We start from the raw sequence: 72,089 nt of genomic DNA on the forward strand, positions 1-72,089 counted from the left end.
AACATGCCCTTACACCTTAAGCAATCATCATTTCACCCACACTTGTGAAAAGAGTGTGGTCACATTCTGTTACAGAAGCATTGGTGAGTTGTATTGTTAAAAAATCAATAGCAATTTTATCTTCTGTCTTTAGCAGAAGGTGATCACCAGTCCCCAGGTATGTGGCTGTGTGGGAAAGGTTTTATCTTTTTTGTCATGGAAGGTGTAATCAGAGTAAAATGTCTCCTGTCATGCTCCTGGGTTTGAACCCTTGAGCCTGTGTTTTGTGGTCGGCTTTTCTGTCCCCTGAGCCATAGCAGACTGTTTTGTTATTCTGGCTGCAGTCTGTTTAGCATAACACAGGTGTTTTCATTTTTCTGCCCTATCACCTTTCTGATGCAGTTTTATATTCTGTCCCCTGCTGGCATTTCACCCGCTGTATGCAATCTCAGAAACAATGCCCTTTGAAAATTGCACTTTTTTGTGTAAGACTAATTTTATTAATTGACATGATATGTTTATTTCTGCTATTTGGTTTCGTTTTATTACATTGCATTATGTTTGTCCAATACGAACGTTCAGTCAGAATGTCTATGTGTCAATTAGTTCTTTGTAAATGATCAATTCCTGTTCTAAGAGCTCTCCTTATTTTTGTCCTGCAATAAAAATACATGAAAAAAATTATAAGTTATCATCTGGAAATCGAATATGTTATCTGAACTTGATAATCTCTGACAGTGATAAGGTATTAGATATAATAAGGTGGTGTACGCTATAAACATCATGAGTTCACTAAGAACTGTACAAGACATACCGAATCACATACAAGCGTGCAGCATGGATGACTCTTGTACAGTTCTTAAAAAGTGTAATGTTCAAATGGCATTGTTTCTAAGATTGCATACAGCGAGTGGAATAAGTATTGAACACATAACCAATTTTCTAAGTAAATATAATAAACTATAGTTCAATAACAGATCCTGTATGAAGATTCAAGAGATCTCACCACCCAGTGGTTAACAGCAGTATTACAAGCTTTTCCTTTTGTCTTTCTTTTTTTTCTTGTTATTTGGGTTGTGTGAAGCTTTACGAACACAGAATCTCATGAAACCATCACATTTTCTATCCACTGGTTTAAGCTGTAACTAAATCTTATTTTTTAAATATCTGGCATGTTTTAATATACTGTAAGGGTCACATCATTATGAACCAGATGAAATATGACTTTTTTACAAATTAATAAAAGTACAGACTGTTTTATAGGTTAGATACTGACCAGATTTTAGTGGTATACTTAACATTATTTACACGGACTTGTTGACCTCAGTTGTTGCAATGGTTTGCAGGATTAAGGTACAGGTGGAAACTTCATCCACAGTGGTGGACAGAATAATAATATAAAGGCTCTTTACAGTCCTATAGCTCATCATAATGCACAATTCCACCTACTTTGAAGCTGAAAGTGGCCCCCTTACCTCTTGAGACTAGTGTGGAACCAATGGTATGTCCATCCCTGATTATCCTTGTGATTTATTTAAGGTGTTGATATCTTTCTTGTCCTCTATATAATAGAGTAATCTATTAAGTTGTCATATATATCTTAGTGTATGTGCACACATTGAGTATTTTTTGTGCAGAAATTGGATCTCTTGGCAGGAAAATGCAGCCTCGAAAACGTTGTGATTTTGCCGCATTTTTTGCCTGCATTTTTTTAGTACAGAGATTTGACATGCTGCAGATTTTTTTCTGCACCAAATCTGCAAGTCAAAAATACTCTCCGTGTGCATGACACTTTAGGTTTCTCATTCACTTTGCTCACATCCTCAGGTTTTGCTAGCAAATCTGCATGGCAAGTCTGCACCAAATCTGCAAATGTGCACACAGCCTTATATGTCTATATGCTGATTTTATTGTATGTATTAAATGGTTACAATAGATTTTTTTTAATGGAGGTAGTTTAAGTGTTTTTTTCTGTATTCATTGTTTTGAAAAAAATATCCCTGGCCCCAAAAAACAATTTACTGTGTATTATTATTATTATTATTATTATTATTATTATTATTATTGTTGCTATTATTAATACATAAAATTTAACATATTTGGGCAGAAGCCTGTTTTAAAGGGAATGTGTGGTCAGAACATGACCTATTGTTTAAATCAGGTGCTAAATGTATTGTTAAAAAATTCTTTATTATGTAATAAAAATTAAATATCCTGAACTTCCCACACCTTACACTGATTTTTTTAGGTGTTAACAGGAAATCTATAGTGTGGGGTTTCCACTCACTTAGCTGCATCGGGAGGCAAAACAGGAAGCGTTTCTGTTTTAAATGTCCATGTCAGTTTATTACCTCATAAACTATCAAGCAGCAAAAGGAAAACAAATAGCCTTCAGTGCAGGCAAAACAAAGAAAACAGCCCTTTAGGCAAAGTCTCTGGTTAGCCAGTCCTGTGGTCACACAGGCTGGATAGCATCCAGTGCACTGGCTCAGTCTGGAGATAACAACACAGAGGAGGCCTTCTCCCTCCATAAACAGACCATGTGTCAAACAACGAACTCCACTTTAACCTCTTAACCACACCCAGAGGTGAGATATGTGGGCAGCCAGTCCCACCCGTCTCTCAGGCTGCTCATAAAACCTGGGCCCAGATGCACCAAACAATCCTCTTAGTGCTTATGTGCACTAGATGTCACGGGTGTGTCAGAAGTGACAGACAGTAGTCGCCCTGCAGTTGGTTGCAGGAGGTCTCTACGTTTGGCATTACAGACCTCTTCTTAGAGGCTACCTTCCTCTGGATAATTAACTCCCTGGTCTTGGTGTATAAATACCTGCTGTGTACAGAGGCAGGTGCCGGCTATATTCATTTCTCCTTGTGAGACTTCAGCAAGAGCAGTTCTTCCTCCTCTCTGATGTTTGAGGACCTGTGCGCATTTGTCTGGAGTCGTCTAAAAGCTAAGCGATTCCCCCGTTTGTCCTTCCTTTTTGTCTTTAGAGTTCAATGGAGATCGACTAGTGCTTATCTCCTCCCTTCCCATGCCTGAGTCTAACGCCAGAGAATGACAGGGCGAGGAACGCGTGCGGCGATTGGTTAAGAGACAATATAAGGTCGATAGTTGAGACAGTGTGATACTAGACCAGAATAGGCGGTCTCCACTCCCCCCTTTCCCTAGTGTCTGGGCTCCCTTTCCCTCCCCCCTCTGTGTTGCACTAAGTCTTTCCCACACCTTGTGTGACATTATCGCCGGCCGAGCACATTTTGAAAGAAAAAAAAAAGAAAACTAACACTTTGGTTTTTTTTCCTCTGTGTTTTTGGGCCTGGACATTTTTTTCCTTTCTCCCTTGGTATGGGTTCAGTTGCAGAGCGGCTGCACAGGCTGTCTCTGGAGATGAATGACCTCCGCCGTGAGGTACAGCAGCAGCATCAGCGGCTACAGGTCGCCAATGTGGGGGTCTCTGCAGGTAGGCCTGTCTAGCCTGAACCCAAAGTTGCCCTCCCGGACAGGTTTTCAGGAGGTAGGGAAAAGTTTTTTGTATTCAAGGAGGCTTGCAAACTGTATTTTAAACTTCATTCTTATTGCTCCAGAAATGAGGAGCAATGGGTTGGAATTGTGATCTCTCTACTGCAGGGAGATCCTCAGTCATGCACGTTTTCGTTACCGCCGGACTCGATTTGTCTCCAGTCTGTGGAGAGTTTTCTTGGGGCTCGTGGAATTTCCCTGTAAAATCCACGATGATCGGGAATTTATTTCTCTAGATTTCATTGTTGAAAAATAACAAACTAAATGTTAAATGCCGACCCCTGATCCATTGCTGGCATGTCTTCTGCTGCATACGACCACTACAAGCAATCATTGGGCTCAATGGGTCTATACCAACTATTTTGATATCACTGCTGAGTCCAGTGACTGGCTGCAGCAGTCACATAGACCAATTAGGAGCAACTGTATCACATCGTGGCCACTACAATTAATCACTGGTTTCAGCAGTTTTATGTGGACTACCTTGGTATCACTGAAGACCCTAGTGATTGACTGCAGTGGTCATGTGCGCTGTAGTTGTGATATCAATGCTGCAGCGAGCAAACGAGGGCAGTGGTAGAGTGAAGGTGCTGGTTAAGGGATCAGAGAGTAAATTTCTATATATTATATTTCTAAATTGGAAGGCCATAGGGTAAAAAACCGAATTCTTCTAAAATCTGTTTAATCGATGCGTTCTAATTCACTAAATAAGATCTCAAATACAAAAGTCACATGTAATATTAAATACCTCACTCTTTATTGTTTTAATTTGAATTTGATTTAATTATTTTTTTGTTTAGAAATATAGTATTTTCGCATGTAGTTCTGTAAAATTCATGTTTGCCGCCTTTTAATGATCTAAAATATTTTTAAGCAGCAAACAAAAGAACCATAAAACAAAACTGGCGCTTTTTACTGTGCATGTAAAATGTGTAGATGTATGTATTTAGATAAGTCTTTGTAACTGACTACACATGAAGCAACATGTATAGCAAAACACTAGGACATTTGCATAATTGTTTTTAGAATTCTTGGCAGTTGGCATCAACCACGACATTTCTCTATGCCAGCACCACTGAAAGCCGGTACATATGCCATTTGAAGTGCCATATGCCATAGAAAATGATAGTTTTCCCTTCACTTGCATGCTGCTTTCTGTTATCACAAAATCAGATTAGGATCAGAATAATTAATCTTGCAAAGAGATATATAATACAAAGACGAAATAGAAATGCTATTTACATCATATTTCAAAAATCTTTATGTTGTAGGTAATGATATAAAGGTGTCATAAATGACACTGATCATCACAGGATAGTATTGTATTGCTATTCTCTACAAAGTAGTTTAATAAATATAAATGTGCAGTCCTAGCCAAAATTCCTCTAAAGGTCATATAGGACTCGAATGTGACAATATAATGATTTTGAATCTTTTTTGGAGGATAAGCACATAGAAAAAAAGTATATGCACTGTACATAAATCCATGCTCACATAGCAAATGTGAACTGCACATCAATGGACGTGTCCAAAACAGAAATTTCAAGAAGACAATGGTGTAAAGTGGTTCGATAGAAAGGTGCTTTTGTGAATATATATCTATGAGCGGTGCTACTCTGGAAGATCTCCATTGGTCCAATACTCTTATAAATTTAGAATTCTCGGCAGGGTGGCTCAGTGGTTAGCAACACTGGGGTCCTGGGTTCAAATCCCACCAAGGCCAACATCTGCAAGGAGTTTGTATGTTCTCCTCGTGTTTGTGTGGGTTTCCCCCGGTTCTCCAGTTTCCTCACACACTACAAAGACATACTGATAGGGAATCTAGATTGTGAGCCCCAATGGGGACAGTGCCGATAATGTCTGTAAAGCGCTGTGGATTAAGGGCGCTATATAAGTGAGTAAAATAAATAAAAAAATAAATACTTTCTATCTTCCCAGGACACAAGCTCTTCTTTCATAGATGATACATCTTGTCAGCCTTCATCCAAATGGTAAGTTTCCTTTTTAATTAGATAAAAAGTTTTGCTGCAGTAGTAAATGATTATTAAAAAATATTTGGTAGGTTTCCAAAGAAGGACTTAAAGAGAATCTGTCACCCCCCCTGGGCGATATCAGACCTCTATTATGGCCATACAGGGTATAGAAAAATAAATCTATACTTACCTGTATGGCCCATAGCAGAGGTTTGATTGCAGAGAAAAGCACTTTAATCAATTCTTTTTCCACAGGCTTGGTGTCCGGGGGACGCAAAGCAATCCCGCCTATGTGCTTATTATTCCCCTAAATCCCCGCCTCTCTGCTTAATTATCATATCCCCCCCTCCCCTGCACGTCACAGGGCCCTGTGACCGGCCCTGTGACGTGCACTGTGCTCCCTGACTTCCGCGCATGTGCAAAGCACCACGCTTTGATTCATTCTGGCCCCGTCTACCTGTGCTCTAAGCCGGTGTCGGGGAGTCACTGTCACTTTCCGGCACCTGAGCAATAGAAACCTGCGGCGCAGAGCACAGGTAGACAGGGCCGGGATGAAGCAAAGTGCGCTCTATAAATATGGCCTAAATAGAAAAGAAACATAAAAGAAACAATACTTTTCATACTTCATATAGACAGTCACAACAGAGTTATTATTTAACTCCCACTCAGGTCTTCTCCTCAACACACTTCCCTCCAGTGATTACATAACTTTATGTTGTTAATCAGAGAGTCAGATCCACTTACTCATATGGACATGATTCGCTTGTACCATGCTACATAGGAGTCTTTTCTTGCTCTCTCCGGCAACAAAGACAATGGCCCTACTACTGGCCATTCCAATAGTCTTCCCCTATAACTATGCCTCACTATCTCTGACCCATTTCATACCTTTATAGACAGATTGACTGCAGCACTTACACTAAATTGTGGACTGATCAACCTCAGCAGTTAATCTAAATTATGGACTGACTGGCGGCACCGTGAACACTAGACACTAGACTGTAGACTTATAGGAGGCAGCATTTACACTGGGCATTTGTAAGGTGCCCCAGTGAGGTAGTCGTGGGCGAGCTGTGGCCCCTGCTCGCTCTGGCACCCTACAGACAATGTGTGTCCTCCCTCTAATGGGCTGCGGTGTATGTGGTGCTCTCCACTTGCTTCAGACCATCCGGTCACGGCTGTCTCCAGGCATTTCCCTTCTGGGACCAGGGCAGCAATAAATTCAGAGGACACGAGGTTCTTAACCATAACTAGGACTTTACTCGGGGAAGAGGAATATGTACAATATTTATAGGCAGATATAATGCATAAGGCCCAACGGGTTGTTATCTCTCTCACAGGTACTGGAAAAAACTTCAGCCCTGCTTCCCTCTTTAAGTGAAGCATCTCTGTTGCTCTATTTTCTAGCCCTAGAGAATCTTCCTCACCAGTGACAGTATATCCGGATCCTACTTCACCCCACGTCCTAGCCTTGAGTCCTAGCTTCTTCTGCAGCCTGCAGACAGAATATGCCCAGGGTCCTCAATACCTCTGTTGAGTTTCTCTGGCCAGCTAAGGGGACTCTTGCATAGGGAATCTTCGCTCTGGTGATACTACTGTTTGGGGTACGGGGCTCCCATCTGCCTTAGCAGCCACTATACTTAGGCTGCCCGTACGGTTCTCTGCTCAAACTCTCACTGAACTCTTTCTGGAAACCCACCACAGGTTTCATAAAGTGCCCACCCTCTATGGTCTGTCCTCACACACAATTAACCCTTCACTGTCATACATGTCTGCAATCCTACTGACAAACTTAACTTGACATCTGCACCCGGGACTGTGGCATCTTGTGGCTGGTTACCAATGCGACAGTCCACAAGGAATTACATCAGAAACAAAGCTTTACACATTCTGTGCTCGATCATGGCACTAGGTTTCCCCCTACACTACTGGCTGGATTATCACAGCTAACCCCTTAACTGGACCTAACTGCAGCTCAGAGAGATCTAACTACCGGGAACATTCTCTTTTAACACTTTCAGTGCCATAGGGAAGCTACGTCCTTCCCCACTAATACACATTAAAAAAAATGTATAAATAATTGTGGGTGCCACCAATTTGTTCAACCAATTGTCTTCACCTAGTTTAATCCAAAGCTGTCTAACATATCTGAAAAGTCAACTATTTTTTTACAGATCTTTTTGATATAAAGAGATTACCATTTAGAAAGGTCTTATCTGAGATCCTATCTGTTAGGGGAGTAGGGATGGAGTATTCATCCAGGAAGGTCAGTATGTTTGAAATAAATCCAATTAGGCCCAAAAAGTTTAATAGCAGGTTAGTATCTAACATCCATAGATTTCCCTAGGGGAGTAGAGTTTAACATCCGTAGACTGCCACGGATTTCTAAGAGGGGGTCTATATTTAATACAGTTATGCCATGGTGGTTATCCGAGTGCAGGAGATGTGTCCACATAATCACTTCCAGGAGCTCGGCCTCACTGCTTCTGTAGTAACAGCCAGTACTGGTGCCAGCACCATCCCTGGCTATTTAACCTTCTAGGTGCCTCAATCAATAGTGATTGTGGCATTTTGAAGGTTGTGTGCAGATCTACGGGAGTCACAGGACCCATTAGCACTGGGATATAACTGAAAAGAATTAGTGGAGATACAAAGTGTGGACTGGCCCCATATTAACTTCTTACTGACAGTTGACAAACATGTACAGTACAGACCAAAAGTTTGGACACACCTTCTCATTTAAAGATTTTTCTGTATTTTCATGACTATGAAAATTGTACATTCACACCGAAGGCATCAAAACTATGAATTAACACATGTGGAATTATATACTTAACAAAAAAGTGTGAAACAACTGAAAATATGTCTTATATTCTAGGTTCTTCAAAGTAGCCACCTTTTGCTTTGATGACTGCTTTGCACACTCTTGGCATTCTATTGATGAGCTTCAAGAACAGCATGAGGAAGACCCCTTGGATCATTTCTGACTCTCAGGTCACTGCTGTCAACAATCTTGTCAGAGGTATTACGCCACTTTTACGGACACACAATAAAACATACAAAAACGAAACCAAAATGGATTTTCCTGGGAAATATGTTAAGGAACATCCTTTCCAGGGTAATGACTTGCATATAAGGCAAAATAAATAACCAAAATCAAAATTGCTCCTCTACACCTTGGGCCATGTTCACATGTAGCATTTTTGATGCGTTTTTGCATTTTCGCATTGCTTTCAACCTTGACAAATGCATTCACCAGGAAATGACATTTTAACATTTTACAACCTTATCTGGCCATGTGGTGTGTGAAACATCATCAGACACATCCTGTTTCAATTATGAAGGAGGGATTATGAAACTCACAAACACTATTTTTACAGCCTTACTATTCTTAAAGGGCCAGCAGTCTGCTATGCTTTGTTGCTCCTATACTGTTGTTGCATATGCAGTGACTGAAAGGGTTGCCAAAAATTTGGACGCACCCCACTACCCCTTTGAAGAGACATAGAGGAGGGTCTCAGAAAAAAATGTTCCCATTTAAAAGGAGTGGGTCTCCTATAGTGGTAATGCCCATGTTGTGACTGCAAGGACTGCCAAAATTTGGGAAAAACCCCACTAAGAATTTAAATACACATAGAGCAGGGCCACAGTAACACAAATTCCCATTACAAAAGAGAGAGTCTGCTATACAGTTATAGGGTATGCAGTGAGTGAAACGGCTGACCAAATTTAGGAAAAACCCCACTAAGAATTTAAAGACACATAGAGCAGGGCCACAGTAATGACACATTCCCATTAGAAAGGAGAGAGTCTGCTATACAGTTATAGGGTATCCAGTGAGTCCAACGGCTGATCAATTTTAGGAAAAACCCCACTAAGAATTTAAAGACACATAGAGCAGGGCCACAGTAACAAGTACGACATGTTCCCATTAGAAAGGAGAGAGTCTGCTATACAGTTATAGGGTATGTGACGCGCCCCCTGGGCCAGTGCTGTTTGGGGATTACCCGGAGCCGGATCTGATGGGGGTTGTAGTCTCCGAGTGGTGGCGACCCGGTCCGTGCCCAGGGTGTCAAACTCAGTGTGTGGCAGTCTTTACAGATGTTATTAGTTGTTCTTAGTGTCGACTACGCCACCCGTTGATTTGCGGTCAAAAGGCCGCCGCTGCAGCAGGGTCCGCTGAGGCTGGTGGTATATGTGCAGCTGTGGTAGTATAACCCCCAACGGGAGGGGTATAGCCTCAGGGGGTCAGGTGTAGAGGATGGTGGTAGTGGTGGTGCAGTGTGGATGGTAAGAAGACTCAGAGTCGGGCTGTGCAGTTCAGGGTTTTTACTTACTGCTGTTCTGTTGGTCACTCTGGCCTTGAGTGACCGCCCGAGCCGTGCTGCGTCCACCAGGTCCTGGACTCGGCCAACCCCCAAGCAATTCTGGAGCGTGGTCCTGAGCTCCCTTTCTGACTGTCCTCTCTACTGGCCGTTCCCACCAGGGGTCCACTTATGTCCGGCTCCCTCGGGTCTCCTGTTGGGTGAACCTTCTTTGGCTTCCCTGACCCTATGCTCGGTGTGCCTTCTTAGTGGACTTGGTGAGGGGCTGCTCCACATGTAATGTCGCAGCCTCCGGTTCTTAGTTGAGGGTAGTTTCTCTCCTCCACTAATTTGGGATCCGGTTCCCTTGCGTGCCAACCCTTCACCCTTCTGGTTGTATACTGGGTTCTTGGGGTTCCTTCTTCTCCCCCTCTGGGTCCTTCTCTTCTCCTCTCTCTCTTCTCTCTGCAGGCGCTCCTGGACCTCTCTCAGGACTGACTGACCCTCTACAGAAGACTGACCCTCTACAGAAGACTGACCCTGATCTAAGATGGTGCCCACCTTATATACTCCCTCTATGTGTGAGCTCAGGTGACCAGCACCCAATGAGCTCCTAGCCTTACCCAGACTGCTCCCCCTATCTGCCCCTACACTACTGGGATGTTCCACCCCCCTCCCACTCCAGCCAGGGACAGACACTGTCGTACCTGCACATATACTGGTGGGAGTACCGTCGGTCTGTCCCCCGGAAATGGGATGTATGTAGTGCATGCAGCCTACTAGCTCAGTTCCACACTCCATCCTTACCCGGGAGTGGAATACCACACCTCTGGCTTGAGGTGTAATACCCCTGTAGCAGCCGAGTCCTCAGGGTGCTACATTCCCCCCTGGTAAATCACAGCACGTCCTCGGGCTGTAAGAGAATAAAACATCCATAAACATACAATTTTTTTCATAACAACATAAACATATAAACATTATATATATATTTCTGCAGCATAAAACTTTTTCATAATAAACATTCTTGTAAACTTTCTTGTTCCTCCGGCCACGGTGTAACTTGTGACCGGGTAAAGTGCGACAGTCTCTTGTAGAATAACACAGCTTTCCTATAAAACCAGTAGGGGGCGCCTTAAAAAGCGCAACTATATACAAGGGGAAATATGGCCGCTCTCAGTCCTCGGCCAGGTATTAGGAAAGGAATGACCGCTCTCAGTCCTCGGTCAGTGGGAATAGGGACACACGGGTTTCAGTTCAATTTGCTGGTCCCAACGGGGACTATATTTTAACTAGCAGCAGTAACAGTTCTTATACCCTGACGGGTAACTATGTACAGTCTCTTTACCGTACTTTAATGACGGCGTACTCCTGCTCCTCCTTCAGACCCGTCCGGGTCCTCTTGCTCCTCTTCACACCGTAGCTCCTCCTCCGTCAGCCGGTGTACATGGAGGGCGTAGGGTCCTTTGGCACACTTGTGCCGGGTGAACGTGACCTCGTCCCCTACATATAGGTCACGACCTCTGTGTCCCTCCGGCAGATGGGACTCCACGTCTCTTCTGGTCACAAAGACGTCGCCGGGGGTGTGGTGATCCCTGGTGAAGCCCCACCCGTGCTGCAATTGAAACTTAATCACAGTCCCGGTGGTACGGGGACCATGAGCTGCACGGGGGTCTCTCCTGGTCCTGCTCTTCTGCCCTGCGCTCTGTTCCTGCAGCCGCTGCTCACGGACCCGCCTCTCCCTCCGTTCTTGCTCGAAGACTGCCAACTGCTGGCGGCAGAACTCCACACGCTCCGCTGCGGCTGCCCGAGTTTCCTGAGTGAACCCCATGAGGTCTCCTCCGGTGGGGTCCCACTCGAACTGCGCTTCTTCCAGCGAGAGCGGGGTCCTCTTAACGGGCTTCGGAGCCGGAATCAGGGGCTCGCACAGGGGCCTTGCTTTTTGGAGTTCCAGTTGGTAGTACTCCGGTGGCCATCTAAAGGGCTGCCCATCCGGGCACGTATGCTGGGCAAATAGGTCTTCACCCAGGTGTGGCGCTGTGGATGTTGAGGGCGCGGTGGTGGTAGCGGCGCCCGGGTTCGCCAGGCCTTGCGACCAGGCCTGGGGTACCCTGAACGTAAAGGGCACCGTGAAGACGGCGGCGCCCGGGGTTACTTGGCCCAGCGACCAGGCCGGTGGCTCAGTGGAGGTAGAGGGCGCTGTTGGTACTGCGGCGCCCGGGGGTACTAGACCTTGTGACCAGGCCGGTGGTGTTTCCTGCTTTGCCGCGCTCAGGGTTGAGGCGCGTGACGTCACAGGGGTCGCGGCCGCGGCTTCTGCTTGAGGCCTTGTCTGGAGCGGTGACGATGCAGTGACGGGCACGGCAGGGGGAATTTCGGGCTCTGCGACGGGGAGCTGGGGCAAGCACGCGGTTTCTCGGCTCGGGGTAGTGACGTCCCCTTTACCTGCCTCCATCTGTTCAGCTCCCTCTTCGGCGCCGTCTCCTGCCTTCACTCCTCCTGCACCATCCTCAGAGGCGGTCTGTCTCCTCGTCTCGGGTGGCGTGCTTCGCTGGCGGGTTCTTGCCTGCAGGGCCATCTCTCGGCTCCACTCCGTCAGCGTCTCTCGCTGCACCTGGGCCATCCTCCATGCGAGGCGCTCCAGTGCGGTCTGCGCACACTCCCGGTCTCGGGGGAGCTGTGCCAGGATCTCCACTAAGCCTAGTGGGGTTGTTGCTTGCAGCAGGCTCCTGACCACAGGGTCGGTGCTGCCTGACTCTCCTTCCATCTCCGGGTACGACTTCTCCGGAGTCCTCTCCAGACTTCTTGTCTCTGGGTGCGCTCTCTCCAGACTCCTCCAGGCTGCACCCATCTTCGCTCTCTTGTTCTGTCTCCGCCCACATTGAAGGTGGTCCCGGGGCAACTTTGTGATTGTCAGTTCCAGGGGCAGTTCTCTCACGCTGATGGACATCTCTAGCATCACAGTCTCCGTTGGTGGGGGCGGTTTCCGCTTTTGGCGCCATTCCTTTACCTGGCCCACGATGGGAGGTGACCTCTTGCCACCCTCTGGCACGCCCATAATGACGTCCGCTCTTCCAAGGCGGGAAATCTTCTGGAAATGGCGGGAATCGTCTCCCAGTGGCGGGAAACTCCGTGGATGGCGGGAAAAAGCTGCAGATGGCGGGCAACCGGCGGGAAACGATCCGTGATGGCGTCCCATGGCGGGGACCCTCTGGAACCGGCGGGAGACTTCTTCTTGAGGTAAATTTGAACTTTTCTTCAGGCACGCAGTACCCGGTGGTTGCGGGCACGAAATCCTGCCGACTACGCCAAAATTGACGCGCCCCCTGGGCCAGTGCTGTTTGGGGATTACCCGGAGCCGGATCTGATGGGGGTTGTAGTCTCCGAGTGGCGGCGACCCGGTCCGTGCCCAGGGTGTCAAACTCAGTGTGTGGCAGTCTTTACAGATGTTATTAGTTGTTCTTAGTGTCGACTACGCCACCCGTTGATTTGCGGTCAAAAGGCCGCCGCTGCAGCAGGGTCCGCTGAGGCTGATGGTATATGTGCAGCTGTGGTAGTATAACCCCCAACGGGAGGGGTATAGCCTCAGGGGGTCAGGTGTAGAGGATGGTGGTAGTGGTGGTGCAGTGTGGATGGTAAGAAGACTCAGAGTCGGGCTGTGCAGTTCAGGGTTTTTACTTACTGCTGTTCTGTTGGTCACTCTGGCCTTGAGTGACCGCCCGAGCCGTGCTGCGTCCACCAGGTCCTGGACTCGGCCAACCCCCAAGCAATTCTGGAGCGTGGTCCTGAGCTCCCTTTCTGACTGTCCTCTCTACTGGCCGTTCCCACCAGGGGTCCACTTATGTCCGGCTCCCTCGGGTCTCCTGTTGGGTGAACCTTCTTTGGCTTCCCTGACCCTATGCTCGGTGTGCCTTCTTAGTGGACTTGGTGAGGGGCTGCTCCACATGTAATGTTGCAGCCTCCGGTTCTTAGTTGAGGGTAGTTTCTCTCCTCCACTAATTTGGGATCCGGTTCCCTTGCGTGCCAACCCTTCACCCTTCTGGTTGTATACTGGGTTCTTGGGGTTCCTTCTTCTCCCCCTCTGGGTCCTTCTCTTCTCCTCTCTCTCTTCTCTCTGCAGGCGCTCCTGGACCTCTCTCAGGACTGACTGACCCTCTACAGAAGACTGACCCTCTACAGAAGACTGACCCTGATCTAAGATGGTGCCCACCTTATATACTCCCTCTATGTGTGAGCTCAGGTGACCAGCACCCAATGAGCTCCTAGCCTTACCCAGACTGCTCCCCCTATCTGCCCCTACACTACTGGGATGTTCCACCCCCCTCCCACTCCAGCCAGGGACAGACACTGTCGTACCTGCACATATACTGGTGGGAGTACCGTCGGTCTGTCCCCCGGAAATGGGATGTATGTAGTGCATGCAGCCTACTAGCTCAGTTCCACACTCCATCCTTACCCGGGAGTGGAATACCACACCTCTGGCTTGAGGTGTAATACCCCTGTAGCAGCCGAGTCCTCAGGGTGCTACATATGCAGTGAGTCCAACGGCTGCCAAAATGTAGGAAAAACCCCACTAACAATTTAAACACACATAGAGCGGGGTCACAGTAACGACATGCTCCCATTAGAAAGGAAAGGTTCTACTATACAGTTATAGGCTATGCAGTGAGTCCAAAGGCTGCCAAAATTTAGGAAAAACCCCACTAACAATTTAAACACACATAGAGCTTGGCCACAGGAACAACATGTTCCCAATAGAAAGGAGAAGGTCTGCTATAGAGTTATAGGGCATGCAGTGAGTCCAACGGCTGCCAAAATTTAGGAAAAACCTCTCTAACAATTTAAACACACATAGAGTTGGGCCACAGTAATAACATGTTCCCATTAGAAAGAAGAGGGTCTGCTATCCAGTTATTGGGTATGCAGTGGGTCCAACGGCTGCCAAAATTAGGAAAAACCCCACTAACAATTTAAACACACATAGAGCTGGGCCACAGTAACGACATGTTCCCATTAGAAAGGAGAGAGTCTGCTATACAGTTATAGGGTATGCAGTGAGTCCAACTGCTGCCAAAATTTAGGAAAAACCCCACTAACAATTTAAAGACACATAGAGCTGGGCTACAGTAACGAGTACGACATGTTCCCATTAAAAAGGAGTGGGTATCCCATATTGTTTGCCTATGGAGTGAATGCAACGGCTGCCAAAAATTTGGATTAACTTCAATGTCCCTTGCAAGAGACAAAGAGGTCGGAGGGCCTCCTGAAAACAATGTTCCCATTATTAGGAAGTCGGTCTCCCATACTGTTTGCCTATGCAGTGAACGCTAAGGCAGCCAAAAATTTGGAGAAACTCCAATGCCCACTGCAAGAGATGTAGAGGTCGGAGGTCCTCCTGAAAACAATGTTCCCATTATTAGGAAGTGGGTCTCCCATACTGTTAGCCTATGCAGTGAATGCAACGGCTGCCAAAAATTTTGAGGAACACAATGCCCCTTGCAAGAGACGTAGAGGTCGGAGGGCCTCCTGAAAACAATGTTCCCATTATTAGGAAGTGCGTCTCCCATACTGTTTGCCTATGCAGTGAATGCAAAGGCTGCAAACAATTTGGAGGAACTCCAATGCCCCTTGCAAGATACGTAGAGATCGGAGGGACTCCTGAAAACAATGTTCCCATTATTAGGAAGTGGGTTTCCCATATTGTTTGCCTATGCAGTGAATGCAACAGCTGCCAAAAATTTGGAGGAACTCCAATGTCCGTTGCAAGAGACGTAGATATGATGATATGGTAGATATGATGGTGAAATGGAGAAGGATGTGGAGGATGAGGAGAAGGAGGAGGACAAGAGCAAATAGACAAAATCAGGAAGCGTATACCCATGTCTGGGTGTGAAGACAAAGGTGCATGGGAATAGAGTTAGACCTCCCAAAAAATACACTGTATTTGAGTTTATGTTACGCTGCTATCATTTGGTGGTGTTGAGAAGTCTGGCCAAATCCAGCCTTTGTTAATTTTTATAAGACTCAGCCTGTCAGCATTTTCAGTTGACAGGCGGATACGCCTATTGGTTATAATTCCACCAGCAGCACTAAAATCCCACTCTGACAAAACACTAGCGGGAGGGCAGGCCAGGACCTCCAAGGCATATAGAGCCAGTACATGCCACGAGTCCAGCTTGCATACCCAATAATTATAAGGCACAGAGGAATCACAGAGGACGTTGGTACGGTCGGCAAGGTACTCCCTCACCATCTTCGAAACTTTTCCCTCGTTGGGAGAGTACCCCACGCCTCAGGGCCTGTGCGATGGGAGGGTCTGAGAAAACTGTCCCAGAACTTTGACAGTGTTCCCCTGCCTCTGCTGGATTACATTTGTGTCTCTCTCGCCTGTACTCCTTGGTTGTCCAACGAACTGTGATTTCTGCCGCCAGCATTTTCAGATGGGAATTTTGTAAATAATTCCGCAACAAGGGCCTTCTTGTACTGTACCATTTTATTAGGCCTGTCCTGCAAGGGAATAAGAGACAGAAAATTCTCGTAAAGTGGGTCTAGAAGTGTCACCAACCAGTAATAACTGTCTCCCAAAACTTGGACAACGCGAGGGTCACGGAAAGGGCAACGTAACATAAACTGAGCCATGTATGCCAGACTGCTAACAGGCAAGACTTCCATGCACTTACCAAGCGGACTACTGACCATGCTCTCCTTCCCATCCTGCTCCTTCTCCTCCTCATCCTCCCTGTCCTCAGGCCATGCACGCTGAACAGACGATATGACAGTTGTACAGATAGTACCATCTAAAGCGCAGGAAACTAGCTCCTGTTCTTCATCCTCCTCCACCTCCTCTTCCTCATTGACACCCAATCCACGTTGGGATGAGATGAGGCTGGGCTGTGTGGAATCACCCTGTATGGTTCCTTGCTCCATCTCATCGTGCTCCGCCTGCAATGCATCCTCTTTAATTGTGAGCAGAGAGCGTTTCAGAAGACAGAGAAGTGGGATGGTGACGCTAATTATGGGGTCATCCCCACTCACCATCTTGGTGGAGTCCTCAAAGTTTTGGAGGATGGTGCATATGTCTGACATCAATGTCCACTCTTGAGGTCTTATGTGTGAAGTATGAACTGAATACCGACGGCCTTGCTGATACTGGTAGTCAACAACTGCCCTCTTCTGCTCACAAACAACATCTGCAATGTAAAGATCCAACGCGTGGGGACATCACAGGTCAGTTGGTGAGCTGGAAGCTGCAAATGCTGCTAAAGCACGGCAAGGGTGGCAGAAGCTGTAGCTGAATTTCTAAAATGGACACACAGGCGGCGTACTTTGACAAGCAGATCTGACAGATCCGGATAGGTTTTGAGAAACTACTGAACCACGAGGTTAAGCACATGGGCAAGGCATGGTACGTGTCTGAGCTCGCCTCGCCTCAGAGCCACCACCAGGTTCCGGTCATTGTCACACACGACCCTGCCTGGCTGTAGGGTCAGCGGTGTCAGCCACAGATATACTTGCTCTTTCAGAGCTGTCCCACAACTCTTCAGCATTGTGCGGTTTGTCACCTAAGCATATTAGCTTCAGCACAGCCTGTTTCCGCTTGGCCGAGGCAGTGCTGCAGTGCTTCCAGCTTGGAACTGATATTGTCTTTTTGGAGATGGGGTCTGAAGAGGAGGAGGAGGTGCAGAAGCTGTAGAATGTGGGGGCAACCCTGATTGACCCAGGGCCCGCAATTCTCGGCATCGGGAGGACGTGTTTCGTCCCAAGGTCCACTATATTAACCCAGCGTTCCATCAGCGAGATGTACCGTCACTGCCTACAAGCACTTGTCCACGTGTGCGTGGTTAGGTGAACTTTACATGTGCTCATGTAATATGGGGACGGCACCCCGGGAGAAATAGTGGCGGCTGGGGACCGAGTACCGAGGGATGGCTGCCGCCATCAGGTTGCGGAAAGCTTCCGTCTCCACGAACCTAAAAGGCAACATTTCGAGCACAAGCATTTGCGAAATGTGTGAATTTAGCAGTGTGGTCTGTGGAGCGATGGCTGCATATTTGTGCTTGCGCTCCAAGGACTGGGGCAGGGAAAACTGAACGCTGTGCTGGGACAAGAATGTGGATGTGCTTGCTGATGGTGCTAGTTGAGAGTGTGCAATGACACGTGCAGGGCAGGAGGCATCTTGGTATGCGCCAAGGACAGGGGATTGGCATGCACCTACAAAAGGGGAAGAAGCTGGTGGAACCCCCAAACACTGTTTCTTGACCCTGGGGTTTGACCCACTTAGTAGGGTGCTTTGCTGCCATGTGCCTGATCATGCTGGTGGTGGTCAGGCTGCTAGTTTTGCTACCCCTGCTGATGCTGGCCTGGCAGGTGGTGGAAATGGCCTTTTTGAGGTTATTTGCAGAGTCTTTAAAACAACAACCAGACTCAGGAAGACCTAATAGTTGTACTGGCAACTTCCGTCGTGTTAGCGTTATGAGGAGCGCTTTCCGCCTTCAGTCTGCGGCCACCACACTGCTTCTTCCTGCCTGCTGTGGTGCTACGCCTCCCTCCCCCCTGTGTGCTGCTGTCCTCACTCTGTATTTCCCCCTGCCAGGTTGGGTCAGTTACTGTATCATCCACCACCTCATCTTACACTTCAGCACCCTGGATCACCTCCTGATTTTCTGGCAACTGTTTCTCATCATCATCATCCACCTCTTGTGACAGTAATTGCACTTTCCTACAGTTGCCGTCATGTGACCGTGGCTGCTCCAATATTTGGGTATCGCTACACGTGTTCTCCTCTTGACTCACTTGAAGCTGGCTGGGCGAGAGGCCCGAATCTACAAATGGAAAAGTGAACAGCTCTTCTGAGTGTCCAAGTGAAGGATCAGTTGTCTCCAGGCAGTCGGCATGGTGGGAGGAAGGAGGATCAGGGTGAGGAATATGCGGTCCAGACTCACGGCTACTGAGACTTGACCATGTGGAAGACAGGGTGGTGGTGGTGGCAAAGTGACTGAAGCATTATCTCCTATACAACCAATAACCTTTTGACACTACTCTGCGTTCAATAGTGGTGTACTGCGGTCCCCTATTAATTGGGACAGGAAGGTTGAGCGAGAAGATGTGGGTGTTTGTCGTGGCACAATTTCAGCTTGCCCACGGCCTCGGCCTCTGCATGTACCATCATCACCATCACCATCATCCAGTTCCCCGACCCTTGCCACGTGCCTTGCACATTTTAAATGGAGAACAATATCTTCCACGCTAACAACAAATGACTGAATTTGGAGCGAACTTATATGTGATCCGTGTGACGGACAAACCACAGTTTTAAATACCTGACCTGTAGGTAACTATTTTGAACAGCAATCTGGTGTCAATTGCTTCATTGACATACTGAAACAAATTTTTAATGGAGGCGAGAAGTGGCAGTATTTTCTGAAAACGTATATGTGATCCGTGTGACAGAGAAAACACAGTTTTAAATACCTGACCTGTACGTAACTATTTTGAACAGCAATCTGGTGTCAATTGCTTCATTGACACACTGAAACAAATTTTTAATGGAGGCCAGAAGTGGCAGTATTTTCTGAAAACGTATATGTGATCCGTGTGACGGAGAAAACACAGTTTTAAATACCTGGCCTGTAGGTAACTATTTTGAACAGCAAACCGGTGTCAAAAACTTTGCTGACACTGAAAAAAAAATGTAATGGAGGCCAGAAATGGCAGTATTTTCTGAAAACGTATATGTGAGCCGTGTGATGGAGAAAACAGTTTTAAATAGCTGGATTTTTAGCGCTGTAATATGGAAAGGACCTGGCTGTATTCTGCAGTGCCAACAAGCAAATGGCGCAGAAAAACGGTGTTCTCTGGATTGCTTTTTAAACAGATAATGAGGATTAAGATCCAAAAAAAAATTATTCCTGGCCCCTGAGACCTGGGCCTTTGTCTAGAAATATCTAACAGCAGCAGAATGCAGAACTGGAATGGAGCCTCTTGTGCTATATACAGTGCCTGCCTGATATCTCTGCAGATTGATTAGTCCTCAGAAGGACTGTTTGCTGAGATGGATATGTGTCTCTAATATAGTTTGGCACACCTACACTAACTAGAAACAAGCAAATCTCTCCCTAGCTCAGCAGCAGCTCTCCCTATACTGTCTGATTCCGGAGTGACTGTGACGAGCATGGCGGCGCCAGGTATGATATAGACCTGATGACGCTGTGCAGCCAGCTAATCACTGTAATGCCACAACCAACATGGCTGCAGCATTACAGTGAGTGGCAGGCAATCCCTTCATGTTCATTGGCTCTCTAAAGAGCGCCAAACATGCAGGGAAGAGACCCGAGCTCCTGCCGAGCAACCCCGGAAATACTCGGCGAGCGCCGAGCATGTCGAGCAGTGAGATGCTAGGGAGAGCACCGAGCAGTAGCAAACATGCTCGCTCATCACTAGTTATGTCTACAAATATCTGTAATTATTACAGCAGCAGACAGGATGTTCAATGGACCCTCTTGTGCTTTATGCACTGCAGTCTGCCACATACACTGCCTTCCTGCCTAACTCCTGCCTAACACTGATTATATGCATCTGGATTAGTCCTCAGAAGGACTGTTTGTTCAGATGGATATATATTATATATACAGTATATAGTTCAGCGAAACATTTGTGGTGTCAACATGCTCTCTACATCTCTACTTAAATCCATTGAAGGATGTAGTTGGTAAAATGGGGTTACTTTGGGGGCTTTTGAGGGGTTGTTCTGGCACCTCAGGAGCTATACCAATGTGATATACTGAGCTTTGAATTATGCCCTAAAAAGGTGTTTTATAGCACACATTGGGGATTTGCATACTCAACAGATATTGTTCTACATATGATGAGTTCCATTTTCTCCTATTACCCCCTGATAAAAAATAAAAATTTGGGGCTTAAACAATATTTTAACTGTTAAAAAATAACTTTTTGGTTTCACATTTGAGTGTCATAAACTCCTGTAAAGCATTTGTGGGTACAAAATGCTCTCTACACTCCTCTCTTCGAATAATTCTTTGAGGGACATAGTATCCAAAATGGAGTCACTTGTGAGGGATTTCTGCTGTTTCGGCACCTCAGGGGTTCTGCAAAAGCGAGGAGTCTGCAAACTATTCCAACCAAAGTTTCACTACTAAAGACAAATAGAGCACCTCTCCTTCCAAACCCTGCCACGTGCCGAGACTATACTTTCCATCCACATATGGAGGATTGCTACTTTTAGAGAAAGTGCATAACAAATTGAGCCCTTCAATTTTCCTGTTACTTTTTGTGAAAATGAAAAAGCTGGGACTAAAATAACATCTTATTAAAAAAATAAAAATTCTAAGCTTTTCCTTTTAAAAATTAAATTTTTAAGCTGTTAGACAGCTGCGACACATGCAGTGATTGCTTGTTTGCTAGGCAATCCATGCATGTGTCGCAGCTGTCTAACAGCCGCAAGACATGCAGCCGCAGCATCTCGAACACTGCTTTTGAGCACGCCGAAGATACTCGGTTAGGACCCGATCACTCTCGGTTAAAGGGTTAACCGAGCACGTTCGCTCACCACTATTTACTACCTGTGAAGCACCTGAAGAGCTAACAAACATTATGAATGCAGTTTTGAATATCTGAAGGTGTACAATATTTTAAAATGGGGTCTTGTTTGAGTTTTTTCTGACATATAGGACCCGTAGAGTCACTTAAATGGAAAGTGGTCCCTACAAAAATATATTTTGTAAATATCATTGAAAAAATGATGGCTCTTGGACTGAGGTAGAGAAGAAATTATATTCTATGAAATCCGAATGTACGCTGTCAATAGACTTTTCATTATTTGTTAAAATAGCTCCAAAGGTGTTTGTTTGTTTTTATGTAGTGTAAAGGTCTTTAGGATATCAATCTATAGTTTTGAATGACAAGGGAGAGGTTAAGGGTAAAATTTGGTTGAAAGCCAAGTTTTGTTAGAGTTTCTCATGTAGTCCCAACAAACAGAGTCAAAGGCTTTTTTAGCATTTGTTCACAAATAATACCAAAGGTGTTTGATTTTTTTGTGTAGAGTAAAGATCTATTGGAGATTGATTGAAAGAGTCCACAATCTGCGCTGTACTTGCCTTCTTTAGGTATTTTTTTGATAGGATATGCCATAAATGTTCAATAGATGCAGGTTACACAGCTGGAACCCACATTTATCTCAAGAATGGGGCCTTTACTTGTACCACCAGGAACAGAGAGGTTGCATTTTATGTCCAGCCCTCTCCATTAACTTCATTAGGAGGTGCAAAAATTGTCAAGCCAGCATGGCAGGGGGATCTCCTTCTTTCACGGTATTTATGGCATATCCTGTGAAAATGCTATTAATTTCCAAGTTGGAAATACCTTATCAAAGTGGGTTTATGTTATATTTTTTAAAAATATGCATTTTTGTTCAAAATAGAAAAATAACAATTTTTTAAGCAGACTTCTGCATACCGTCTGTACTGATTCTCCAGATTGCCAATAGTCATGTGAGTCCACCTCCGATCCTATTGTCTTGTAGTGTGCGCTGACATGCTATCCATAGTGAAAATACATCTAGTGACTATCGCCAAACTGTAGCTGACGCAGTGATGTTTAAGTGATAGGTCAACCATTTGCTAGCTGTACTGCTCTGTCCATATTGACATATCATCACTATGGAAGTCTAATCTGCATGCACAGAGGAGTAAAAGGTGGGACAACACACAAGACTGGCAGTGAAGGGTCCACAGTAAAATCAGGAAAGTAAGTATGGATCACAGTTTATTATTGTTGTACTTTGAGTCTAAATGCGGAGAAAAAGTGACAGAAAAATGTGGCATGTGTATAAATTATGTATCTCATGAAAGTGCACAAACTCACTTCCATTTTTTCCATAAAATTTTTTATTAATATATATTATGTAATGGATGAGGATCTATGGTTATTTTTTAATTATTTCTTTCTTTATGCCATACTTTAGGGACCAAGAAACACATGAAAGAGAAGCAATCATGGGTTCTAAAGTCATACTGTATATCGTAGAGGACAAATAAAATGTCATTATGTAAAATGTGATTTAGTGTTTGAATAATACATAAACCTTTCTTCTGAGAAACAAAGCATCTTTATGGCTTCAAAAGTGACCGTTTATCAGTGAAATAACATCTGTCAACCAACATCTCAACAATGCAGTTTCTTAACTGGCTCTTTGGGGAATATCCTTCATGTTATGTCTTTTTTAGAGGTATACACATGAGAAGAAGTTAAGAATGAAAAAGGGTTTCATTAAGCTACTTCTGAACATGGAATTTGTATGTTTTCTAATGTCATTATCATTATTATCTTTGATTATGCAAATAAATGTTGGGTCTTATTCATAGACCGCACTTGAATTTTGATAGCAAAGGAACTAGAGATAAGACGGTTAGTTGTATTATGATTTATTCAGGTTCAGGAAGAAATAAATATGCCACAATGAACTGGAAATAAAGAGATATCTAGTAGCAAAAGGAGCATGACTTGAGAAAAATAAAATAAGGAAATACCATTAAATTAAAAATAAAAGCTAGTTTATTAATGGTTAAGACATGAGCGGCTTTTTAATTCTCTGATCTCCATACAATTCTGCAACGGATATTCATTCATTTGGTATTTAAAGGGTTGGGTTTAATAGGAGACAACATAACATGATCTTTATGCTGGATTATGATTATCTCCCTTCCCTGGTTCTGTAATTGGAAGTTACATCAGGAGGTATTGGTAATGATATAATCTCTCTGAAACATTTCAGGCCCAAATCATTTATTTTGCCATTTCTTAGTGGTGGCAAAGAGGTGACTTCGATATGACATTACTTTATGATTAGTTGAGGTCTGACCTCTAGGACCATCATTAATTCATAGTGATCAGAGCACTTCATCCTCTTCTAGGTGTTTCCATCACAGAGGTGTTCCAGGCCACCCAGTTGTGCTAGAAACCGGAACCATCCTCATTCATTTGAATAGACTTGTGCTTCAGTTGTTTGAACAGATAGTTAAGCTGACATTTGCAACTTGTGATAGCAAATATGTATGTGCAGAAATCTGGTAGCACCTATGGCAACTTACAGGTCACAATTCAACTGCATTAACTATCTGTCACAATGCTGTTGTCTGACAACCCAGGACCAGGGGCTCCTACCCTGTCCCTAACACTAGATTCACCCTATCTATCCTTGTTCCCCAGGTTACTTCAGATGGTGAAGATGCTGGAGCCACCTACCTTGCTGTTCTCCTGAATCAGTCCTTGTACAGTACAGACCAAACGTTTGGACACACCTTCTCATTTACAGATTTTTCTGTATTTTCATGACTATGAAAATTGTACATTCTCACTGAAGGCATCAAAACTATGAATTAACACATGTGGAATTATATACTTAAAAAAGTGTGAAACAACTGAAAATATGTCTTATATTCTAGGTTCTTCAAAGTAGCCACCTTTTGCTTTGATGACTGCTTTGCACACTCTTGGCATTCTCTTGATGAGCTTCAAGAGGTAGTCATCGGAAATGGTCTTCCAACAATCTTGAAGGAGTTCCCAAAGATGCTTAGAACTTGTTGGCCCTTTTGCCTTCACTCTGCGGTCCAGCTCAGCCCAAACCATCTCGATTGGGTTCAGGTCTGGTGACTGTGGAGGCCAGGTCATCTGGCGTAGCACCCCATCACTCTTCTTCTTGGTCAAATAGCCCTTACACAGTCTGGAGGTGTGTTTTTTGTGGTCATTGTCCTGTTGAAAAATAAATGATGGTCCAACTAAACGCAAACCAGATGGAATAGTGTGGCGCCCTGCTGCGCATTGGTGCCACAGATCCCAGAGGGGTGCATGGACGAATTCCTCCACAAGAGGCCCTCATAGCATTCACACACCTCCACCTTCCACCTCAGAGCAGCAGAGGGAGCACAGATAGGGATATAAAAAGGGAAGGTGGAGCTAGGCAGTTCAGTCTGAAGTCTGGAGTCGCAGTCTAGGGTCAGTCTGCTGCAGCCGGAGAGGTTGTCAGGTCAGTTTAGACTCAGTGAGCTCAGATTATTGAGCCTAGGGCGTGCCGACGCCAAAAGAGCGGCGAAGCACAGTGTGCCCGCTGCAGTGTGAAGCCTAGTGAGGGCCCCGAGCATGGCCGAAGGAGAGTGGAAAGAGAGCAACATAGAGGGGCTGAGGAGCTTAACCAGCTCACCCCAAAACCATTTACCGGACACCGGGTCTGCGCCTACAGGGGGCCTATATCCCCAGCAGGAATAACCGGAACCCCCGGCGAACTATATGTCCCAGGAACACCAAAAAGCTGACTGTTATACCAGGGTCAGGAGTCACGGAGGCCCAGGAGACCAGGGAGTGTGATCTCCAAAAGAAGGCCCTACCACCAGGTCAGCATGTGCAAGATAGAGACCAAGTTAGGCCTAGCTCCAGGCAGGTCAAAAACTTATCAAAGAAAGGCAAGAAACAGGAGGCCCCACACCCGCTCACTGGGGAGAGTCCTGATATGCACCCTTCACCCTGAAGTACACTGGACCGTGACAGAAACATCACCAGTAAAGGTACTGAAGTGAACTGTCGTGTGTGTGCCTATTCTTCCTCTGACCCGGCTGGGTCCCCTCTGTCCTGCATCCCTTCACTTACGCTGCCCTGAGGCCCCGCTTCACCTGTGGGGAGCCGCACCAACTAAGCTGCCTGAACACCGGCCTCAGAGGACTGTTGCAGGGCTGGTGATCCTCACCAGACACCACAGGTGGCGCCACGAACTTTCCCTATCCTATATAATTTCCCCCTTCCTTTTTAAGAGTGACCCCAGGGTACGGGCCCGGGAGCCGGCCACCGGACATCCCTCAAAACCAACAAGCAAGGCCCGGGCGCCGAGTCATTTCCCCATCCCCTGGGCGCGTAATCTTTTCCTGGTGTCACGAACAGGATTCCGTGCCCGCTGCAACGACGGAGTGTTGTGCCCGTTGCCACCAGGTACTGTGCGCCTTTAATCAGAACTGTGTATTTAACTGTGGCGAAGATCGCCGCCATTGTTGTGCCGCCGAGCGGGAAGAAGGGCGTAACCGCAGGAAACTGAGAGGCGTACCTGCTGAAGCGCGCGAAGCCCCGGATACGCCCCACGCCTCAACGTCAAACCAGGAAGCGCCAGGTCCTGGAAGGGGCCTCGGCGAACGCTCTGACGTAGGACGCAAGTGACGCAAGGTCTCGAAGGAAGACCGTCACCTGCGGAGCTGCGGCCTACCGGAAGAAAAGAAAAGAAGGTAGGCCACAGTTCGCTTGGGGGGCGTCAGAATGTCCGAAGACCAGCATAACGCCGGAGTACCGGTTAACCGCTCTGATGATCAACCCCTGCACGGCGCCGAGCAGGCCGGAGCAGCCGCTCCATGAACAGGGATTGTCACCCCTGTCATACCCATGGCCCTACCGTACATCCCTGGAGCGAAGTGGCTCCCCCAGTACAGCAGCAAACCAGATACTCTGTCTGGATTCAAAATGAAAATATGCGGTATACTGGACATGTATTCTATGACAGGCAAGCAAAGAGCCGCTGTTGTATTGGGACAATTGACTGGTGCTGCGGAGCGAGAAGTAGAAACCTGGTCGGCCGCAGATCAGGAGTCAGTGTCCGCCATCTTTAAAAAGTTACAGGCTGTCTTTGAGAATCGTACTGAGACAGACCTCCGGATGAGGTTCTACAACTGCTCTCAGCAACCGGAGGACAGTGTTCGGGACTATGCCTGGCATGTACAAGGGGCCCTGCGAGCTCTGAAACAGGTTAGTCCAACCAGCATCGATAATGAAAATAAAATGCTGAAGGAACAGTTTTTCCGGGGACTGAGGTCTCAAGAGGAGAGCAGGACTGTGCGTTGGTGGTCCCTGTATCATCTAGATGCCACCTTTGACACCCTTAAGGACATGGCTATAAAAGGACTGCAGCCCCAGGAAACAACTGCTATCCAATGTTATCAGGGTGGGGCCACCCCAGTGTCTGCAGCGTCCACCTTTTCCCCGGTGGCTGCTGAAGGCAAGGTTCCAGCAACGTCCCCTAGTGAGCTGGACAGCCTGCGCTCTGAAGTGCGTCAGTTGAGCCAAACCCTGACCACTGTACTGAGTGCCCTGCAGCTGCAGACGGAGCCTGTGGAGGAAGGAAGAATTATGCTAGCCGACAGCCCTGAGGATGTCCCCTGGATGAGAAGGAGGAGGAGGACAACGCCACCCCCTGGGAGGACCAGCGACCAACGCCGCCCGCCAAAGGACCCTGTCTGCCACCGCTGCCACAAGACAGGTCACGCCGTCCGGAGCTGTCCTTTAAACGAGCAAACCCTGGGGCCAAGGGCCGACACCCAGGAGTAGACCCCTCAGACCCATCAAACTGGTACTGCAGGTTCGTGGGAGGAAGACCTTTCCTGTCCATCGTGCTGGACGGCATCGCGACACCCGCTCTGCTGGACACAGGATTTCAGCTAACCATCATGCCTGATGTCCTCTACAAAAGGTCCCTAGACGAACTTCACCCACCAGATCCAAATCTTTCTGTGTATGCCTCAAACGACCTCCCCCTTAACTTAGTCGGGGTTAAGGATGTGGCAGTAAAGGTGGGAAGAGTGGAACTAAAGGACCAGGGACTAATTGTAGTAGAGACTAATCCTGATGATACTGACTTGTATATGGTACTTGGCACAAATATTGTTAGTAACTGTTTGGGAGAAGTGGTGTTCTTGCTCCAACTGATAGCTGACACTGCCAGACCAGGGCAGAGGAGGGAACTCCAGAAAGAGATCCGAGCCCTTATGTACCAGCAACAGGTAAAGCTAACAGGCGGTGAAATTGGTAATGTACGGGTGACAGACCCGGTACCCATTGTGATTCCCCCGATGAGTGAAATGCTGATTTGGTGTAGAGCAGCAATAGGTCTCAAAGGACGGAGCTACCAGGCGGTAGTAGAGCCCCTTAGCTTGGAACATAGACCTACACTCTTGACTGCCAGAGGGGTAGTGGATGTACGCAATGGGAGGGTGCCCGTATGCCTCCTAAACTATGGGGAGGATGAGGTTAGATTACCACGCTATGCCACTGTTGCCAAACTGTACACAGTAAATAACAACTCCATACACACGGCGGAGTCCTTAACCTCACCAGACGAAGTGGAGGATAATGACCCAGCAACCCAGGTGGAGGATTGGTGTCAACAGCTCCATGTTGGGACAGACACCACTCCTGCCCATCAGAAGCAGGGTGTACACCGGGTGGTTCAGGAATACGCGCAGGTATTCAGTAAGCACCCACTTGACTTTGGGAGGATTAAGGGGGTTCAACACCATATCCCCACAGGTGACCATCCGCCCATCAAAGAACATTACAGGCCCATACCACCAGCACACTACCAGAAGGCGAAGGAGATGTTGCACGACATGAAGAAGGCAGGGGTAGTAAGGGATAGTTGTAGTCCCTGGGCAGCTCCCCTAGTTCTAGTCAGGAAAAAGAACGGAAGCACGAGAATGTGTGTAGATTACAGACAAGGAAACCGCATTACACATAAAGATGCATACCCTTTACCACGTATAGAGGAATCCCTGGCTGCCTTAAAGTCTGCAAATTACTTCTCCACCCTTGACCTCACTAGTGGGTACTGGCAAGTAGCTGTTGCTGAGGAGGATCGGGAGAAGACGACCTTCACCACCCCGATGGGACTCTGCGAGTTCAATAGCATGCCTTTTGGACTCTGCAACGCCCCCGGAACATTTCAAAGATTGATGGAGTGCTGCCTGGGACACCGAAACTTCGAGACTGTACTACTATAACTGGACGACGTGATAGTGTACTCCAAAATGTATGAGGACCACTTGAAGCACCTGACGGAGGTATTTGAGTCACTGTCCCGGTATGGGATGAAGCTGAAGCCCTCAAAGTGCCACCTGCTCAAGCGAAAGGTACAGTACCTGGGGCACATCGTTTGTCCAAAGGGAGTAGCACCAGACCCAGAGAATGTCACTGCCATCCAGAAATGGCCAGAGCCGAAGAGCCTCAAGGAGGTACGTCAGTTCCTGGGACTAGTCGGGTATTACCGGAGGTTTGTGAAGGACTATACCAAGAAAGCGGTGCCTTTGCAAGATCTCCTGGTAGGACAGTCCGGGAGAGGCAGAAACCCCCCGTTCCAGTGGGGTAAGGAGCAAGCTGAATCCTTCGAGGAGATGAAGGGGATCCTGACTGGCGAAGAGATCCTAGCCTACCGTGACTACAGCCAACCGTTCCTGCTGTACACTGATGCCAGCAACGAAGGATTAGGAGCTGTACTGAGTCAGAAGCAGAATGGCAAAGAGAAGGTGATTGCCTATGCAAGCAGGAAGCTCCACCCGACCGAGAGGAACCCAGAGAACTATAGCAGCTTCAAGTTGGAGTTCCTGGCCCTGGTCTGGGCCATCACCGAGCGGTTCAAGCACTACCTAGCCTCCAGTAAATTCACTGCCTTCACTGATAACAACCCCTTGACTCATCTAGAAACAGCCAAGTTAGGAGCCATGGAGCAACGATGGATGGCTCGGCTGTCAAACTACCAATTCACTATTAAGTACCGGGCAGGCTGCAAGAACGCCAACGTCGATGCCCTGTCCAGGATGCCTCACCAGTCGGACACTGAAGAAGAAGTGGATGACTTGGAGGAGATTGAGCTACCTGCCTTCCACCGTAATGGAGTGGTCCACGAGCAACGAGCCTCCAGGAGGCATCGTGGTAAGACGTTAAACCCCGTGCCTCACCACAGCTGGAAGGAGACCCAGGACAGCGACACGGTTGTCAGCCATATCAAAGAGCTGATAACCCAGGAAGGTTCCTCCCTGGAGAAGGACGCGTCTCTACAAGCCAAGCAGCTGTGGAATGAGAAGAGGCGGCTGTTCGTCTATAGAGAGAAGCTGTGCCGGAGGTACGTCAACCCACAGATCCCAGAGGGGTGCATGGACGGATTCCTCCACAAGAGGCCCTCATAGCATTCACACACCTTCACCTTCCACCTCAGACCAGCAGAGGGAGCCCAGATAGGGATATAAAAAGGGAACGTGGACCTAGGCAGTTCAGTCTGAAGTCTGGAGTCGCAGTCTAGGGTCAGTCTGCTGCAGCCGGAGAGGTTGTCAGGTCAGTTCAGACTCAGTGAGCTCAGATTATTGAGCCTAGGGCGTGCCGACGCCAAAAGAGCGGCGAAGTGCAGTGTGCCCGCTGCAGTGTGAAGCCTAGTGAGGGCCCCGAGCGTGGCCAAAGGCGAGTGGAAAGAGAGCAACATAGGGGGGCTGAGGAGCTTAACCAAAACCATTTACCGTACACCGGGTCCGCGCCTACAGGGGACCTATATCCCCAGCAGGAAAAACCGGAACCCCTGGCGAACTATATGTCCCAAGAACACCAAAAAGCTGACTGTTATACCAGGGTCAGGAGTCACGGAGGCCCAGGAGACCAGGGAGTATGCACCCTTCACCCTGAAGTACACTGGACCATGCCAGAAGCACAACCAGTAAAGGTACTGAAGTGAACTGTCGTGTGTGTGCCTATTCTTCCTCTGACCCGGCTGGGTCCCCTCTGTCCTGCATCCCTTCACTTACGCAGCCCTGAGGCCCCGCTCCACCTGTGGGGAGCCGCACCAACTAAGCTGCCTGAACACCGGCCTCAGAGGACTGTTGCAGCCCTGGTGATCCTCACCAGACACCACAGGTGGCGTCACGAACTTTCCCTATCCTGTATAATTTCCCCCTTCCTTTTTAAGAGTGACCCCAGGGTAAGGGCCGGGGAGCCGGCCATCGCGACATCCCCCAAAACCAACAGCAAGGCCCGGGCGCCGAATCGTTTCCCCATCCCCTGGGTGCATCAATAGCATGCCGCTGCAAGATGCTGTGGTAGCCATGCTGGTTCAGTATGCCTTCAATTTTGAATAAATCCCCAACAGTATCATCAGCAAATCACCCCCACACCGTCACACCTCCTCCTCCATGCTTCACGGTGGGAACCAAGCATGCAGAGTCCATCCGTTCACCTTTTCTGTGTCGCACAAAGACACGGTGGTTGGAACCAAAGATCTCAAATTTGGACTCATCAGACCAAAGCACAGATTTCCACTTGTCTAATGTCCATTCCTTGTGTTCTTTAGCCCAAACAAGTCTCTTCTGCTTGTTGCCTGTCCTTAGCAGTGGTTTCCTAGCAGCTATTTTATCATGAAGGCCTGCTGCACAAAGTCTCCTCTGAACAGTTGTTGAAGAGATGTGTCTGCTGCTAGAACCCTGTGTAGCATTGACCTGGTCTCTAATCTGAGCTGCTGTTAACATGTGATTTCTGAGGCTGGTGACTCGGATAAACTTATCCTCAGAAGCAGAGGTGACTCTTGGTCTTCCTTTCCTGGGGCGATCCTCATGTGAGCCAGTTTCTTTGTAGCGCTTGATGGTTTTTGCAACTGCACTTGGGAACACTTTCAAAGTTTTCCCAATTTTTCGCACTGACTGACCTTCATTTGTTAAAGTAATGATGGCCACTCGTTTTTCTTTACTTAGCTGCTTTTTTCTTGCCATAATACAAATTCTAACAGTCTATTCAGTAGGACTATCAGCTGTGTATCCACCAGACTTCTGCACAACACAACTGATGGTCCCAACCCCATTTATAAGGCAAGAAATCCCACTTATTAAACCTGACAGGGCACACCTGTGAAGTGAAAACCATTTCCGGTGACTACCTCTTGAAGCTCATCAAGAGAATGCCAAGAGTGTGCAAAGCAGTCATCAAAGCAAAAGGTGGCTACTTTGAAGAACCTAGAATATAAGACATATTTTCAGTTGTTTCACACTTTTTTTGTTAAGTATATAATTCCACATGTGTTAATTCATAGTTTTGATGACTTCAGTGTGAATGTACAATTTTCATAGTCATGAAAATACAGAAAAATCTTTAAATGAGAAGGTGTGTCCAAACTTTTGGTCTGTACTGTATGTCCCCTCCCTCACCTAGGGAAGTGGGGAGGAATAGTGTATGTAGATACATCAACCAGACAAACAAGGAAAGGTCATAGAGGGATAAAATAAAATACCAGACAAAATATGCACTCACAGACAACAGAGGGAAACACCAAAGGGATGAGGAAGGTAAACAAAAATAGAAGAGAATGGGACAATGCACACAACCAAAACACCAAGCAACAGTCACAGAAAAACTGTCCTTAAGCGCCTCACCGAACACCGACTCCTCCACTCCTCACCAGGCAGTACAGGACTTAATACTTGCAATGCAGAATGCCAGAGCAGAGACTATATAGGAGAGGGAAGTGGCTGATACTGCACAGCTGAGAACTTCCAAGAAGGAAGCTACTGAGACTCAAAGCTGATCAGTTTAACTCCTGCTGAAAGAAACCAGCACCATTTAATAAGAGAGAGAAGTGCTGCTACTCAATGCAGGAGTACATAAACTCAGACTCTGAGGTCTACTGGCTCCTCTCTGTCGCGGTAAACCCGTGACACAATGCTTAGTATTGCAAAAGTGTGACATTGCAGTCTTATTTAGTGCAAATACAAGTTGCTATGCAGCCATAGCAGGGCCAGACTGGCCATCTGGCAATAATGTCAAATGCTAGATGAGCTAGTCTGGCAGTGTAGCACATCAGACCATAGCACTTTTAAAGGTATCTGTGTCCTCTGGGCACAGATAATGTTAACAACTGTGACAGAGCAGAGAGCCATTGGGTCTTACTGCAGCAGATTGTAAGTTGCTTCTTTTATACCAAAGAGGACCACTATTGAAGTAGCCATAAAACACCAAAAAAGATTAAAATGCATATATTTTATTAGAAAAACATTATTTAAAAAGGTTATACGTATACACATGTCATAATGGTCTAATGACAATTCATAAATGCCCACATATATCACAAGAATATATACTTCACGTTACCCCGACACGCAGTTCGCGTATTGCTTTTTAGGGTAGGGTACTGCATTCCCCCTTGAGAAAGCAATATGTGAAATGTAATGGTAGCGTGGAGGCTCACTTGTCCTATGGTTACCATGGGTAAGCTATGAACTGGATAACAATTTATGCATTTTCTTATGATATATGTGAGCATTTATGAATTGTCATTATAGGATTTCCCGTTTTAAGTCCACAATTGCACTTTCATGAAATTTGTTGTAACCTGTTTCTTACCCTGATACACCATGGACTTTTGAACTTTTACTTGTACTTTTTTCCTCCTGATTATACCATTATGATATGTGTATACATATATACCTTTTAAATAACTTTTTTTTCCAATAAAATATATGCATTCTAACCTTTTTTGGTAGTTTGTGGTCCTTTTTGGTATATAATGATTCAGGAGTACGCCACCTCTCAGTAAATTATTTCTATTGATAGGGGGAACCTTATATATTAGTATGTTCCCAGCCTAGAAATATAATTGGTGCCATAAGAATTTGATGCTCTGTTTTGTTTGTCTGGTGCCATGCAGGGGATGTCAGGGGGTGCAATGCCATAATTTCATTGAACTGAGGCCCCTAGTCATGAAGTTGCTGCGTAGTACGAGGAGCAGCGCATCTCCACTCTTTGTTGGAGTGGGATGAGGTTATGTTTCTTTATTTTGTTCATTTCCTTGGACAGAGGGAGGTCATTATTATTACAGGGGGGGCTATATTTCAATGAGAATGCACTGAGGGGCATTATTACTACAGGGGCCTATATAATTATGAAGAATCACACTTGGGTCATTATTACTTCAGATAGATATATTACTATGAGAATGGAGAACATTATTACTAAAGGGGCTAGATTACTATGAAAAATATACACCAAAAAGATGATAATATACACTACACCATGATAAAATAGTAGTTTTATTAGATATATTTTAATAAAAAATTCTATAAAACAAATACAAATAAATGTGGAAAAACTCAGACAAAACAAAGGGCCAGAGGCAGGGGCACCATGAGAGGGGTGCATGCGGGACATGTGAACCAGGTGCATGCAGCAGGTGGGCACCGTCACACTGCCTCAAGCAGCAGTCCAAGGTGTTTGCCAGGAGATGATATTTTGTCCTTCTACTCCCGAGGGGGATATTGGGATATTTCCATTCTCCTAGCTGGTTGTTAAACTAACAGCTGGATCAGAAAACATGTAATAGGCAAACTCACTGCATTCAATTGGACACTGTATTTTTAAGGGGGTATGCACAAGACCGAAGAAGATGGAAGTCTAAACCAATATAATTAGCCTGAATAAGTGGTCAGAGCATAGATAGATGTAATATAATACCTTTATTATAAATGCAAGTGGGTATGTGGTGGCAAAAGAAAGAGCACACACACACTAGTTAAAAACAGTACGGTGACAAAATGGAAAGTAATTATACAATTAAAATACTGCTGCAGAGACATATTAAGTTTTGGTATATAACCATGAACAGGACCTGCAAAGCCTATACACAACCAGATTATAGTAAAAAGGTCCTAAGATACTGAACAAATGATACAGTGACCATATGTGTGGCGGAGCAGATAAAGATATATAAGGAGCTAAAAGTGCCAGAGACACAACAGTAGTCTGCTATTGTAAGACAATATAATGTTTGCACAGTCCTTATTCTAAATGTCACATATACTAAACACCTACATAATGTGTAGGGTATAATATCCCCATCACAGATCAGTAATGTGCAACTCATAAGATTATTATAAAAGAAATATAATGGCAAAGTACGGCATACCAGTTAGGGGGTCAGATGCAGCATGGAGTGTGGGGCTCACCGTGATGCGGGTTACGGTTTTTACCTTCATCAGGGTGTGGAAGATGGAAGTCTGTAGAGATGACCTATTGATGTGAAAAGTCATCATGGTGTCCGGACAATATGAAGAAGAAAAGAAAGAGAATGATTTCAATCAGAGAAGATGTCACCTATAAGGTATCTGAATGTAAATTTGTATTGTGATGCTAACTATGTCTCATCAGTACTGTGGCTATTGTACCATCAGCAGACTTATGATGAATGCTAACAACAACTCCAATTATCTCCTTACCATTGTTACATACATACTGGGAATTGTAGGTTCAATGATATACGGGGCTGATTTGACATTGCAATTAATCTCTGGGCTAAACTTGGTGGTGTATTCATGTACTAATGGTGCTTCTGGTGCTGTATTCCTGTACTAATAGTACTTCTGGGGATATATTCATATACTGATGATGGTTGTGATGCTTTATTTCTCTACTGATGGTGTTTCTGGTGTTTTATTCCATTAGTGGCTTATATTCCTTTACTGGCTTTATATGGCAATGATAAGAAAATATTGTGCCAGCTGACAAATTAAGGATTACTACATCTGTTTTTATGTTAAGGACATTAATTAAAAAATTAAGCTTTGTAACATGCCAAATCCTAACACTGTGTAATATAATCACTGTCATGATTTTACTTTTTTTCTGATTCAAGTGGTCTTCAAATAACCACTCACATGCAATTTTTCATACTTAAGGTGCCAAACTAAATTTTTTCATCTAGATTCGCCTCTTTCAGGTATCAGATTGTATGGGACACAGTACATATAATACAAACATGTTAAAGCCGTAGATTAATTACATAAAATAAATTGAACATTGACTAAATTCATGAAGCATAAATACAGAACTGACAAAGTACTAAACAACAAAGCGACTAGTGCATCTACCAGTAAATAGGAAGTACTAACCTTGCATGGTCTCAGCACCTGACATTGGTTTTGCCTTGAGTTCAAAGTTAAAAAAATGAATGGCAGCCAGTGAATCTTGAAAGCCAAAAGATCTGCGTTACATGTTGACCAGTGACCACACTTCCAAATAAAATGGATATTTACTACTAACACCATCTTTATAGGGTAATTTATACTGGAAATACTGGAAAACCAACTGAACGATAAGGTAGCTTGGGAGACACCATAGTCAAGATTAACTTATATTTTCTATCACTTTCCACCACTGCAAAAGCAGTATACAGGGACTGACAAGTGGTATAACAATTACTCCAGAGCAGACTTATACTTCATTCCTTAGTGTGAAGACCCGGGGTCTTCCGTGGGCGTTATACTACTCAGACAACACAAGGTGTGGGTAAAACAGTGTGGCAATATTTTATTGAACCATCAAAACGGACAATAAACACATAGAACAGTCCCAGCAAATACCCAAGATGGTACAACATTAAACAGTCTCACCCTTCTGCTGGCCTGCCTGGGATAGAACAGCTGTGACTTTGGGACTTCCAGGGCCAACTACCTTAACCAGTGGCGTCCTGCTTTTGGCAGGCCCCCACAGAGAGAAGGTAGTGGCAAGCTTAGGAAGCTGACAGTCCATTGATGTACAAGGCCAGGAGACCCGAGGGTCCCACCCTGGCCTCTCCGAGAGTTTCCATGGGGCCACATGACCGGCTGGTCCCAATCTGACTTCTCTGAATGTTTCCATGGGTTCCAGGCAACCGGAGAGTCCCACCTGGCAACCCCAAACAACATATCCATGGAGCCAGGTGACTTCATTGTCCCAACCTGGTCTCCAAAAATGTATCCATGGGTTCTCTGATGGTCAATGGAGCAGATCCGTATCTTTCCAGTCAGGGACATATACCCTTATGCCGGAATCATGTAGAATCTAAATCTGTGTCTCTTTGGATAAAGCCATGCTACCAAGCTGATGGTCTGAAGAGAGTCTGATCTTTGATTCTCCTTGTAAAGTCTCTTTCAATTCTGCCTGCTACAGAGGCAAATGTTCCTTAAATAGTTCACATTTCTTCTTTCAAGTACACATCCACAGGGCAAGGGTTAGGGAGGGTATTATTCCACAGGGCTCAGGTCTCATTGCTTGTGCATATAATCAATTCACATAGTTGGTATAGCAGGGGGGACTTTTTAAATCAAACTCTAGCTAGCTTTACTACAATATGCAATTAGCATAGTAATAAACATCATTGTTTCACCCGGAGTCACTGTCCTTGTCCAGCCACAGAAATACACATACATTCTCAAGTCAACATAAACACAATAGTGTATTTCTCTTGGCTTAACAAATCTAGATGTCTGGCTGATTAAGATAAGAAGCTGTTTTGTCACACTTAGCAAAAAAATGAAAATCATTGGAAGGAAATTACATTGTATTTGTTCAATTTTCTTATTTTACTGTGTGGGTGTTGGACATAGCTTTTAGAATAAAAGACAATTAAGGTTACAGTCGGGTGTACATTCTATTGTTGAAGTATACGCCCAATAATGGATTCAGTCTGGATGAATGCGATAGCATCTATCCACCATAGGGGCCCATTGCACAAAAATGTATTCCTCGCTGTAAAAAGTAGATCGTTTGTAGTCTTCCAGCAACACAGTAAAATAGGTCAAAAATTGATTCCAGTCCATTAAAAACATTATAATGTGCACCTATATTATAGCATAACTTTCAAGCCTACTAATCTTTTATGATACACATAAATAGCTGACTGAATGGGAGCTGCATGAAGCTCTCTATGTGAACACAGAATATTTGAGAGATTAGCAAATTGATGTGAATTGAATTTGTTTACATTTTGAAGAATTTCCTGAAACTGGCAATTCAAAAAATTTACATTTTTGCTTTGCACAAATCGTCTAAAATGCATGTTTCCATTTTACACATTGCGTAAGATTGCTTCAACCAGAAACCTCAGGTGTGGCCTGCCTGACTTCCTCATAATACATTGCAGCTATTACATAACATGGTATAGCACAGCCATTCAGGAAGTACATATTATAGCATGTGTAAAAAACAAGGAGATGAGGAATCTGGATAGTGAAAGGACGTCACCATTCACAGTTTCACAGTTTCTATATAGAGCAGAGAAAAGAGAATAATTAATTGGGAAGAATGGGAAGAAAGGCAAAATGAGCAATTGTAAGTACACAGTGCTATATAATATGATGGTTGCAATATATTAAGAGGATAAATACTTTGATGGATGTGCTTCTTTAACTTTATTGCATTAAAGAAAAAACAAGGAGATACTCATGTGTCATGGCTCCAGCACTGTTCCTTCTCAAATAAGCTATGGTGGAGCTACAGTCACCTCCAATTCAATCATCTATTTCTATTTATGTGTTTTGTAAAATATTATTTAAGGGCCTCTATTAGGTATGAAACATGTAAGCAATGTTATTATATTGGATGAAGATTACAATATTTTTATTGGTTTGGAATATATTTTTTAATTTTTAACTTATTTTTCTGTGCTGTTGGAATACATACTACTAACTATTTTCTAGGATAATCTCTCCTGGAAATTGCTAGCACTTCATTCTTTTCAAGCATCTGACCAAATAGCAATCTTCTGAAGCAACTACGAGACAAAATAGTAATGGTGATCTGCTAAAATAACTTTTGCTTTTTTTCATTATTGTTCACAATTATTTGGTGCATACCAGCTATATGGAGGCCAAAAGGACAGTATTTTGGCTTACTGTCAGGTGAGTGTGGAACAAAGAAAAGTAAAGAGGTTTTCCATTTTTAGAAAAATGTACCATGACTAGGGGCTGGTTCGCAAATTTCAGCCCATGGGACACGCACATGTCCAAGAGAAGTTGTCCATCCTTACCTTTTTTAAGACTATTTGCCAAATGAAGGAAGATGAGTTAACTGGGCCTTAAATTGTTAAAATGGGACATCTGGGGACACCCCATCATTTAAATATTTAAAGTAATTGTAGTTGCTGTAGTTTGTGGGGATGTCCCTAATCAGCCTCCTTGTCTACTTCTGCCACTGCCGGCAGCCATGGTCTTCTTTCTGCTTTTATATACCAAGATATGAAGACTGAGGAAAAAATATACAGGCACACAGTGTTAAAGCAAGCCATACTCACTCAGGTCGAGGAACAAAAAAAGTAGAGTGGCTGTGAAAGAAGGGAATAAAGGTAGGACAATACATGGCATTAATCAGACTGTTGATGGGGATTAGAAGGTGACAGTGGGTGGCAGAGGCCTTATGGGGTGGGCTGGTCAAAAAGAGACAGTGCGTGTCAGAGACTCTTTGTGGGGAATGTTTGGTGAGACTTTGGGTGGCAAGGGCTCTTGGTGGGGATTAGACTGGGAAAGTGAATGGCAGGGGCTTTTGGGAGGGTTGGTCAGAGGGTGGGTGGCAATTGCTCTTGTGATGGGGTGTCAAAGTGAGACAGTGAGTGGCAGGAACTTTTAGGGAGGGATGGTCAAAATGTGACAGTTGGTGACAGGGGCTATTGGTGTGAGGTGATCAGCAGGAGATTGGGTAGCATGCACTCTTGAAGTGGATGAGTCACTGTCTTCCTTTGGAAGGGTCACAGGGAGACAGAGGGTTCAGGGGCTATTGGTGTGGGGTGATCAGAAAGCGACTGTAGATAGCATGCACTCTTGAAGTGGAGGAGTCACTGTCTTCCTTAGGAAGGATAAATGATGAATTATCTGCATAGAATGCTACCATGGAATAGGCAAAAAGAGTTTACAATTAATATTTTCTGTTCAGGCTAAAGAGAAAATCTGAGACAGTCATTTTCTCAGGAGATGCACTAAGGAGTGCATTTACAGTAGAAGCAGAATGAGGAAGCAGAGTTCTGCCAAGGTTTATGAGCTGTAGGCGGTGGAATAAATGAGATGATGACAGTAGAAGGAGCCAGTGAAAAGTAGTGGAATATCCTGTAACACTAAAGGAAATTAGTTGAGGGAGGAGAGATAAAAGCAAAATCAGGAATCTTTGTTTCAAGTTCAAATTATTACTTAAAATCTAACACAGGATAATAATACTTTTATCACAAATTATGGGGAAAATAATAATTCTTATTATTATAATGATTATGGTTATTATGTGCATCTGCACTTAATGTCTGCTCAGCATACTCAGTAGCAAGCCAGACTCAGCCAAATTGCCTATTTATCCCATCAACAATGTTATCCTCTTAATATATTGCAATCATCATATGATATAGCATTGTGTACTTACAATTGCTCATTTTGTCTTTCTACACAGTTAATTCTTCTCGTTTCCATTAGGTCTATAACATCATGTGATTAAAAACTGACTAGCTGAATCCTTCTAAACTCTATGTAAAAACAGGAAGCCTCTTTTTCCTGCATAAGTCTTCACTGCCAAAGTCCCTGACATGGGGGAGGAGTGGAGCATCTAGGTCAGGAGGTGAAGAGGGGGATGACTAATGCAGGGAAAAGAGACATCCTGTTTATACATAGGTCACATAAAAGAGAAAAATTAGCATAGAGTGACTGCAGACTTTCGTGAAAAACCTGGACAACCCCATTAAACTTTGTATTCCAAGTGAATGTAACATTATGTGGCCAGCATCAAATATACACTATACAGACTAAAGTATTGGGACACCTACACACAGGCCTTTATAATACACTAGGCGCAGAAATGCATATGCCTAGGATGCGAGATATTTTGTTGGGACTGGCACCCAGTTTGCACTCAAAAAAAAAATGTATTCAGCAAGACTTGGGGGAGGTATCATGAGACGCACAAGCTAATACTCAACAGAGAGGGAGGTAGATGAGCAATGTTCCTTCCATTCTTCTGTGGTACTGCTGCTGTTTGTTGTACCGCCAGTCAGAGAGCAGAGTGAACCTGTCACCAGTGAGGAACAAGGATGGCATTATAAATTCTATAGCAGGTGCCCATCATTACATAAAGGGAGAGGAGTGGACATATCATTTGTGCAACCTATGCGGCCTCACAAGAGCCTAAGAAATAGGGGGGCCCATTTACAGCTCCAAAGGAGGTGGAATTGTGCATTATGATGAGTTATTGGACTATAAAGGGTCCAAATGTTGTTCTTGCACAGGGGCCCTCTTCTGTCTGTGTCTGCCAGTGGGTCAGCCAGACTGCAATAGCTAAAGGCTTAGGAAGATGAGGGTCTCAGTCACCACAGTAAGGGGCAAAGCTTTTCATGTAAAAGAAGTACTGTTTTCATTTGAAAGAGGCAGAGCTTATTGACCACAGAGATGACTGTGGGGAGTTGTCATGGCCATAGGCGGATTATAATGAGGGCAATCTGGGCTACCGCCTGGGGCCCGGGGCTCCGAGGGGGCCCATGGCTAGATTGCCCTCATTATAATATGTGCGGCACATACCGGCAGGCAGAGGGGAAGGGCCCCTGGACCGCTCCCCCAGCAGCTGCCCACGGCCACTGTTTCTTCTTCAGCCGGGCCAGCGCTGTACAAGTTAACTTCCTTGCCGGGGGATGGTGAGTGAGTGAGTGTGTGTGTGAGTGAGTGTGTGATTGAGTGAGTGTGTGTGTGCAGGCAGGTTTCATTGTGATGTCTGTTTATATGTATTTTTGTGTTTCAAATGTCTTTATGCGTGTATGTATATGTCTGTATATGTTTATGTGTGTGCGTGACTGCGTGCAGCCTCCCACTGTCTCTGGGGGACACCGTGCGGCCTGCCGCTGTATCTGGGGGGTGCCGTGCGGCCTCCCGCTGTGTATAGATGGCTACGTGCGGCCTCCCGCTGTGTATAAATGGCTACGTGTGGCCTCCCGCTATGTATAGACGGCTACTTGCGGCCTCCCGCTGTATCTGGGGGGTGCCGTGCGGCCTCCTGCTGTGTATAGATGGCTACGTGCAGCCTCAGCTGTGTATAGAAGACTACGTGCGGCCTCCTGCTGTGTATAGATGGCTACGTGCGGCCTCCCGCTGTGTATAGATGGCTACGTGCGGCCCCCTGCTGTGTATAGATGGCTACGTGCGGCCTCCCGCTGTGTATAGATGGCACCGTGCGGCCTCCCGCTTTGTATAGATGGCTACATGTGAAGCGCCCCCTGGGTCGCGTGGGGAACCCGGAACCGGACCTTTTTGTAGATGCTGGGGGTTGTAGTCACCGTGGAGGTGACCCGGTCCCGTGGCTCAGGGTGGTCAAACTAAATGGCAGTCTATATACTAATGTCCGACTACGCCACCTGTGGATTGTGGTCAGGGTGAACCGCCGCTACAGGGCAGACCGCTGAGGCTGGTGTTGTGGGTAAAGCAGAGTGTAGTACAACTCCCCACGGGAGGAGTGTAGCCTCAGGGCAGTGTATAGGGATGTTGGTGGTGATGGTGCGTGGGTGCAGCAGTAACCACACGGAGTCTGTCATGCAATTCAGGGTCTTTACTGTTGGTGGTATTAAGGGACCCGTCCGGAATACAGGCTAACAATGGAGGCCTGGTCAGTCTGAGAGCAACTGGGAAATCCTGCTGGTCAGGGGGAGTTTGTAGGCCTACCGTGCTGACTTCACTCTTTCTTGGCTATCCTGCTGTAGTGTAGTGGTAGCCCACGTCTCTGAGTGTACCGTGTTGTTCTCACCCGTATGACTGGTGACTCAGGCCTTCCGTACTTCTCACCCCTCCAGGGCAGTAGTGGTCCCTCTCGTGTGGCTGAGGCTCCGGGCTTCCTTGGGCCAGAGGACTTGAAGTCCCCTACGTGGTGGTTTTCTGCTGCTGGGCTTATAACCCTCACAGCCTCAGACTCCAGTGTCCGGCTTAGTAAGTCTCTGGCCAGGATGAACTCTGCTAGTTTCCCTCCTGGCCTCGTGTTCCTCCTCTGCCTACAGGGACTCCTCAGCCTGCTGCTGACCTGTCCCTATCTGCAACTTCTCTGGACTCTCACTGTTCTCTGGCTGGTCTCTCTAACCCCGCCCCAGATCCAGTTTATAAAGGGCAGATTTCTCCCCTCCCTGGATTGAGACAGGAGGTGCTGCATGCTAATTGTCCCCAACCAGGGAACCTCCCACCTGCTCTCAGACATGACATTGCTGCCACTGTGGCAACCAGACCTTGGGGTGCCACATTCCCCCCTAGTGAAAGTTAGTACTCCGGGACTAAACACATTTTTAGGAAACGCAAATACAGGGTAAAAGCAATAACATAAACATATATACAAGTACATTTTGTCCTTAAGGTCACGGCGCTTCCGTGATCGGGTGTCCATGTCACCCAACAAGGTGAAGTTTTCCATGGTGTGGGGACCTGTCCCTATAAACCCCAAGGTCCTGGCCTTGGGCGTGGCGGCAAGGTAAAAGCTAACTACTTTGGGCCACAAGGAGGCCACGCCGGACAGGTTTTTCTTCTGTGGCCATTTTCACAAGAGGGCACCAGGTGCAACTATCTACAAGCTAGTTCCGGTTATTCACTGTCCATAACCTGTTAGTTCATGAACCCTGTCGGGTAACTAGAAAAACATAATTAGTAACCAGGCAATAAACATAAAACATTCGCAATATACAGGTAGATATATACTTGGCATTTAGATTCTTCAGCGAGCTGGCATTTGACCCCTAGTGCTCCTGGCGGACCTACGTAACCCACTGTCTGGTGGTACTCTATTGGGGTCCCTGTTTCTACCCCCTGTGTACTGGGTGTGCTAGTGGCTGCATTAGAGGCACTTGCAGATGTTACGGGTAGGCTGGGCAGCTTTCTGCGTACTCTTTGGCTCACCACGGGCATGGCAGGTTCACTACTAGCAGAGGGTTGATTCTCCTGAGCTGCTGGTATGGACTCTTCTGCCTCCGTGGCCACTGGCTCTTCCAACACTACTGGCTCTTCTGCGGGCTCTTGAGGAGTTGGCTGGAGGAAATTAAGGACGGGTACCACTATGGCGTTGTTGATTTGTGTCCAGGACCGGGGAAAGTCTCCGAGCACTGTACTGACCATTTCTTCCCTTCCCTCTGCGGGTTGAGGGCTATCTTGGTCTTCATCAGCACTTTGCAGCTGCTCAGGACACTTCTTCAGGTGGTCTCTAGAGACAGTGGCTGTGGTCTCTCCTCCATCCTTACTGATAACACACACTTTTGGGTTCTCATGGCTTGACGGCAATACGGTGTACGGGTCTTTCTCCCACTCATCATCCAACTTGTGGAGCCGTCTCTTTCTCTTCAAGACCTGCTCTCTAGGTGCCAGGGGAGCAGCGGGAGCATGCTGGTTGTAGTCCCTCTCTTGCCTCTCTCTTGCTTGAGATAGACTTCACTCCACACACTCCTGTACTTTCCGGTACTGCTGCTGCCGTTCTGTGTCCCAGTCTGCTTCTGGAGAGGTGTCCTCGGGGATCAGGACTCCCATCTCCAGGTCAATTGGCAGCTTACCAGGTCTTACTCTCATTAGGTAAGCCGGGGTGCAGTTGGTAGAACCCACTGGGATATGGTTATACAAGTCCACTAGATCCGGCAGTTTCTCAGGCCACAGGCTGCGTTCCTCCTGAGGCAACGTCTTGAGCAGGTCTATTACTACCTGATTCATTTTCTCACACATCCCGTTGGTTTGGGGGTGGTAAGGCGTTGTCCTTATCTTCTTGCAACCATACTGGTTGCAGAATTCCTGGAAGACTTCAGCCTCGAACGCTGCACCATGATCAGTCAACACTTGCTCCGGATACCCGTGTGGACGGCAGAAATGCTGCTGAAAGGCTCTGCCGGCCGTCTGAGCTGTTAAGTCTTTGACAGGGACCACCACTAGGAACCGGGAATAGTGATCTATGATTGTGAGGGCGTAGACATATCCCGATCTGCTTGGAGACAGCTTTACGTGGTCCAGGGCCACCAGCTCAAGGGGCTGCCTTGTGATGATGGGCTGCAGGTGCGGTCCTTCCTCCTTAGGTTGCACGGGCCACAGTCTCTGCACCATCTCTCTATAGCCCCTCTCATGCCTACCCAGAAGAACCGCTCACGCAACAGGAACTCCAGCTTCTTCCATCCGAAGTGCCCTGCTCCATCATGGTATGCTTCTAGGACCATAGCCGCATCCCGCCTTGGGACCACTACCTGCCAGATCAGCTCGTGTGTTCGAGAGTTGACGGTCCTGTGGCACAGCCTACCCTCGTAGAGAAACAGCTTGCTCCTCTCCTTCCACAGCTGTTTGGCCTCTTCTGGAGCATCCGGATCAAGGTGGGCATCAGCCTGGGTCAGCATCTCTTTCACCAGGCGGACTGCGGGGTCACTATCTTGTGTCTCTGCCCAGCCGTGGTGGGGTAAGGGATTGAACGTAGCGGTGGCAGAGCACTTCTCCTTTACACAGTGGGAACACTGGGTGATCCCATGACGGTGGAATGCAGGGAGTTCAATTTCTTCCAGTTCTTCTGGATCCTCTTCCCCGTCCTGCAAGTGAGGCATTCTGGACAATGCATCTGCGTTGGCATTTGCGCGCCCTGTCCGGTATTTGATGGTAAATTCATAATTAGACAACCGGGCCATCCATCTCTGCTCTAGGGCACCAAGTCTTGCAGTGTCCAGGTGTGTCAGCGGGTTGTTGTCCGTGGACACAGTGAACTTAGAAGAAGCCAGGTAATGCTTGAAGCATTCGGTGACTGCCCACACCACTGCCAGGAACTCTAGCTTGAAGGAGCTATAATTCTCAGGGTTTCTCTCTGTGGGTCTCAGCTTTCTGCTAGCATAACCAATTACCCGTTCTCTGCCCTGCTGGATCTGGGACAGTGCGGCTCCTAGCCCCACGTTACTGGCGTCGGTGTGGAGGATAAAAGGCTGGCCGTAATCAGGGTAGGCCAGGATCTCATCCCCTGTGAGGGCCATCTTCAGCTGGCGGAAAGACTCCTCCTCCAGCTTGTCCCACTTAAAGGGCGGCTTCTGACTTTTAGTCTTTGACTGACCTAACAGGAGGTCCTGCATAGGGGCTGCCAATTTGGTGAACCCGGAGATGAATCTTTGGTAGTAGCCTACCAACCCGAGGAACTGCCGCACTTCCTTTATGCTGGAGGGTCTTGGTCAGTCCTTAATCACCATGACCTTGTCAGGGTCTGGGGCTACTCCGTCAGCACTCACCACGTGTCCCAAGTACTGTACTTTTGGCTTCAGTAGATGACACTTGGAGGGTTTCACCTTTAGGCCGAAGCCTGCCAGGGTATCGAACACCTCTGCCAGGTGCTTTAGATGGTCCTCATAGGTCTTAGAATATACGATGACATCGTCCAGGTAGAGTAGGACCGTCTCGAAATTTCTGTGCCCCAGACAACACTCCATCAGCCTCTGGAAGGTCCCTGATGCGTTGCAGAGTCTGAACGACATACAGTTGAATTCACTGAGACCCATCGGGGTGGTGAAGGCGGTCTTCTCCTTGTCCGACTCTGCTATAGGAACCTGCCAGTACCCGCTAGTGAGATCCAAAGTAGAGAAGAAGTTAGCAGATTTTAGTGCAGCCAAAGACTCCTCTATCCTAGGTAACGGGTACGCATCTTTGTGTGTTATTCTGTTGACCTTTCTATAATCTACACACATCCTCATCGTGCCATCCTTCTTTTTTACAAGAACTAGAGGAGCTGCCCAGGGGCTACAGCTATCCCTGATCACCCCAGCCTCCTTCATTTCTCGTAACATACCATTGGCATTCTGATAGTGTGCAGGGGATACAGGCCGGTATCTCTCTTTTATGGGTGGATGGTCTCCTGTGGGGATTTTGTGTTCCACCCCCTTTACTTGCCCAAAGTCTAGCGGGTGTTTACTAAAGACTCTTTTGTACTCCTGAACCACCCGGTAGACTCCCTGTTTTTGGTGTGAGGGAGTGGAGTCGGTGCCCACATGCAGCTTCTGACATCAGTCCTCCATTTGTTTCTTGGAGCCGTTACCCTCCTCTGGTTGAGATGAAGGCAAGGGTTCCACGGCCTTTACAGAGTTCTGGTTAATGGTGAACAATTTGGCTAGAGTGGCATACCGGGGCAAGTGTACTTCTCTTTCCCCAATATTTAGGATGCGGACTGGTACCCTCCCATGGCGGACATCAACCACCCCCCGTGCTGTCAAAATGGTGGGCCTACTGTCTGAGTAAATGGGTTCTACTGTGGCGCCACTGAGGGTTCGACCGCCACGGGGATGCTGCACTTCTCTAATGGAGTGTGGTGTTCCTCCTCTGAGGTAAGGATAGTGTGATAGTCGGGACCCAACCTTTTGCATCCAACACCACATTTCTCCACCAGAGGGAGCTAGTAGGCACTAGGTGCTGCTCCCCTGGTTACAGGGAGACTGGGGAACACAAAGTGGTAGGAACCAGTTAGTGGGTGAGGGTGGAGGACTTACAAGTTAGTTACACTTTAGATTTCATATTTAATAAAAGCCGTTCTTTGGTCTTGGTCTTTTGGTCGTACTGTGCTGTCAGATACTGTGTGTAATGTGACCTCCCTCCGGGAGCGCAGATCCTGTGTGGGCCTGCACCGGCAAAGGGACAGAGCCCTCGTACCCTGGCCTTGGGACGAGAGGTAGGTTGTAGACGAGGAATGTCTCAACCCGGCCAATGACCAGGATCAAGAAGGCCCAGAGCTTGAGAGTGTGGCTCCACAGCAAATGGATCCCAGGCAGGATGCAGACGGAGCAGATTATTCCACCTGTCCTTGCCATGCTGATATATTCAGAGGGACTGCAGCTGCAAAAGGGGTACCTGCCGCCGACACCCGACCTTGCTACTCTACGTCCTGGACGGGAAAGCCCGGTAGGCCCTGAGGATCCCACCGGGTATCGGACGGAGCGGAGCTGCCACCCGTGCCCTTGTTCTGAGAGGAGTTCAGAGGGAGTCCCAGCCTATTTGCACACACACGGACAGGAAAGAATTCGGTCTGTAGTTCAGGAACACTCTGCTGTAGGGTCCCAACTGAATGCTGGACTTACTCGGAGGTTGTCGGACCCCTGTCCCTGGTGACCGCAGGACTCTGCGGGGAGCAGGGAGTCGCCTTCCTTTGACAGCTATGTGAGTAAAGCCTTGGAAGTTCACCCCTATGGCCTGCGGACTGTTATTTCTGCGCCACACCGCACGACGCAGCATCCGTTCTTCCTCTACTACTACTCCCCCTCCATCCTGTCCCTCTGCCCAGAGGCCTTGCTCCGCCTGTGGGGAGCAGTGAGAACTTAGGCCGCCATGACACCAGGCTTCGGTGGACTGCAGCGGCGCTGGTGACCCTTCACCAGGCACCACAGGTGGCGTAGTTGTTAAATAAGCCACTCAACCCGGATGAACCCACAACATCTTCCTTTTCATGTGACAGCCCTGAGCACGGGTCGGGTCCGGGCCACGGCTGCACTCCATCTCTTCGTCTCAGGACCCGACACCGAGTCCCCCATCACCCAGGGTAAACTCAAAAAGGGGCTCTTTCGAGAATGAGGCGTCACACTACCATAGCTTGGTAGTCTCTACCTCTTAACCCGATTGCAGACCGGCACCAGATCATCATTTCACTTTTTGGGGGCATGGCGAAAGGGAATGGGTCACTCATCCTAACGCTTCCAATCTCACCACCAGACAGTTCTACCTGTTGCCGCTTCATCAGGGCTCTGATCTCCTTTTGTAAGACACGTTGCTGGCTGGAGCTGGCATTCATTGCGACCTGCTGTAATATAACAATTATCTCTGAAAGACAATTTTCAATTACGTTAGTACCCAAGGTTATTTTAGGGTGACTTTCACGATGGTCAATGTCCACAATAATCAGTCCTTGCGCCGGCAGCTCAACTTTACCAACCTTGATGGTCACCTCCTTGAACCCCACCTGTGGCACGGGCTGACCATTGCTGGCGATGATGCTCAAGTCATTATCTGGGTAGCGGGTAATATCCGTGTCATCCCCGTACCGCTTGAAAAGTACATAGGGGATGGTGGTTACCTGTGACCCGGTGTCCAACAGTGCACTCATGGGAATGCCATCCAGTACCACAGGCAAAAACGGTCGTCCCCCCACATACTTGTCACGCCAGTTTGACGGACCTGATGATCATACACCTGGGGGTTGGCCCTCTGCCCCAGGTTGCGCCCGTTTAAATTACAGTACCTCGCAATATGTTCTGGCTGGCTGCAGCGGCGGCAGATGGGCTGTCCATCCTGGTCGTAGCGGTCCGTTGGCTTCCCTCTGAACGGTGGGATCCTCTTCTGTTGGCGTCACGGGACGTCCTCCGGACTGGTAGCCAGCTGGATCTTTCCTGGAGAGGATACCTGCAACGACTGCACAGTCCTGGTTAGTGCGGCTACGCTTTTAGTCAGTTCTTGGACCTGATGGTGCAGATCTGTAGACGGGGTACTATTCTGTGCGTTGGCTCCTGCAGATTCTGTAGACTGGGGCACCGCCTCTTGGTGATAAGTGATAGCAGGGCGCCTGGAGGCCGCAACGCCACCGGGTGCGGGTTCTCGGAGTACCCGGATGGCTCTGTCCTTAAACTGTGCAAAGTCTAACTCAGGGTTCTGCAGGGCCATCAGGCGTAACTGGGTTCGGTGGGCGCTGGACAGCAGACCCTCAATGAATTGTTCAGTCAGCAGTTCATCTGCATTCCTCACACTGTCAGGGTCTGCCTGCTTGATGGCTCTCAGGGCCTCTTGCAAATTCAAAGCATAGTCTCTGATACTGTCTTGGGCACGCTGCTTGCACCCATAAAATCTCATTTTGATCTCTGCTGAGGTGCGGGTATCAAAAGTGTCCTTTAGACATGCTAAAATCTCCTTCACGGTCCACTTGTCCCTGACTGACCAGGACTTTACTTCTCGTTGGGCCGCGCCGGTTAACTGGCCTATCAGTATGGTCACTTTTTGTTCTTCCGTCAGTGGGTACACCTTGAATCGGCTATATAGTCTCTCTATAGGGTGTAACGGATCTGGGAGGCGGAACCTCTGAGCTACTATACAAGGGGGCGGTCCTTGTAAGGGAGCGGGTGGTGACGAGGCAGGCAGTCACAGCAGGTGACCGGGACAGTCTCTGGAAGAACGGGCAGGAGATCATGGCAAGTGACTGGGGCAGTCTCTGGGTGAACGGGCAGATGGTCACGGCAAGTGACCGGGACAGTCTCTGGAAGAACGGGCAGGAGATCACGGCAAGTGACTGGGGCAGTCTCTGGGTGAACGGGCAGATGGTCACGGCAAGTGACCGGGACAGTCTCTGGAAGAACGGGCAGATGGTCACGGCAAGTGACCGGGGCAGTCTCTGGGTAAAGGGTTGGTACGACCTGTGGCGGCTGATGGTAGACTTGAGCTCCCAGGTGAGCAGGCGAGAGTCTCTGGATAAACGGGTGGTCACAGCATGTGACGACGGAGCCTCCAGGAAGACCAACAGACAGGCGGCAGATGAGCGCTCCCAGGTGAGCGGGCGAGAGTCTCTGGATAAGCGGGTGGTCACAGCACGTGACGGCAGAGCCTCCAGGTAGGCTAGCGGACAGGCAGCAGATGAGCGCTCCCAGGTGAGCGGACAGGAGTCACTGGACAGGCAGGTGGTCACAGCACGTGACGGCGGAGCCTCCAGGTAGGCTAGCAGACAGGTAGCAGATGTGCGCTCCCAGGTGAGCGGGCAAGCTGGTCCATAGACAGACTGACAGGAGTTGGAAGGCAGACCGTCGGACCTCAGGCAAGCAGGCAGGTAGCTGAAGTGCGCTCCCAGGTGAGCGGGCAAGCTGGTCCTTAGACAGACTGACAGGAGTTGTAAGGCAGACCGTCGGACCTCAGGCTAGCAGGCAGGTAGCGGAATATCAGGCAGGAATAAGACAGCAAGCTGGCAGGAATCTGGCAGGTATCTGGCAGGTAACTGGCAACGGGACCTGAGGGCTGAAGCAGAGTAGTGAACAGTGCAACAACATTGCTCGGGCACCTCCATTTTGGAGGAGGTGCCTTATATATGGTGAAGTCCTCCGGCCATTGGCCGGGGACTCCTTAGGACGGCGCGCGCGGCCCCTTTAAGAGGGAGGGAGAGCGCGCGCGCGCGCCCTAAGCACAGTGGCCGGGAAGGAGCGCACGCTGCCAGCAGAGCGGGAGGAGGACGCCGGGCACGGAGCAGAGAGGTGAGGGGAACAGCGTCCCTGCCTAGAAGAGGGCAGGGACGCCGGCGCTACAGTACCCCCCCCTTTAGGCCCCCCCTTTTTTAGGCCAGACAGAAATTTAGCAAGTATAAGAGGGGCATGGATGTTCTCCCGGGGCTCCCACGTTCTCTCCTCAGGACCAAACCCCTTCCAATCTACTAGAAAAAAGGTCTTTCCTCTTACCCTTTTGGTGGCAAGAATGTTCTCTACCTCAAACTCGTCCTCAGCAGAAACCGGAGCAGGAGGCGTACCTGTAGACTTGGAAAAAGAGTTAAGTACCACAGGTTTGAGGAGAGATACATGGAAGGAGTTAGGGATCCGTAAGTTGGCCGGGAGTTTCAATTTATAGGCCACCGGGTTGATCTGACTGATGACCTCCAGGGGGCCGATGAACCGAGGCCCTAACTTGTAAGAAGGTATCTTGAGTCGGACATATTTAGATGAGAGCCAGACTTTATCTCCGGGACGAAATTGTGGAGGATCCAGGCGTTTTTTGTCAGCGTGTCTTTTCATCCGTTCGGACGACTGAAGGAGTGCGGATCGGGTACTCTCCCATATGGTGGAAAATTTGCTAACGAGAGATTGCGCAGCCGGGTTGTCCACAGAGGTGGAGACAGGAAAAGGAATCCGAGGATGCTGACCGAAGACTACAAAAAACGGGGATTTGGAGGAGGATTCGCTTTCGTGATTGTTATAAGAGAACTCGGCCCATGGTAGGAGATCCACCCAGTCTGAATGATGGGCATTAACGAAGTGCCGGAGGTAACTGGTCAGGTTCTGATTGATCCGCTCCACTTGACCATTGGACTGTGGGTGGTAAGCGGAAGAGAAGTCCAGGGTGACGTCTAGCAGTTTACAAGTGGCTCTCCAGAAGCGTGAGGTGAACTGTACCCCACGATCCGACACGATGTGGAGGGGCAGGCCATGAAGACGGAAGATGTGATGAATAAAGTCTTTAGCTAGCTCGGGTGCAGACGGGAGGCCTGGCAGGGGAACGAAATGAGCCATCTTGGAGAAGCGGTCAGCGACCACCCAAATGACCGTTCAACCGGCAGAGACTGGGAGGTCTGTTATAAAGTCCATTGCTATATGCTGCCATGGGGCAGCAGGTACTGGGAGCGGAAGGAGGCGACCGGCTGGCAGATGTCTCGGAACCTTGTTGCGGGCGCAGGACACACAGGCAGAAACAAAGTCTATTACGTCCTTGTGCAGGGTAGGCCACCAGTAGTGCCGGGTAATAAGCTGGAGGGTCTTTTCCTGACCGGCATGGCCAGCCAGTTTAGACGAGTGACCCCAGTGAAGGATCTTCTCCCGATCAGGTACTGATACGAACGTCTTTCCGGGAGGGAGACGATTTAGACTCACGGGAGCCACCTGCATTACTCTGGCGGGATCGATGATGTGTTTCGGATCTTCCTCGAGATCAGACACCAGAAAGGATCGAGACAAGGCATCCGCCTTGACGTTTTTGTCAGCCGGGCGAAAATGAAGAACAAAATCAAAGCGAGCAAAAAACAAGGACCACCGGGCTTGGCGCGGGTTAAGTCTCTGGGCATGCTGGAGGTAAGCCAAGTTCTTGTGGTCAGTGTAAATTATTACCGGGTGAAGAGCCCCCTCGAGCAGGTAACGCCACTCCTCCAATGCCAGTTTGATGGCCAATAACTCTCGGTCTCCTATGGAATAATTGCGCTCTGAGGAGGAGAAGAGTTTAGAGAAGAAGCCGCAAGTTACCATCCTCCCGGAAGATGATTTTTGAGTAAGTACCGCTCCGGCTCCAGAGGAGGAGGCGTCAACTTCCAGGAAGAACTGCTTGTTGCCGTCCGGGCGATGCAGCACCGGGGCGGAAGAGAAGGCCTGTTTTAAGGAAAGAAAGGCCTCCTCAGCTTCGGGCGGCCACTCTTTGGGATTAGTACCCTTACGGGTGAGCGCGGAAATTGGGGCAGTCCGGGAAGAGAAGTGTGGTTTGAAGAGGCGGTAGTAGTTGGCGAAGCCCAGGAACCGCTGAATGGCCTTCAACCCCTCCGGTCGAGGCCATTTCTCGATGGCAGACAGTTTCTCTGGATCCATTCGTAGGCCGGTCTGAGAAATAATGTAGCCCAAAAACGGAAGCGAGGTCTGCTCAAAGAGGCACTTCTCGTATTTAGCGAAGAGGTGATTCTGCCTGAGCCTGAGCAGGACCTGACGAACGTCCCTCCGGTGAGTCTGGAGATCCGGAGAGAAGACCAAGATGTCGTCCAGGTACACCACTACGCAGGAGTAGAGAAGGTCCCGGAAGATGTCATTGACCAACTCTTGAAAGACGGCAGGAGCGTTACAGAGACCAAAGGGCATTACCAGATATTCATAGTGGCCGTCCCGGGTGTTGAATGCCGTCTTCCATTCATCCCCCTGACGGATACGAACCAGGTTGTACGCCCCACGGAGGTCCAGTTTGGTGAAGATTCTAGCCCCTCTCAGACGATCAAATAACTCCGGAATGAGCGGAAGGGGATACTTATTCTTCACCGTGATCTGGTTAAGGCCTCTATAGTCTATACAGGGACGGAGAGAGCCGTCCTTCTTTTTTACGAAGAAGAAGCCTGCTCCCGCCGGGGAGGTAGATTTCCGGATGAATCCCCTGGCCAGATTCTCCTCAATATATTCGGACATCGACCGGGTCTCAGCAGCGGATAATGGATAAATACGCCCACGGGGAGGAGTAGTACCGGGTAACAAGTCGATAGGGCAGTCGTATGGTCTATGAGGGGGTAGTGTCTCTGCTTCCTTTTTATTAAAGACATCAGCATAAGACCAATAAGGAATCGGAAGTCCAGGTAGATTAGCTGGGGTAGGAGAAGGACGGACGGGATGGACGGGAACCAGACAGGTCTTATGGCAGTCCTGTCCCCAGCGAAGGACTTCTCCGGTCTGCCAGTCAAGCACGGGTGCATGTCTCTGGAGCCAAGGTAGACCTAACAAGAGGGCGTGAGAGAGTCCAGGCAGAACATGAAAGGAGATACTCTCAGAATGCAGCATTCCCACCTGCAGAGTAATGGATTCGGTGATGAGTTGGATGGGGCGTGGTAAGAGACCCCCATCCACGGCAGCAACAGACAAGGGTACAGCCAGAGGTTTGGTGGGGATGCGGTATTTCTCTACCAGGGACTGTGAAATAAGATTCCCGGCTGCTCCAGAGTCCAGTTGGGCTAGTTCGAAATAACGGTTCTCCCCGCAGACGATTGAAACTGACAGCAGCAGAGATGGAGAGGATTTATTCTTGTCTAGGTCGACCTCTCTGAGCGAACCTAGACACAGGCGTTTCCCGACCTCTCTGGGCAGGCACGGATCCGGTGCTCCTTACTGCCACAGTAGAAGCAGCTCCCCTCGGCACGGCGTAAGTCCTGACGGGTTTTGACCATCTTGGTCTGGTCGACCTGCATAGGCTCAGGAGAGTGTACCTGGGGAGAGACGGAGGGAGTGACGGGTTTCTGAAAAGTAGGAGCTAGACGTGGAAACCTCCTCTCACGGGTGACCTCTTTGGCACGCTCCTGGAACCGTAGGTCAATCCGGGTGGCAAGAGTTATTAGGTCATCGAGAGTGGTAGGAATGTCCCGACCGGCAAGTTCATCTTTAATACGGCCGGACAGACCTTCCCAGAAGACGGATACCAGAGCGTCGTTATCCCAGGCCAGCTCCGAGGCAAGGGTACGGAACCGTATGGCATATTGGCCCACGGTGAGACCTCCCTGACGGAGGCGTAGCAGAGATGATGCGGATGAGGTCTTCCGTCCGGGTTCGTCGAAGACTTTCCGGAAAGCCGTGAGGAAGGCAGGCAAGTCGGACACCAGGGGGTCTCCTCTCTCCCATAGAGGATTTAGCCAGGCCAGGGCCTCCCCGGTGAGATGGGACATGATGAAGGCAATTTTGGCCCGGTCGGAGTTAAACTGGTGGGACAATAGTTCAAAGTGCAGGTTGCACTGATTTATGAAGCCCCGAGCCTGGGCGGAGTCGCCTCCGAAGCGAGGAGGTGCAGAAAGCCGGGGTCCGGGGTAGGATACCATGGTATTGGTGGGCAGCGGAGCTGCCGGGTTGCGAGTCATGGCACTGGCGGTGGTTGCTGGTGGAGCAGTCAGAGTGTCCAGGCGAGAATTGACATTCCGCAGGTGACCCAGGATGGACTCCTGTTGGGACCTCTGACGGGACAGTTCATGACAGAGGTCCGAGAGCGAGGGAGCTTGGGTGCCACCGGGTTACATGGCCCGAGCAAACTGTAACGGGTCTGGGAGGCGGAACCTCTGAGCTACTATACAAGGGGGCGGTCCTTGTAAGGGAGCGGGTGGCGACCAGGCAGGCAGTCACAGCAGGTGACCGGGACAGTCTCTGGAAGAACGGGCAGGAGATCACGGCAAGTGACTGGGGCAGTCTCTGGGTGAACGGGCAGATGGTCACGGCAAGTGACCGGGACAGTCTCTGGAAGAACGGGCAAGAGATCACAGCAAGTGACTGGGGCAGTCTCTGGGTGAACGGGCAGATGGTCACGGCAAGTGACCGGGACAGTCTCTGGAAGAACGGGAAGATGGTCACGGCAAGTGACCGGGGCAGTCTCTGGGTAAAGGGTTGGTACGACCTGTGGCGGCTGATGGTAGACTTGAGCTCCCAGGTGAGCAGGCGAGAGTCTCTGGATAAACGGGTGGTCACAGCATGTGACGACGGAGCCTCCAGGAAGACCAACAGACAGGCGGCAGATGAACGCTACCAGGTGAGCGGGCGAGAGTCTCTGGATAAGCGGGTGGTCACAGCACGTGACGGCAGAGCCTCCAGGTAGGCTAGCGGACAGGCAGCAGATGAGCGCTCCCAGGTGAGCGGACAGGAGTCACTGGACAGGCAGGTGGTCACAGCACGTGACGGCGGAGCCTCCAGGTAGGCTAGCAGACAGGTAGCAGATGTGCGCTCCCAGGTGAGCGGGCAAGCTGGTCCATAGACAGACTGACAGGAGTTGGAAGGCAGACCGTCGGACCTCAGGCAAGCAGGCAGGTAGCTGAAGTGCGCTCCCACGTGAGCGGGCAAGCTGGTCCTTAGACAGACTGACAGGAGTTGTAAGGCAGACCGTCGGACCTCAGGCTAGCAGGCAGGTAGAGGAATATCAGGCAGGAATAAGACAGCAAGCTGGCAGGAATCTGGCAGGTATCTGGCAGGTAACTGGCAACGGGACCTGAGGGCTGAAGCAGAGTAGTGAACAGTGCAACAACATTGCTCGGGCACCTCCATTTTGGAGGAGGTGCCTTATATATGGTGAAGTCCTCCGGCCATTGGCCGGGGACTCCTTAGGACGGCGCGCGCGGCCCCTTTAAGAGGGAGGGAGAGCGCGCGCGCGCGCCCTAAGCACAGTGGCCGGGAAGGAGCGCGCGCTGCCAGCAGAGCGGGAGGAGGACGCCGGGCACGGAGCAGAGAGGTGAGGGGAACAGCGTCCCTGCCTAGCAGAGGGCAGGGACGCCGGCGCTACATAGGGTAAGCGACTCCCCTGAGTACTGGGGCAACCAGGCCGCTCCGGGGATATAAGACATCGTGAACGGCATTACTGCGGCAGCAGCAGCGCTGGCGGTGACAGTTCCCTCCGCTTCCGTCATCCTCTTCCCCCCTAGTCAACCGTGGCCTACCTTCCGTTGCTTTTCTTCTGTAGGCCGCGGCTCCACAGGCGATCGTCGGGGTTGAGGACCTTGCGTCGCGTTCTGGTGATGTCAGAGTCCGCTTGGCTCCTTTCAGGACCTTGCGCAGCGTCCGTGTGTAAGGCGGGGCTCCAGTTCTCGCGCGCTTTTGTCATCCACGCCCCTCTTCTTCCCGCGCAGTGTCCCAAAGATGGCACCCGATGGCGGGAAAATGGCCGCGGATGGCGGGAAACGGCTGCGGATGGCGGGAAACTCCACCAAAGTAAGTTTTACAGTCTTACCTCAGGCACGCAGTACCCGTTGGTGGCGGGCACAAAATCCTGCCGACTACGCCAAAGTTGACGCGCCCCCTGGGCCACGTGGGGAACCCGGAACCGGACCTTTTTGTAGATGCTGGGGGTTGTAGTCACCGTGGCGGTGACCCGGTCCCGTGTCTCAGGGTGGTCAAACTAAATGGCAGTCTATAAACTAATGTCCGACTACGCCACCCGTGGATTGCGGTCAGGGTGAACCGCCGCTGCAGGGCAGACCGCTGAGGCTGGTGTTGTGGGTAAAGCAGAGTGTAGTACAACTCCCCACGGGAGGAGTGTAGCCTCAGGGCAGTGTATAGGGATGTTGGTGGTGATGGTGCGCGGGAGCAGCAGTAACCACACGGAGTCTGTCATGCAATTCAGGGTCTTTACTGTTGGTGGTATTAAGGGACCCGTCCGGAATACAGGTTAACAATGGAGGCCTGGTCAGTCTGAGAGCAACTGGGAAATCCTGCTGGTCAGGGGGAGTTTGTAGGCCTACCGTGCTGACTTCACTCTTTCTTGGCTATCCTGCTGTAGTGTAGTGGTAGCCCACATCTCTGAGTGTACCGTGTTGTTCTCACCCGTATGACTGGCAACTCGGGCCTTCCGTACTTCTCACCCCTCCAGGGCAGTAGTGGTCCCTCTCGTGTGGCTGAGCTTCCGGGCTTCCTTGGGCCAGAGGACTTGAAGTCCCCTGCGTGGTTGCTTTCTGCTGCTGGGCTTATAACCCTCACAGCCTCGGACTCCAATGTCCGGCTTAGTAAGTCTCTGGCCAGGACGAACTCTGCTAGTTCCCCTCCTATCCTCGTGTTCCTCCTGTGCCTACAGGGACTTCTCAGCCTGCTGCTGACCTGTCCCTATCTGCAACTTCTCTGGACTCTCACTGTTCTCTGGCTGGTCTCTCTAACCCCGCCCTAGATCCAGTTTATAAAGGGCAGATTTCTCCCCTCCCTGGATTGAAACAGGAGGTGCTGCATGCTAATTGTCCCCAACCAGGGAACCTCCCACCTGCTCTCAGACATGACATTGCTGCCACTGTGGCAACCAGACCTCGGGGTGCCACACATGCGTCCTCCCGCTGTGTATAGATGGCACCGTGCGGCCTCCCGCTGTGTATAGATGGCACCATGCGGCCTCCCGCTGTGTATAGATGGCTACGTGCGGCTTCCCGCTGTGTATAGATGGCTAAGTGCGGCCTCCCGCTGTGTATAGATGGCTACGTGTGGCCTCCCGCTGTGTATAGATGGCTACGTGTGGCCTCCCGCTGTGTATAGATGGCTACGTGTGGCACCCTGCTGTGTATAGATGGCACCGTGCAGCCTCCCGCTGTGTATAGATGGCTACGTGCGGCCTCCCGCTGTGTATAGATGGCTACATGCAGCCTTCTGCTGTGTATAGATGGCGCCGTGCAGCCTCCCGCTGTGTATTGATGGCACCGTGCGGCCTCCCGCTGTGTATAGATGGCTACGTGCGGCCTCCTGCTTTGTATAGATGCTACATGCGTCCTCCCGCTGTGTATAGATGGCACCGTGCGGCCTTCCGCTGTGTATAGATTGCTACGTGCGGCCTCCTGCTGTGTATAGATGGCTACGTGCGGCCTCCCGCTGTGTATAGATGGCTACATGCGGCCTCCCGCTGTGTATAGATGGCGCCGTGCGGCCTCCAGCTGTGTATAGATGGCTATGTGCGGCCTCCCGTTGTGTATAGATGGCTACGTGCAGCCTCCCGCTGTGTATAGATGGCTACGTGCAGCCTGCTGCTGTGTATAGATGGTTACGTATTGCCTCCCGTTGTGTATAGATGGCTACGTGCAGCCTGCCGCTGTGTATAGATGGCTACGTGCGGCCTCCCACTGTGTATAGATGGCACCGTGCGGCCTCCTGCTGTGTATAGGGGGATTGTGGCAGCTCATATTGTGTGTAGGGTCTCATACTGTATATAGGAGATGTCAGCATATTTAATTGTGCTCAATATTAAGTCATACAATTAATGTAAAAAATTTATTATAATTAATATATTAATATTGTGCCAAATTAATTTCACGTGAACTATCACGTGAACCCACGCCTTGTAAACTGCCCGGGGCCCTTGGTACTCTTAATCCACCACTGGTCATGGCTATGTTCTTCCAGTAGTCTACCCCCCACGAAGATTCAGAAGTCTAGAAAAAAAGACTAGTGAGTATACCAATGTTACTGAAATGTTGTTTGCAGTGTAAAGGATAGGAGTAGTGTTACCAGTATGTTCGCTGTATGAGTGCAATATGCTCTGTGTGTGTCATATGTCAATTGTATTAGTGACATCTGTATGCGTGCTGCATCCAGTGTGTTAGCAATGTGTGCATTCTGTGTCTGATGTGCTAGCAATGTATGAATCATGTCCAGTGTGCTAGTGAAGTGTGCATGCTGTATCCATTGTGGTACTGGTATGATCATGTTGTGTCTACCATGCTAGTGATGTGTATGACTCGCCCCCAGGGCCGTGGGGTACTCGGCAGCCGGGCTTATGGCTGCTTTTTGGGGGAGATCACGGTGGCTGGTCTGGTCCGTGACCCAGGGCGGTCAGTGCAAAAAGGGGATATTTATAGGGGATTTGTCATGACGCCACCTGTGGTGTCTGGTGAAGATCACCACCGCTGCGACAGTCCTCTGAGGCAGGTGTTAGGGCAGCTTGAAATGGAACGGCTCCCCACAGGTGGAGCAGGCCTCAGGGCAGTGTAGATAAATGGAGGTGCGCTGAGCGTTGTAGTGCGGGGAGGGAAATGGCACCGGCGAAAGAAAGGAACGGAGGCAGCTCAGTGCAGTCATCCAAGATTTACTCACAGTTCTTAGACAGTCCACAGGTGCACTGTACTGGTGCAAGCCTCCCGCGTCGCACTGCGTTCACCGGGCAGGGGTTCAGTCCTTCCACAGGCAGCTCGGGTGTACCTGGCGGAACCCCACTTTCTTATGTACCTCTCTAGACCGACTTCACGCTGGGTCTTACTCCCTCCTGCCCTGCTCTTCCCACTGTGAATCCTGTTTGGGTGCTGCGAGGTCCCCCCTGTCCGTCGGAGTTGCACAGACCTGCTTGACCTTACTAGGATTGGAGCGGGGGTTTGGCTTCTGGCTATAGAAGTCAGAAGCCTCCGGTTTTTCCAGCCGAGGCTTGAAGCTGCACGACTGGGCCAGGGGCCGGTCCCCTTCTTGCGGCCTAGATCCTCCTGACACTTGGCAGGTTCGGGGTGTACGGGTGCCGCACGCACTCGCCGCACTCCCCTAGGATCCCTTCTGCAGAACAGAGCTTACTCCCTGCTCCCCTCCTGTGCCTCAGTCCTAGGCCCTTGTGGTGGAGCAGAGCTCCTACAGAGCCTCTGCTCCCAGACTCTTCCTACTCAACCAACGACTCCAACCTCCACTGCTCTTTTAAGATGTCTCCCTTTTTATATATCTACTGGATGAGTGCTCCCATAAACTACTTCCTCCACCCACACCCACTACTGGTTCCCCCTATGTTTGGGTTCCCCCCACCCCAGCCAGGGGCAGGGCTCAGCAGAAAACTACATTGCGTCTTGCCCCTCCTGCTGGCCTGGGATAGTGTAGTGTTGGATGTAGGTGTTGGGGTCCCGTGCAGCACTCGCTCCTTACCTGAGAGAAGGGAGACACCACACCTCTGGGTGAGGTGCAGTACCTCTGTGGCGACCGAACCCTCAGGGGCGCCACATGTACATTTGACTCGCCCCCTGGGCCGTGGGGCACTCAGATCCGAGCAATAGGGAGACGATGGGGGTAGTAGTGGCGACCCGGTTCCGTGGCTCAGGGTGGTCAGGCCAATGGTAGTCTGCTACGTTCTGCTGATAATGTCCGACTACGCCACCCGTGGATTGCGGTTATTAGGAACCGCCGCTGCATGCAGACCGCTGGGGCTGATGAGGTGTGCAGCTAGGGTAGTGTGACTCCCCACGGGAAGAGTGCGGCCCCAGGGCAGTATAATGGATGGTGGGAGTGATGGTAGTGAGAGTCCCAGTGCTGATAGTGCTGGAGGAGCAAGGAGCACACAGACAACAGGTTGCAGTCCAGGGTCTTTACTAGAACAGGTAAATTGACCCACAAACAGTCCCAGCTAGGAGGGGACCTGGATGTCTGAGAGCAACGGGGAAATTGGCCCTGGTCAGGGTGAGGGTGTAGGCCTACCGTGCTTTCTGTGCTCCTTCTGGCTATCTCCTCGTTATAGGGTAACAGCCCACGTTTCCGAGCTTTCCGTGTATTCTCGCCTGTATGGCCTGCGACGTGGGTTCCTTTCTGCTCCCAGCCTTGTACGGCTTTGCTGGTCCCTTCTGTTGTGGCAGGGCCTCCAGGCTTCTTAGGCCAAGGAATATACAGTCCCTTGCGGACTGGTTATCTGCTGGAGGATGTAGAATCCTCCCAGCCTCAGACACCAAAGTCTGGTAAAGTAAGTCTTTTATCTGCCAAGACAGGCTCTCTTCGCCTCTTGTCTCTGGCTTGTGGCTCTCCTCCTGCCACACTTCCTCTTAGGTGCAGTACAACTCTCTGTCCCTGCTCTGCTCTGGGACCAGTCTCAGTCCTGAGACAGGCCATCAAGTTCTCCCTAACCCTGCCCCCAGTACCAGCTTTTATAGGGGTAGCCTGCTCCCCCTACTGGCCTGAGACAGGAGGTACTGCATGCTAATGTTCCCCTGACTAGAGAACCTCCCCCTTGCTCTCAGACACAGCTTTAATACATTTTGTGGCATCCAGGCCAGGGTGACACATTCCCCCCTAGTGAAATTTAGTACTCCGGGATTAAACAGTAAACAAAGACAATATGCATAACCATAAAACAACAACAGACAGACGACGCACAGATTGAGTTCTTAAGGTCACAGTGTGGCCTGTGACCGGGTGTCCATATCACCAATACAACTGGGAGCCTTAACCAGGTGGGGGTCTGTCCTACCCCAAGTCCTTTACAGTCTTAGTTCATTCCTTGGTCAGGCTCCGAACGCAGTCCATACAAGGTCCCGGTTATAAAAAGTCCATAACCTGTGAGTCCTTACGGTAACTGCAAGAAACTGAAACACAGAATTACCAAACATGCATGTAACTTTGACAAACAATTCAACATTTGGCAACAGGGTTATTTACAATCTTAGTACACTCTATATTCTCCAGCGAGCGGGTATCTGCCCCTTTGTGCTCCTGGTTGACCTACGTAGCCCACTGTCTGGTGGTGGACCAACCTGGCTTTCCCCACTAGCGTTAGGGGTACAGCTACCAGCTGGGTGCACAGGTAGGGCAGGCAGCTGTCTGCGGGTCCTTTGGCTTACCGCAGGCATGGCAGGCTCACTGTCAGCAGAGGGTTGACTTTCCTGGGCTGCTGGTACAGGCTCTTCTGCCTCTGGAACTGCTGGCTCCTCTTCACCTTCCGGCTCTGGTGTTGGTTGTTGCTGTGCCGGTTGCAGGAAATGCAGGACGGGTACCACTATGGCATCATTTATGCGAGTCCAGGACTGAGGGAACTCTCCGAGAACGGTGCTGATCATTTCTTCCTTGTCCTCTGCGGGTTCAAGGTCACTCTAATCCCCTTCTGCACTACGGAGTTGCTCGGGGCACCTTTTGAGGTGGTCTCTGGAGACGACACTAGTGGTTTCTCCTCCGTCCTTGGTGATTACGCACACCTTTGGGTTGTCGTGGTCAGACTGCAGTACGGTGTAGGGTTCCCTTTCCCACTGGTCGTCCAACTTATGTAGCCTTCTCTTCCGCTTCAGGACTTGCTCACCAGGTTCTAGGGGACCAGCAGGGGCGTGTTGATTGAAGAGTTTTTCTTGCCTCTCTCTCACCTGGGCCAGGCTCTTCTCCACACTCTCCTGTACCTTCTTGTACTGCAGTTGCCTTTCCGTATCCCAGTCCGCATCCGGGGAGGTGTCCTCAGGTATTAGGACTCCCATCTCCAGGTCTACGGGCAGCTTACCTGGTCTAGCTCGCATCAGGTAAGCCGGGGTGCAGTTTGTAGCATTCACCGGGATATTGTATAGGTCTATCAGGTCCGGCAGTTTTTCTGGCCACAGGCTGCGTTCCTCCAGGGGCAACGTCTTCAGGAGATCAATGACTATATTGTTCATCTTCTCACACATCCCATTAGTTTGGGGGTGGTAAGGCGTTGTACGAATCTTCTTACAGCCATAGAGGTTGCAGAACTCCTGGAAGATTTCAGCCTCGAACGCTGGACCCTGGTCTGTCAGGACCTGTTCCGGATACCCGTGTGGACGGCAGAAATATTGCTGGAAGGCTCTGGCCGCTGTTTGGGCTGTCAAGTCCTTTACCGGGACCACCACTAGAAAACGGGAATAGTGGTCCACGATTGTCAGGGCATAGATGTATCCAGACCGGCTTGGAGCCAATTTGATGTGGTCCAGAGCTACCAGCTCAAGAGGCTGCGTGGTGACGATGGGCCTCAAGGGTGTCTTCTGGCTGGTGTGGTCCTTCCTCCTCAGGTGAAAAGGGCCACAGTCTCTGCACCACTTTTCTACAGCTCCTCTCATGCCGACCCAAAAGAACCTTCCTCTTAGCAGGAACTCCAATTTCTTCCAACCGAAGTGTCCCGCTCTGTCATGGTAAGCCCCCAGGACCATAGCTGCATCCCGCCTTGGGACCACGACTTGCCAGGTCAGCTTGTGCGTCCGGTGGTTAACAATCCTTCTGCACAACTTGCCTTCGTAGAGGAACAGCTTGCTCTTCTCCTTCCATAGCTGCTTGGCTTCCTCTGGGGCATCTGGATCTAGGCGGGCGTCTTCCCGGGTCAGCAGATCTTTCACCAGGCGGACTGCAGGGTCACTATCTTGGGTCTCGGCCCAGCTGTGGTGAGGTAGGGGATTGATCATCACAGTTGTTAGATCCTCCTCCTTCACGCGGTGAGGGTGTTGAGCGGCTCCATACCGGTGAAACGCGGGGAGTTCTACCTCCTTCAGCTCTTCTGGGTCTTCGTCATCCTCAGGTAAGTGAGGCATTCTTGATAGGGCGTCCGCGTTGGCATTGGTTTTGGCTGCCCGGTACTTGATCACGAAGTCATAGTTGGAGAGACGGGCCATCCACCGCTGTTCTAGGGCACCCAGTCTTGCATTGTCCAGGTGTGTCAACGGGTTGTTGTCCGTGTACACGGTGAACTTTGCGGAGGCCAGGTAATGCTTGAAGCGTTCCGTCACGGCCCACACCACCGCCAAGAATTCTAGCTTGAAGGAGCTGTAATTCTCCGGGTTCCTCTCGGTGGGCCTCAGCTTCCGGCTGGCGTATGCGATCACCCGTTCTCTGCCCTGTTGGTTTTGGGACAGTACGGCTCCCAGTCCCACATTACTGGCGTCTGTGTGGAGGATAAAAGGCTGGCCATAGTCAGGGTAGGCCAGGATCTCATCCCCCGTGAGGGCCATCTTCAACTGGCGGAAGGACTCCTCTTCCGGTTTATCTCACTTGAAGGGCGGCTTTTGGCTCCTGGACTTAGACTGCCCGATTAGAAGGTCCTGCATAGGAGCTGCCATCTTAGTGAACCCGGGGATGAACCTTCGGTAGTAGACTACCAATCCGAGAAACTGTCCCACCTCTTTGATGCTCGAGGGGCTTGGCCAGCTCTTGATTGCCGTGACCTTGTCAGGGTCGGGGGCTACTCCTTCCGCGCTTACCACGTGCCCTAGGTACTGGACCTTTGGTTTCAGCAGGTGACACTTCGATGGTTTCACCTTCAGGCCATAGCCTGCCAGGGCTTCGAACACCTCGGCCAGATGCTTTAGATGGTCCTCGTAGGTCTTTGAATAGACGATCACGTCGTCCAGGTAAAGGAGGACCGTCTCGAAGTTTCGGTGCCCTAGACAGCATTCCATCAGCCGCTGGAAGGTCCCTGGTGCGTTGCAGAGCCCGAAGGGCATACAGTTGAACTCACTCAGTCCCATCGGGGTGGTGAAGGCGGTCTTCTCCTTGTCAGCCTCTGCCACAGGAACCTGCCAGTACCCGCTAGTAAGGTCCAAAGTAGAAAAGAAGTTAGCTGATTTTAGTGCGGCTAAAGACTCCTCTATTCTAGGCAGCGGGTATGCGTCTTTGTGGGTGATACGGTTGATTTGTCTATAGTCTACGCACATTCTCATGGTGCCGTCTTTCTTTTTGACCAGAACCAAGGGGGCTGCCCAGGGGCTACAGCTATCTCTAATGACCCCAGCTTTTTTCATTTCTTTTAGCATGCCCTTTACGTTCTGATAATGTGCAGGGGGTACAGGTTTGTGTCTTTCTTTTATCGGTGGGTGGCTCCCTGTGGGGTTGTGGTGTTCTATCCCTTTTACTCTGCCGAAGTCTAGCGGGTGCTTACTAAACACTCTCTCGTACTCCTGTACCACCCGGTAGACTCCTTGTTTTTGGTGCAGGGGAGTGGAGTCAGCACCCACATGGAGTTTCTGGCACCAGTCCTCCTTTTGTTTCTGCGAGCCATTACCCTCCGCCTGTGGAGATGGAGGCAAGGGTTCCACGGCCCTGATAGCTTTGTGTTCGACAACAAACAGTTTGGCGAGTGTAGCGTACCTGGGTAAGTGTACTTCCCTCTCCCCAATGTTGAAGATGCGGACGGGCACCCTCCCATGACGGACATCAACCACCCCCCGGGCTGTCAAAATGGTGGGCCTGCTGTCTGAGTACACGGGTTCTAACATGGCTTGGTAGTCTCTACCTCTCAACCCGATTGCAGTCCGACACCAGATCATCATTTCACTTTTGGGAGGCATGGAAATGGGGAATGGGTCACTCAGTCTTACGCTACCGATCTCACCACCAGACAGTTCTACCTGCTGCCGTCTCATCAGGGCTTTTATCTCCTTGTTGAGGACTCTCTGTTGGCTGGAACTAGCATTCACCGCCACCTGTTGTAGAATTACAATTACCTCTGAAAGACAATTTTCAATCACGTTAGTACCCACGGTTATTTTAGGGTGACTTTCACGTCGGTCAATGTCCACAATAATTACTCCCTGTGCCAGTAGTTCAACTTTACCAATTTTAATGGTCATCTCCTTGAACCCCATCTGCGGCACGGGTAAGCCATTACTGGCGATGATGCTCAAGTTACTGTCTGGATACCGTGTGATATCAGCATCAGTCCAATACTGCTTGAAAAGTACATAAGGGATAGTGGTTACTTGCGACCCAGTATCCAGCAAGGCGCTCATGGGGATACCGTACTTATTACGCCAATTGTAAGGGCCTGGTGATCTTATGCCTGGGGGTTGGCCCTCTGCCCCAGGTTGGACCCGTTTAAATTACAGTACCTGGAAATGTGTCCGGGCTGGTTGCATCGACGGCAAATGGGCTGTCCATCCTCTGCGTAGCAGTCTGTGGGCCTCCCTCGGAATGACGGGATCCTCCTCTGTCGACGCCACGGGACATCCTCCGGACTTGAAGCCAGCTCGATGGGTCTTGCCGGGTCCACTTGCAACGCCTGGACGGTCCTGGTCAACGCCGCGACGCTCCTGGTCAGCTCCTGGACTTGGTGGTGCAGGTCTTTCGACGGGGCTTGGTTCAGGGCTTGTGCATCAGCCCCCACGGGGTCCATAGAGGAGGGCGTCCCCTCCTGGTGGTAGGTGAGAGCAGGGCGCCGGGGGTTTATAGCGCCACTGGTTGCAGATTCACGGAGCACCCTTATGGCCATGTCCTTAAATTGGGCAAAGGTCAGGTCGGGGTTCTGAAAGAAAATGAGGCACAGCTGGGCCCTGTGGGCGCTGGACAGCAGACCTTCTATGAATTGTTCTGTTAGCAGCTTATCTGTTTCCTGCACACTGCCAGGGTCAGTTTGTTGGATGGCCCTTAGGGCTTCCTGCAGATTTAGGGCATAGTCTCTGATGCTGTCCTGTGCCCGCTGCTTACACCCATAGAACCTCATTTTAATCTCAGCGGAGGTACGTGTGTCAAAGGTACCCCGCAGCCGGGCCAGAATACCCTTCACAGTCCTTTTCTCCTCAGTGGGCCATGATTTTACCTCCCTTTGGGCTGCGCCAGTTAACTGCCCTGTCAATATGCTGACCTTCTGTTCCTCTGTCAGGGGGTAAACGTGGAACAAACTGTATAGCCTTTCCTTGAAGTCAGTTAGGGCATGGGGCTCCCCTGAGTATTTGGGCAGCCAGGCCGCTCCAGGGATGTAGGGCAGGGAAAAGGGCATCACCGCTGCTGCAGCTGCGTTGGTGGTAGTGGGGGCCTCTGTGTCCGACATCTTCCTCTCCCCTAGTCAAGCGTGGCCTACCTTCCGACGATCCTCTTCTGTAGGCCGCGGCTCCGCTGCTGCTATGGACGAGGACCTGGCGTCGCGTCCTGATGACGTCAGCGTCGCTCTCTCTCCCTTCCAGGACCTTGCGCAGCGTCGGTGCGTGGGGCGGAGCTTCGGATCTCGCGCGGTTTTGACGTCCACGCCCCTCTTCTTCCCGCGCGGCGTCCTGAAGATGGCGTCTGATGGCGGGAAACAGCTGCGGATGGCGGGAAGACGGCAGAAGACGGCGGGAAATGGTCCAAGATGGCGTCTGATGGCGGGAATCGGCTCCGGATGGCGGGAAACTTCACCACAGGTAAGTTACAAAAGTCTTTTTCAGGCACGCAGTACCTGGTGGTTGCGGGCACGAAATCCTGCCGACTACGCCAAAGCTGACTCGCCCCCTGGGCCGTGGGGCACTCGGATCCGAGCAATAGGGAGACGATGGGGGTAGTAGTGGCGACCCGGTTCTGTGGCTCAGGGTGGTCAGGCCAATGGTAGTCTGCTACGTTCTGCTGATAATGTCCGACTACGCCACCCGTGGATTGCGGTTATTAGGAACCGCCTCTGCATGCAGACCGCTGGGGCTGATGAGTTGTGCAGCTAGGATAGTGTGACTCCCCACGGGAAGAGTGCGGCCCCAGGGCAGTATAATGGATGGTGGGAGTGATGGTAGTGAGAGTCCCAGTGCTGATAGTGCTGGAGGAGCAAGGAGCACACAGACAACAGGTTGCAGTCCAGGGTCTTTACTAGAACAGGTAAATTGACCCACAAACAGTCCCAGCTAGGAGGGGACCTGGATGTCTGAGAGCAACGGGGAAATTGGCCCTGGTCAGGGTGAGGGTGTAGGCCTACCGTGCTTTCTGTGCTCCTTCTGGCTATCTCCTCGTTATAGGGTAACAGCCCACGTTTCCGAGCTTTCCGTGTATTCTCGCCTGTATGGCCTGCGACGTGGGTTCCTTTCTGCTCCCAGCCTTGTACGGCTTTGCTGGTCCCTTCTGTTGTGGCAGGGCCTCCAGGCTTCTTAGGCCAAGGAATATACAGTCCCTTGCGGACTGGATATCTGCTGGAGGATGTAGAATCCTCCCAGCCTCAGACACCAAAGTCTGGTAAAGTAAGTCTTTTATCTGCCAAGACAGGCTCTCTTCGCCTCTTGTCTCTGGCTTGTGGCTCTCCTCCTGCCACACTTCCTCTTAGGTGCAGTACAACTCTCTGTCCCTGCTCTGCTCTGGGACCAGTCTCAGTCCTGAGACAGGCCATCAAGTTCTCCCTAACCCTGCCCCCAGTACCAGCTTTTATAGGGGCAGCCTGCTCCCCCTACTGGCCTGAGACAGGAGGTACTGCATGCTAATGTTCCCCTGACTAGAGAACCTCCCACTTGCTCTCAGACACAGCTTTAATACATTTTGTGGCATCCAGGCCAGGGTGACACACATTGTGTGCCTGTTTGTGTTATGTGTCCATCATGTGTCTGGTGTGCTAGTAATGTGTGCATTCTGTGTCCCAGGTACTATTAATATGTGCATGCGGCATCCAGTGTGTCAGTGATGTGTGCATCCAGGGGCATACATAGAAATGATGGGGTCCAATAGCAGGAGTCCTAATCAACTCCCACCAACCGGATAAAAATTAAAATATTCAGTGAGGTCGCAGCAGAGCATATTTCACATCTCTGCAGCCCTTACAAAGTAATGGTGCTCCTATTTTATCCCCTTAGTGTTCTGATAACCCTTTCATGGTCCCCATTAAGTATGAATCCAACAAAAGTGACCCCCAAACACAGTATGATACTCGCACAATGAATTTCTCCCCAGTACACTCCACACGCACAGTATGATAACCCTACAGTACCTCCCTGAAAAGTTTGATACCCCCACAGTTCCCATACACAGTGGTATGCCCCCCAGATTCCCCAATATAGTAGGGTGGCATAAACAGTTCTAAAACACAGTATGAGCCACCCACAGCCCTCTACACAATATGATTGCCTGCACACAGCCCTACACACAGTATAATGGCCCTCCATACAGTATAATGGCCCTACACATAATATAATGGCCATCCACACATCCCTCCACACAGTATGATGGCTCCCATATAGCCCTCCAAACACAATTTGATGGCCCCCACATAGTATATTGTGTCCCCCACAATATATAATGGTCCTCACACAGCCCTCTGCTTGGTATAATGGCCTCCACACAGCCCTCCACACATTATGGCCTCTACATGACCCTTCACTTATTATAATAGCCCCCCACAAAACCCTCCATACATTATGATTGCCCTCACACACAGTATAATGACCCCCACACAGCCCTCCACACATCATAATGACCCCTACACAGCTCTTTACTCAGTAATATGAACTTCACACAGTACAATAGCCCCTTACACAACCCTCCAAACAGAATAATGGCCCCCATACAGGCATTCACACAACATAATGGCCCCCTGCACAGCCCTACACAAAGTATAGTTGCCCCTCAAACAATATAATGTCCTGACACAACATAATGCCCACACACAGCATAATGGCTCCCCACACAGCCATCCACCCAGTATAATGGCCCCATACACAGTATACTGGACCCATTCACAGCATAATGGTCTGCCACAAAGTATAATGGCCGGCACACACCCCTCCCGCCACATAGCCCTCCAAACAGTATAATGCTCTTCACATATGCCTCCAAACAGTATAATGACCCCCTACATAGCCCTCCAAACAGTATAACAGCCCTCCCATATAGCCCTCCAAACATTATAATGGCCCCCTACATAGCCCTTTAAACAGTATAATGGTCCCCCCACAAAGTCCTCCAAACAGTATAATGGCCCTTTACAAAGCCCTCCCATCAGTATAATACCCCTCCACAGCCCTCCAAACAGTATAATGGCCCCCCAACATAGTCCTCCAAACAGTATAATTGCCCTACACAAATAATGTGTCCCCCACACTGTAAAATGGCCTCCCATATCCCTGCACACAGTATAATGTGTCTTCCACAATGTATAATGGGCCCCGTTAGCCCTACACACTGTATACTGGCCCCCACACAGTATAATGGCCCCCCACACAAACCTGCAAACAGTATAATGCCACTCATGCAGCCCTGCAAACAGTATAATGACAGCCGACACAGTCATCCAAACAGTATAATGGCCCCCCACAGAGCGCCACACAGTATAATGGTCACGACACAGTGTCAACGCCACCCACACAGTATAATGGCCCCCGCACAGTATACTGACTCCCCACACAGTATAATGCCAGACAAAAATGCCCCCCAAACTATATAGTGGCCCCCACACAGTATAATGGCCCCCACAAAGCCATCCAAATTGTATAATGGCCCCAAGAAAACCCTCTAAACAGTATAATGGCCCCCACACAGCCCTCCACACAGTATAATGGCCCCCAAATAGCATGATGGCCCCAACACAGTGTGTCTTTCCCACACAGTTTAATGGCCCCCACAGTCCTCCACATTGTAGGATGGCCCCTCACACAATATAATAGACCCCACACAGCCCTCACAGAATATAGTGGTCCCAAATATACACTGCTCAAAAAAATAAAGGGAACACTTAAACAAAAGAATATAACTCCAAGTAAATCAAACTTCTGTGAAATCAAACTGTCCACTTAGGAAGCAACACTGATTGACAATCAATTTCACATGCTGTTCTGCAAATGGAATAGACAATAGATGGAAATTATTGGCAATTATTAAGCCACCCTCAATAAAGGAGTGGTTCTGCAGGTGGGGACCACAGACCACATCTCAGTACCAATGTTTTCTGGCTGATTTTTTGGTCACTTTTTAATGTTGGTTGTGCTTTCACACTCGTGGTAGCATGAGACAGACTCTACAACCCACAGAAGTTGCTGAGATAGTGCAGCTAATCCAGGATAGCACATCAATGCGAGCTGTGGCAAGAAGGTTTGCTGTGTCTGTCAGCGTAGTGTCCAGAGGCTGGAGGCTCTACCAAGAGACAGGCCAGTACACCAGGAGACGTGGAGGGGGCCGTAGGAGGGCAACAACCCAGCAGCAGGACCGCTACCTCCACCTTTGTGCAAGGAGGAATAGGAGGAGCACTGCCAGAGCCCTGCAAAATGACCTCCAGCAGGCCACAAATGTGAATGTTTCTGCACAAACGGTAAGAAACCGACTCCGTGAGGATGGTATGAGGGCCCGACGTCCACAGATGGGGGTTGTGCTCACAGCCCAACACCGTGAAGGACGCTTGGCATTTGCCACAGAACACCAGGATTGGCAAAGTCGCCACTGGCGCCCTGTGCTCTTCACAGATGAAAGCAGGTTCACACTGAGCACAAGTGACAGACGTGTCAGAGTCTGGAGACGCCGTGGAGAGCGATCTGCTGCCTGCAACATCCTTCAGCATGACCGGTTTGGCAGTGGGTCAGTAATGGTGTGGGGTGGCATTTCTTTGGAGGGCCGCACAGCCCTCCATGTGCTCGCCAGATGTAGCTTGACTGCCATTAGGTACCGAGATGAGATCCTCATACCCCTTGTGAGACTATATGCTGGTGCGGTTGGCCCTGGGTTCCTCCTAATGCAGGACTATGCCAGACCTCATTTGGCTGGAGTGTGTCAGCAGCTCCTGCAAGATGAAGGCATTAAAGCTATGGACTGGCCCATCCGTTCCCCAGACCTGAATCTGATTGAACACATCTGGGACATCGTGTCTCTCTCCATCCACCAACGTTGCACCACAGACTGTCCAGGAGTTGGAGGATGCTTTAGACCAGGTCTGGGAGGAGATCCCACAGGAGACCATCCGCAACCTCATCAGGAGCATGCCCAGGCATTGTAGAGAGTTGATACAGGCACGTGGAGGCCACACACAATACTGAGCCTCATTTTGACTTGTTTTAAGGACATTACATCAAAGTTGGATCAGCCTGTAGTGTGTTTTTCCACTTTAATTTTGAGGGTGACTCCAAATCCAGGCCTCCATTGGTTAATAAATTTGATTTCCATTGATGATTTTTGTGTGATTTTGTTGTCAGCACATTCAACTTTGTACAGAACAAAGTATTCAATGAGAATATTTCATTCATTCAGATGTAGGATGTGTTATTTCAGTGTTCCCTTTATTTTTTTGAGCAGTGTAGTATAATGGCCACCACACTGCCCTCCACACAAGATAATGGCTCCACACATACAGTATAGTGGCCCCACACAGAGTACTCCAAACAGTATATTGGCCCCCCCACATAGCCCTTTCAAACAGTATAATGGCAACACAGAGCATAATTGCCCCTACACAATATAATAGCGCTCCCACA

General features: G+C 49.1%; 1 long non-coding RNA gene across 1 annotated transcript; it reads left to right on the forward strand.

The window, feature by feature from the left end:
• The first annotated feature begins 1,347 nt into the window (after positions 1-1,347).
• Positions 1,348-23,249, forward strand: LOC141171221 (uncharacterized). The gene is made up of 4 exons (XR_012252326.1): positions 1,348-1,480; positions 5,438-5,490; positions 8,351-8,494; positions 22,753-23,249. It is a non-coding gene; the product is annotated as an uncharacterized lncRNA (long non-coding RNA).
• The last annotated feature ends 48,840 nt before the right edge of the window (positions 23,250-72,089 follow it).

The sequence above is a fragment of the Phyllobates terribilis genome, unplaced genomic scaffold, assembly GCF_046119375.1.
Source record: "Phyllobates terribilis strain yellow unplaced genomic scaffold, ASM4611937v1 Scaffold_1__5_contigs__length_1240528914, whole genome shotgun sequence".
In the NCBI taxonomy this organism is placed as follows: Eukaryota; Metazoa; Chordata; class Amphibia; order Anura; family Dendrobatidae; genus Phyllobates; species Phyllobates terribilis.